The sequence below is a fragment of the Lutra lutra genome, chromosome 2, assembly GCF_902655055.1.
Source record: "Lutra lutra chromosome 2, mLutLut1.2, whole genome shotgun sequence".
Classification (NCBI taxonomy): domain Eukaryota; kingdom Metazoa; phylum Chordata; class Mammalia; order Carnivora; family Mustelidae; genus Lutra; species Lutra lutra.
The window spans coordinates 132,803,036-132,875,124 of record NC_062279.1 but is presented as its reverse complement, the minus strand read 5'-3'; the positions used below and the strand labels follow the sequence as shown (position 1 = coordinate 132,875,124).

At 34.6% G+C, this 72,089-nt stretch overlaps 1 pseudogene; it reads right to left on the bottom strand.

Moving 5' to 3' along the window:
• Positions 1-16,266: 16,266 nt before the first annotated feature.
• Positions 16,267-27,684, bottom strand: LOC125094135 (SNW domain-containing protein 1-like; annotated as a pseudogene).
• Positions 27,685-72,089: the final 44,405 nt, after the last annotated feature.

Here is a 72,089-nt window from a genome sequence, read left to right as displayed (position 1 = left end):
TAACTTTACACATTTTTATCAAGTAAGGCATTTTCATTAAAAATTAGTTTTCTATGATGAATAGTTTGCTCAAAGTAAAAAAATTTAAAATTGGTCTTAATTTAAAATTTAAAATTGGTTAAGTATCCAACTCTTGATTTCAGCTCAGATAACGGTTTCAGGGTCACAAGACTGAGTCCTGAGTCAGGCTCTGCCCGCTTAAGATTCTATCTCTCCCTCTGCCCCTCCCCGCTGCTCATGCTCAAGCACGCTCTCTCTCTTTCTCAAAAAAAAAAAAAAAAAAAAAAAAAAAGACGTCTTAGAAGAAAATAATTTTATAAAATGTTTACTATTTTAAAGTTATAGTTTTAATTTTTGAAGAATTTTATTTTTAAGTAATCTCTATACCCAAGTTGGGCTCTGGAACTTACAACTCCAAGATCAAGAGTCACATGATCCATGGGACTAAGCCAGTCCCAGGTGCCCCTTAAAATCATAGTTATTACAAAATTTTTTTTTGATAGTTTAAGGCCAAGCATTAATTAACATTTTACTTCTAGTGATTTGATATTCAATTAAAAGCTATTTGTGTTTTTTTTAAATTTGGATTTGGGTTGTTGCTTATAACTCCTCAAAAGTACACAATTCACTTTTTGTAAGACATAAAATAATTTATTTTATTTTATTTTATTTTGAAAGATTTATTTATTTGTGAGAGAGAGAGGGAGGGAGAGAGAGAGAGACAAAGAGTGGAAAGTGGAGGAGGGGTAGGGCAAGAGGGAGAGAAGCTGACTCCCCACTGAGCCTGGATCCTAATGTGGGTCTCCATCCCAGGACCTGAGATCACGATCTGAACAAAAATCAAGAGTTGAATGCTTAACCTATTCAGCCAGCAAGGGACTCCAAAATATGAAATATTCTAAAATTACTTTATTAAAACTGTGATATGAAATATACCAAACATATTTAAGATTACTTTGTAATATAAATTACAATTTATATTAAACAAATATATAAAATTTTATGTTCTTAAGTATGTATTGTACTTCAAACCAGTTACTGCAGATGGTTATCTACATATTTCAACAGTGCAGTCAATTCTCCAAAAATTTTGATATTGCTTTGAGAATTTACTTATATTCTGACTGTAAAGCACATAATTAAACATCTACAATTACTATGGCAGTCCTTTATTTCACCCAAAAGCTTTTTTGCGAGCTATTTCACTTTTACTTGATTGCCTTTAAAACCAACAATCAAAAAATCTGTCCTTTTTTAAAAAGAATTAGACTTTTATGGTAGTTGCAAGAAGACAACAAAGTAATTAAAATATAGTTTCATTAGAAGAAGGTTGGTTCTTCACATTAGAAGAAGAAAAAGATGGTTATCAACTTAAATGGGAATAATATTTGATTGAAGAATCATTTAAATGTTTAATTCATGTGCACTATTATTTACAATTTGAAACAGCCCTACAATAACATTTATGTTTTAAGTATTCTGCAGGTTAGTGTAAAATAAAGTCAAGATGATTTATATTGTTGCAAAATAATCCCAGGAATTAAAATTTTACAAATAACATTTCCTAAAATAAATAGGACTTTGCTAGTTAAAATGTGAAATTGGGACAGCTTTTCTCTGCCTCTTGACTGAATTTAGGACTATGTTTGCAGAAATTATAGATACAAATTCTATATTGAGTGATCTATGCATTTTCTATATTTGTATATGTTGTTTTGCATGGATTTCATATGTAGTCATTTAAATATTTATTTGCTTAATCACTGCCTAGGAGCAACATTATCTAAAAACAGATAAAAGCTGAACAGGGTTTGTAGGGCAGGAGTGGGATGGAGAGGGTAAAAAATACTTTGGATCTATAATACTGCTTAGGTCATTAACCAACATCTCGATAGAACACTTTTTAGTGGGAAAGGGAGATGAATTCTGTCGTCTTTCCTCTCCATTTATTTTTTATGGTTATTTATTCACAGATGATGTGGGCAGACTGTGTGCAGAGAGAAAGCATGGGTAATTTACAGGCAGATGTAACCCTCAATTGGCTAAGATATTCAAAGTGCTCTAAGGAATTAAGAGGAAAGTAGGTCATTTGAATCATAAACATTTTGAACATTTACTTCATAAATGAAGCTAATATGTACTTGTTCTAAAAGTAAAGGGAAAAAATTGGCTTCAAATAGGATCAAGAAGAAAGTTAAACAAAACAGAATTATTAAACCATCCTAGTTTCCACACCTCTATGAATGTCAGTAGGAGGTCTACTTCTGACAGTGTATGAACCAGCAGGAGAGTTTACTAATGAAAGACAAGATACATGTGTTGACATAGCATTAAATGACTGGTTTGTCACTCCCCCAGGATGTAAATTGTGGATTCTACACTGTAGTAGCGCAAACTAACTGATTTTATCCTTTTGTTTTCTTAATTTTAACTTCTCACACAAATTAACAGCTCTCTGTTTGCCATTTGCATGTTTATTTCATGTCATGCTTGGTTAAAATGAAAATTGGCTCACTAGTTATGGCACTCAAAATTTAGTACTTCTTCAAAGACCTGTGGGATTACTTAATGAGTATGCAATGCAATTCTCTTAAGTCAAATTAAATATAGGCTGTCCATGTTCCATACTGCAAGAGTACATTGTATATGATATAAATTGAGGATACCCAAAAAAGGAAGGTTTTATGTCTTCCATATCTAATAAAAAAATACAATATAATTGGCTAGCTATGGATTTTTAGTCCTGTCACAGAGAAATTTCTGAGTTACAAGATTGCAGATCTATGGCATTGTGTCCCTGAATATGAACAGCAATAGGACCTAGAAAGATCAAAGCTCAAGTTTTCCTTTGAAAAAGAGACTGTTGTAAGAAAAACAATTTTCTCCTTGTTATCACCATGGGATATATCCACGGGCTGGATAGGTCACATTGTCATTCAAATTCTTTAAAGTCAGTTTTTCAGGGTAAAAGAATAATCAAAAGTAAAGCACACTCCTGAGGATCATGAAATGTAGTTAGCTCTGGCAGCAATATTAGCAGGTGGATACCAGTGACCAGGGAAGAGGACCTATAACCAGATAAAAGTAAAAGCCAGGAATCTAGTAGTCTTCAAGTTTTTCTTTTATTATCAACATCACAAGAATTACTGCAACTAGTTAGTTTTACTAGTACTTTTAATTAAGATATTAACACAAATGTCATATACGAGAAGAAACTGATTTAAGCTATAGTTATTAATGTTTACATATTTATTGCAGACTGAGATTGATATTAGCAAATGAATCATGATTTGACAACTATTGGCAAGTGGCATTTTCCCTCCAGAAAATCAGCAGTGTATCCTAAATCTAATTGAGTCTATGCTCGCCTATGTAAGTTTAGAAATATAATACTTTAAAATTCTAGGGGCACCTGGGTGGCTCAGTGGGTTAAGCCGCTGCCTTCGGCTCAGGTCATGATCTCAGGGTCCTGGGATCGAGCCCCGCATCGGGCTCTCTGCTCAGCAAGGAGCCTGCTTCCTCCTCTCTCTCTGCCTGCCTCTCTGCCTGCTTGTGATCTCTGTCTGTCAAATAAATAAACAAAATCTTTAAAAAAAAAATATATATATACTTTAAAATTCTAATACTTCTCTTTGTTTTAAATGTAATGTCGTTAATGTGAGACAACCTGGTCAATTAGAAGTGAACCAAATTTTAGAAAAATTACTGAAATTGAATATTTCTTAAAAACAGTAAGGTATGTCTAGTTATTACTGGAAATCAACAATTTCCAGAAACAAGTTTGATAAGTATGTTTTAAAATTGATTATATTAGTCTTTTTAGTGACAGTGAGCCTGATAATTACCTGCACTAATCTTGCTAAAAAGCACTGAGAACTTTTGTGAAAATATTATTAGAAATTATTCTTCCATAAATATATATAGATCTAGGTAGCCTATTCCATTCTAAGAAAAACATAACAGCTTAAAAAAAAAAAAGAGAGAGTAAGTAGCATCTGATTTAAATACTAGGATCCTAGGGTATCAGAGTGATTAGATATAGCAACTAACTTATTTGTTTAACCGTCAGCTGCAGAATGAGTTTATTTTTGAAGTACATGTAAGTGCTTTTTTCTTTCTCTTTCCATTTCCTTTCCTTTCTTCCTATCTTCTCCTTCCCTTTATCTTACTATAATTTTGTTTTCTCCTCTTCTATAATCACCAGTTCTACTTTTCCTCTCTTCCTCATAGACTCTCTCATATACCAATAAATGTCCTTGAATGTTTAGGCATATTTGAAAAATACATAAATTACGCATATTACATTAAGTAAATAATATTATTCTGGGGAGTCTGGGCGGCTCAGTCTTTAAGCCTCTGCCTTTGACTCAAGTCATTATCCCAGGGTCCTGGGATCGAGCCCTGCATTGGGCTTCCTGCTCAGTGGGAAGCCCACTTCTCCCTCTCCCACTCCCCTGCTTGTGTTCCCTCTCTTGCTGTAACTCTGTCAAATAAATAAATAAAATCTTTAAAGATATATTGTTCTAGAAATTATTCTCTTCAGTTTTACTCAGTACTACTTTTTTTTTAAGTTTTATTATGTTACTGCATGTACTTTGAAGTTTCTTTTTTTTTTTTTTAAAGATTTTATTTATTTATTTGTCAGAGAGAGCGAGGGAGAGAGAGCCAGCACAGGCAGACAGAATGGCAGGCAGAGGCAGAGGGAGAAGCAGGTTCCCTGACGAGCAAGGAGCCCGATGCGGGACTCGATCCCAGGACGCTGGGATCATGACCTGAGCCGAAGGCAGCTGCTTAACCAACTGAGCCACCCAGGCGTCTCTGAAGTTTCTCTTTTGACTATTCTTGGGTTATATCCCTTAGTAGCATGCATGATATTATTTGCCATCTTGCTGATAGATTATCTAATAGATTTTAGATTGTGTTCATTCTCTAGCACACACAAAAAAATGCTATTGTAAAAACCCTTGTACTATGTCCCTTTAGGGACCTAGCTTCAAGTTTTTCTAGAATGAATAGCCAGGTATGGAGTGCTGGATCATCATGTATGACTATGCATAATTTCACTAACTTACTACTTGTGTATTAGGAAGATTGTCTCCCCACATGCTCACTATCATTCACCAGTACCTGACTTTCACATTTTTGTCAAGTAGGTGGGTCTAAAATGGTTTTGTATTTATTTTAAATTCTCAGCAAAAACATTGAGCTTCACATATTTGTAGATCATTGATTTTTGCCTATAATTTTTTTATATTTTCATAAAATACTTTTCTAACCAATTTTTTTTATATTTGTAAACTACCATGAATGTTGTTTTGTCAGTGCAATTATCTTCCCCAACAACCACCAGTCTGCTTTCGCTGAAGAGAAATTCACCAAATTTTTAACTTACTTTTTATTTTAGAAAGTTGCTTATTTTCAGAGCCCCTGCCCCACTTTAAGCTATAAGTATATATTTTGGCCTTTCTTTAAGGTCACATGGTAAAAAGCCAGTACAGAAAAAATAAAGACTTTGGTCAAGTGCACTCATTCAACGGTGAAACTGGATACTCATCCACAAATATTTGTCAAAGGAAGAAAATGCCCCATGTTTAGTGTCAAGAGATTCCACCCACACCATTGGATGGGCAAGCATGAAAATCTAGGAGATGCCAAAAGGGACACATAGATGCCTGGGTGAGAACTAAAGATCTGCAGCCTGTTTGGAATTTTGCTTAGTTACAAATAACAGAATCTACTCTTGCTAGTTTAAGTAGAAAACAAACACTTACATTAAGAAATAATAATTGGGGGGGGGCGCCTGGTGGCTCAGTGGGTTAAAGCCTCTAAGTTCAGCTCAGGTCATGATCCCAGGATCCTAGGATTGAGCCCCACATCAAGCTATCTGCTCAGCAGGGAGCCTGCTTCCCCTCTCTCTCTACCTGCCTCTCGGCCACTTGTGATCTCGGTCTGTCAAATAAACAAATAAAACCTTTAAAAAAAAGAAAGAAAGAAAGAAAGAAAAAAAGAAAGAAAGAAAGAATGAATAAGTGGTAAACAGAGCCCTGGAAAAACAAAGACTAAGTTTCCAGGAACAATGACCTGTTCCAAGGTCAAATCGAAAACCATGTTGTTTCCACCATGATCATAGTCCCAAACAATAAAACCCAACAACTTGATTTGACTACAATGGCTCTTCTGCCATCATTTTGGACACTATTATTTAAGAACTAAATTTTTCAATTCAATTTCAATTTACTCTAAAAGCAAGATGTCTCTGACACTATCTGGGAAAGCAATATGACAGTTTCATTTACACACCTAACTTCTAAATTGGAGTTTCAAATGAGTGTACATGATTACAAGGTTTAGGTCACCTGTGTGAGTCTAAGTTAAAAAAAGAAGTGAAACTCATAATCTTAGAATATTGCCAAACATTGTAAGTTAAATCAAAGGATAATACATAGTTACTAATAAGAAAAATGTGGACTGCAACCTTCATTTGGTTCTCAAGTTTTCTTATCCTTATAAACACTTAAGAGAATTTTGGAGTCATTAAAGCAGAAATAGTTTGGAAAAATTAGCATATTTATAAAAATTTATAATTTATATTTTGGTTATTGATTTCAAATACTACCTTTACTTATTTTTTCACTGATTGACAGACTTACTAAGAAAGTACTGTCTAATATATTCACTATCAGGTTAAAAAAATGCAGTTTATATAATAATGCCTTAAAATTAAAATGCTAAAAAAATTCTATTTACTGTTTAATATACAATACATTTTTAATTTTAATATAAAATAAATTTTGGAAACTTTTTTCTATTACAGTTTAAGTGCAAGAAACTGAAGCTTCAAAATTAGTTTATACTTTAAAAGGGATTTTAAGATGTTCTGGCCTATCTACCATAAACCAAGATAAAACAGGAGCTTTTCCTCAGAAATTATTCTTATGTACCCAGGAATTCTGACAACATTCTAATACTCCTTTAACAAAAGTGTAAAAATTAATTTAGCACTTCCCTAAATATAGTTTTCTAGGAGACTAACCCAAAAGGAATTACTCAAAATATCTTCTATAGCCAATAATCAAATATACTTCCTGCATTTTTATTTTTCAAATTAGAAAGTTAAGGATCTCAGAATATCTTATCTGCAATTAAAAAAAAAAAACTTTAAAACTTAAATACACGTTTTTCCTTGAGAGATGAATGAATGGTACCTTGGCTGGGTTAACATTGTAATATTCGTGGCCCTTTTCTCTCACTTTTCCAGAATTGCTGCTTCTACATTTACTATAAATGGGATAGCCAACATAAGTAACTCTTTGTGTCTGGATTCTTGAAAGAGATGAGATATCTGAACAAAATGATTTTAATTCCAGGCTGAATACTGCTCATGTGTACCAATAAAGCCATTGGATTGTTTTGGCTTGCATCCATTCTTTTCATTCTTCATTGTTGAATCCTAGAAACAACCAGTTGTTACTCATTTTGAATACTAACCTGCTCAGATGAGTGTCTTTTATTACTAGACTGACTTATGTAGAACTACTTGAAATCTCTCAATTTTCACATTCAAGTTGGCAGAGGTACGTGCTATTCTACCATTCTTATTCTGTTTATTAGTTCTTCTCCATGCATTTGTTTCTGTCCTAGAAATGCAATAATTCACATGTGAAGTCTTCATATTTTCTGAATCTACCTAGCACGTCACTTATACTTTCCTTCATAATGACATTTCATGATCTATTTGTTCAATTTTTGTTTTGTGCTTTCAAATTAATTAATTAATTTTTACTTATTTTTAGAGACAGAGATCACACAAGAATGAGTAGTGGGGGAGAGGCAGAGGAAGATGGAGAGAGCAAAACTTAAGCAGGCTCCTTGCCCCAGGGAGACTGATAGGGACCTCCATCTCAGGATCCTGAGATCAAGACCTGAGTCAAAATTAAGATTCAGTCACTTAACCAACTAAGTGGACCTATTCTTTTTCTTTTTAATTGGTCTACCAGGTACTGATTTGGGTCTCCTCAGTGTTTATGTCTTCAATTTATTTATTGAATTGTTAGAGTATAAAATAAAGGTTTTTTGGTGTTTTATTTTTGTTTTGCTGCAAACTACAAACCCATTTTTTGATGTTATAATTCACTTTATTCCCTTACTGTTTTTATTACTTTTCTCTTATATTGTCTATCTCTAAAAACTCAATTCTCTGATAATCTCTTCTGTCCCTTTTGAGTTACAATCTGTTATTGTTATTCCAGTTTTTGGTTTTCTCTTTGTTTGAGGGCCATAAGTGTCAGCAGGCTACGAGGTGTTGAATGTGAAGTCAGATGTCCATCACAAGCCAGTGAATCTAAGAAACCAGCTAAAAGTTCCCTGCTGATACTTCTAGAGGAAACTTCATTGTCACCTTCACTACGCTTAACTCCTGCAGCATCTATATGCAGGGATACCTCATCCCACACCCTTAACTCCTTTTTTTACTTCATGGGAGAAAGGGAAAGTGGGAACATGCACTGATATACAATTTCTCTCTATGAATTCAGAATCCACAGCTTTATGGTTATATTGCTCTATGATGCTGACCTAATAAGAACATGCCTCATTCAAAGAAAAGAGCTTGTACAAGTTTTATTTTCCAGAACTTTCAGAAAGCACAAGTCTTCAACTATCCTCAGATACTCAGAGCTTCCAACATATATTTGACTCAAGAAAGATAGATTGAGGGACACCTGGGTGGCTCAATCAGTTAAGCCTCTGCCTTCAATTCAGGTCATGATCTCAGGGTCCTGGGATTGACCTGCATTGGGGCTTCCTGCTCAACGGGCAGTCTGCTTCTCACGCTCCCGCTGCCCCTCTCCCACTCCTGCTCGCTCTCTCTCTTCTCTCAAATAAATAAGTAAAATCTTTTTTTTAAAAAAATAAAGATAGATTGAAGGTGTAGGAGAGTGAATCTCTATGAGTATTTCAACAAAGTAGTACCCCCAAAGAATATTTTCAGTTCCTCAAAATAAACAGTGGAGATAACATGATCCTTAAAAAATTCAATCAATATGTTTTTTTGTTTGTCAAATAATAGTTGAGTGCTTATATGTCAAGCACAATAGGAGGCATAGAGGATGAGCATAAACATATGCTGACCTTCCCTCATAGAACCCAAAGTCTAGTATAAGACACAAATATCAATTAAAAAAAAAGAAGCTTAAATAGTGTACAAACAATGACAAAAATATAAATGCGATATACCATGAGAAAGACATATACTGAATTCTGGGACACATAATGGGCAGATGCCACCTAGGCAGAGAGATGACAGACAGTTTCATGGACTAAGAGACGTTTGAATTAAATAAAGAGGATATGTATGACTTTCCTGGGCCAAGAATAGAGGGACCAGCATTGTAGGCTTATAACTCCAGTGAATATAATGAAGAGTCACAATGCAAATAACTTTGTAGGGACTAGTAGAAACAAGAATGAGGGCTTTCTTAATTACAACAAAACTTTTTTGTTTTGTTTTGTTTTGTTGCTATATCCTTAGAGCAATGAGAGTGACTCTAAAATTTTAATCAGGGAGTGGCATAATCAGATTATTGTTTAGAATGACAACAACAAAAACCCTGCTTACCATATAGAAAATGAATTTGAGCAAGGGAGACCAACTGAGGGTTTACTGCAGTGTTCAACAGTTAAAAAAAACAAAACAAAACCCTTAATGGCTAGAAGTAATGTGCTGCTAGAGACAGGAAAATTGGGGTTGATTTGTAAAATTAAGAGGTAAAATCAACAGATGTTTGATGTAGTGTTGGACGAAGAGGGAGGCATCAAGCATAACTTCTATGTTCTTTTTTTCTTAAGCAGATGCATGTTGGTACACATTCATGAGAAGGGTGGAAATGTTATAAAACCAGTTTGGAAATGATAGTCTTATTTTCAATTATGAACATGTTTTAAGGTTAAGTTTAAAATAGCAAAAGGACATACAAGACAAAAAGAACACTAAGCTGGAAATATACATTAGATGTTCATCTCTGTTTGAGAGGAATTGAAGTTTTGATAAAGCTAGGACCACTAACTAGTGTGAATGGTAAAGGAATACAGGTTTTAATTACACTAAAGAGGAAACCAGGAAACAAATTCATAAAGATGAAGACAAACTGGAATGTTTGATATGAATAGAGCCAAAGGAAGACAGTTTAGAGAAAGAGAAACTCAAAAGTGTGGGAAGCTTCTGGAGTTAAATACAAAAAGGAAAAATTCCCAATGGGTTTAATCACTTTGAAGTAAGTTGTGATTTATTGAAGTAATACAACCAGAGCGTTTTGCCAAGGGTTGATGGGTTAAAAAGAATTGAGAAAATGGAGAGTGAATTTTAGAAAACTCAATAGAAGATTTTGAATGAGTCAGAGAAAGACAAACACTGTATGATCTCACTTATATGTGGAATCTAAAGACAAAACCAAACTCATAGATACAGAAAACAGATTGGCAGTTGCCTGAGGCAGGAAGTAGGAGTAAGTGAAAAGGATAAAAGTAGTAAAGACTTGCTGAATCTAGTTTTAAAATAAATAAGTCATAGGGATATAATGTACAGCATGCTGACTATGGTTAATAATACTGTATTATCTATTTGCTAAGAGTAGAATTTAAAAATTCTTATTACAAGGAAAAAAATTTGCCATTAGGTGTGATAATGGATATTAACTAGACTTATTTAGCAATACCTACATGCATGGAATTATTCTGTTGTATACCTGATATATACTATTCGTCAATTATAAGTCATTAATATTAAAAGAAAGTTTGGCTCCATGAACAGAGGCCTGGAAACTCCTCCAAATTAAGTTAAAAAATAATATATATATGTATATATATGTATATGTATATAGATATATATTTATATATATGTATATATATATTTATATATATACATATATATATATATGTTTCACCTCACTTGTTTTCCATTTCCCAGGGATTACTGTCCTTACTTTCTTGATGTCTAGGGTCTGGAAAACTACTATTTCATATTTTTTGGTCCCTGTGTGTGTGTGTGTGTGTGTGTGTAATTGTTTGGTTTTTATAGGCCAAGTACATGAGGGTAAACCTGATATACTGTTTCCAATATACGTATTATCCTGGCTGAAAATGGAAGTCTCCTGCCTGTAGATTTTTGATAGAGTAAATGTAGCATGTGAAAAAATGTGAAAAGTCAAGAAAGACTTCAAGATTTTGGCTCAAACTATTATAATATGAAGTTGTTGCTAATTGAGGAAGAAAAGACGCCTTCCTGATGCTGCTTTTTTTGTTTTTTTAAAGATTTTATTTATTCATTTGACAAAGAGAAACACAGCTAGAGAGGGAAAACAACCAGGGGACTAGGGGAGGGAGAAGCAGGCTACTTACGGAGCAGGGAGCCTGATGGGAGCAGGGAGTCTGATGGGGGACTGGATCCCAGGGTCCTGGGATCATGACCTGAGCCAAAGGAAGCGCTTAACTGACTGAGCCACCCAGGCGCCCCATTCATGATGCTTCTTAAGAGGTTGTGGTGTTCTTTACTTACAGTTCTCAAATCTGGCTGCAAATTAGAATCTGCTAGTGAGTAAGCTTTTTACAATTTGCCTGAATTTCTCCCAAGCACTTATAGCAGAGGTTTTTTGGTGTGACCCCAGGACACTGGTTTCAGAAGATTTACACATTATTCTAATTTTCAGCCATGGTTGAAAAACAGACTCTATACTACTGCTTCTCTCACTTTAATATGCTTATGAACCACTTAGGGATCTTATAAAATTCAAATTCTTACTCAGTTTTTCAAGATGATAAACTTTGTATTTCTAACAACATCCTAGTTGATTCTAATCCTGCTTGTGCAAATTTTGCACAGCAGTCACAGCTATTGAAACTCGTGATAAAGCCATATCACGGTAAAGATTAATCTGATGTATTGTGTAAAACATTTGTCTTAGCTTTTCTGTATTCAAAAGTTGTGTGAAGTAAAAGATTCAATGGCTAATTAAGTTTGGCAAATAGTGAGTTAAACAGGGTTAGAGCTTTTTCTTTACTGCAGGATTTTCCATAGCTAATGCCTTCCTAATATTTTTTTCCCCATATCCCGTTTTCGTGGAGCATGTTATAGGATTAGCTATTTGCAAAACCCACTATCTCGTACTAATGCAGAAGTTGAGCTATCTTCAAATAATCTTTGCTACTTTCTTAAAAGCTTAAAATTTTACTGAAACATCTATATAACTGATTTGTTTTTAATTTCCTAATCTGATTCACAACTTGATTCTAATTTATTCACAAATCCAAATAGGTTTTACAAAAAAACAAATTAACCAGGCTTTGGATTCTAAAGTGATTATGTTGTACATGTGCATGGTTCTTTGTTTAGACTTAAAAATGCTTAACATGTGACTATTCTTTTTCTTTGTTCTCTTCTATAGCATTTCCATGCACACATTTTCCTGATTCTCTTTGTGTAATTTCATAGCATGTTGCTTGCCAATATATTTTTATTTACCAGTATTTGGGGAAACATATATAATAAGAGAAAAACAACCTTTCCACAAAATTACAGTGAGGTTTCATTAGCAGAAAATTTTTTTAAATATTTTATTTATTTATTTGACAGAGATCACAAGTTGGCAGAGAGGCAGGCAGAGAGAGAGAGGAGGAAGCAGGCTCCCTGGGGAGCAGAGAGCCTGATGCGAGGCTCGATCCCAAGACCCTGGGATCATGACCTGAGCCGAAGGCAGAGGATTTAACCCACTGAGCCACCCAGGTGCCCCTGTTAACAGAAAAATTTTTAATACATTTTCTTAAATAATAATTAGACCAGTTTTATGTAGATAAGGATTCCGATTAACCACAAGAAAATTCATTGCCTCTTCAGAAGTTCAGTGATGAAACCCAAACTTGCCAGGATTTACCAGCCTGTAGGTGAATATAAGCTCATTTTACATAGATGCTCAAATGACAATGAGTCCTAGTTTCTGATGCTCATGTAGGAAGGACTTCAGCATCTTTCCTGACACTCTTCACACCACAATATTTAGGTCATCAATAATTTGAAATTTCCCCACAAGGTTTGTGTCTCACAAATACTCAGGCTCTTATTTTTCTGTTCTAGTCTCCTTATCCAGATGTATTGCCCATCCCAGGGATTTGCTGCTCTACCAGAGTCAGAACTGCAATTAAGAGACATCAGTTAACAGGTGGGTCATGCCTGGGTGTGAAGCCAGAGATATAATTGTGTAACCTACACCAAAGGAACATGGAATGTACTGAGAGTCATTAAACAGCTGAATTACACAGCTTACAATTTATATTAACATAAATTTACTATCCCATTAATTAATTTACTGTTCATTAATATGTTTACAGTACAAGAAAGCTCTTGCTCAGGAAGGTAAAGTTCCAAATATTTTCATTTCAGGAAATTTTTGAAAGGTACATCAGGTCTGTAGTAGGAAACATCAAATAACAGTTTACACCTTTCAACTCTACCAAATCTTTGCCTGGCTGTTCTTGGCAATTCTAAATTATTATATCATGACTCTTATCCTAGTTGAGCCCCTCCCCTGAAAGATCCTCTCTCTGTAAGCAAAACTTCAAGATCTTAATAAATATCCTGGCCTTGTCATTCTCTCTCAGAGATGCTACTAAGACCCCAGCAAAGTGGTGTTCTCCTGTCGAATGTGAATGTGAATATTTTTATTCTTCTGCAAAAACAGGACTTTCTGACAGAGATAAATAGCACTCTATAATGATAAAGAATGTCTCTTTTTTTCCTAAAACCATTTACTCCTCATATTCTAAGGTGATAGTTTTGGAGCCATGTGATTACATTAAAATGGGAATAAAATCCAGAGTCATTCATTACATTCCAAAATTTGAGAACCTAGACAACTTTCCCCTTCTTTCCCAAAGACCAGGATTTGTTTACATTCCAAAGTTAAAAAAAAATAAAAATAAAAAAGACTTTGGAGTGGGGAGTGGAATCAGTATGCCAAAACCTGTATATTAAGCTTCCAATTTTATAATTTCGATTCCTCTCCCATAGTATAGGTCTCCTCCTTCTCCCGTCCACATGCAGGTCCATCTGATTCTTGCCACCTTGCCTCCTGGAGGAAAATGCAACATGGACAAATGGTACTAAAATATTAAATAAGTTTTGCCTTTGATCCAGAAACCTTGTATGTACTATTACAATAAAACAAAATATAAATATACATTTACTCATTTACACACAAGCAATATATTTAGCCTTCTGTTACTAAGAAGTTGTGATATTTTTGAGAGCCAGTATTCAATGGTGCTGAATTTCATAATGGTTTTGTGAATTAACAACAACAACAAAAAGAGTAGGAGAAAATGAGGGGGGAAAAAAAAAGAAAAAGGAAAGGAAAGGAAATCACCTCAGTTCTTCTGTCCTTGGGAGCTCAGAACAGCACCTTGATGATAGTGAAAGTTCAGAAAGTGACATACACCCTCTTTGTTCACATCCTTCCCCTATAACCCTACAAAATCCCACATAATCCACAAGCAAAAGACGTGGAAATATCAAGATTTTGCAAGCCAATGGATATAGGATTAATTAGTCCCTCTGTTATCCTAAAATGTCAATTAGGACTCAGTAAAGACACCTTACTATAATCCAAAATATTTCTATGTGTCCAATATACTCTTACATGACACACACAGATTCAGGGTAATGATGGACTCTCTACATCTCCAAGAAAATGTTGATTAACTTTTGTTTCAGAGGTTTTCAGATGGAACCATGTGTTACACTGCTATTCCTGCTTTGCCAAAAAACTTCAGTCAGACTCCAATAGTCTCCTCTATCCCCTATGCTAAATCCTCCAATCTCTCTGCCCTGTATGTCCTGCTATAATCCTAAATTCCCTGTGTAAAATTCATCCAAACACTGAAAAATCTCTTCTATACTCAATCATACTGGTTTGTTTAATGTGGCCTTATTTTTAAAGTTTGAAAATATATGTGGTGCTTCTTAAGTATTTATGTGTATTACAGATTACTTGAGGTCTAGTCACATTGCATATTCTGATTCAGTAAGTCTAGGTAGGGCTTGAGTGTCTGCATTTCCAAAAAGCTTCCTGGTGATGCTGCCACTAATGGTCTAAAGACTCCACATGAGGTACAAGGTGTTATAGAAACCAAGGCTCCAGGAGAAGAGTCCTCACATTTCAATAAATGTAAGGAAGGCCTTCTAAGATAAAATGAGCTATTACTGTTGAAAATGTGGAAGTCAACTGTGTTGACATGGTGAGAATTGTACTTCAAAGGGAATCAGTGACAACTATGTACTAAATCATTTTTTCCTTCTCTTTTCCTCTCTGCTCCTTTCCTTCCCTTTTCCCTTTATGTCTAAATACCCATTCTCATTTCTTCTTTTTCATTTCCATATGATTCTTAATCTCCATTGATGGCCCTCCATTCAGCTTCCAAGAAATGATTTTTATATATTTATAAGTAATATATTTATTACTTTCAGATCCATTTCCAAATGGTCTTGCTGTGCTTCTGCATGTGTACCACCTAACTTGTCCACATTCTGGGTGATCTTATAAAGGAATGAGCTATGTGAATATTGCACAATAATTTTAGAAGGACATGGAAAGGATTTTAGCATTGTGACTTTTGCTCGACCAAAAAATATATAATATTCTCTAACAGTAAGTTTCCCAAGAGTAACTTGAGCAATTGTGTAATGATTTTTTTTTACTTTTATTTTTTTGTCTAAATGTTTTTATTTGAAACAAATCATTCCACCAAGCAAGAGCTTACTTTACCCACTCCAAATTAAAACAGAGCAGAACAGGGGCAAAGGTCCTTTGACAGGCCAGTCACAATATGTGAATATAACTTCTTCCCTCTATGGTTGGGGCAACTTTATTCATCAGCAGTCATTCTTATGCAAAATACTAACCCCCAAAAGTACTAATGTCACACAAAAGGAAGTGGTCTTAATTTCATGTGTGGGCCAGTATGCCCTATAAATGCCAAAAGATAGAAGCACATATGCAACCTACTCTTAAACAAACAAACAAACAAAAAATCAAACAAACAAACAAAAAAAACTAACAGTGAAAGAATTTTCATCCCTCTTTACTCTTATAATAAAAAGTAGTGCTGTAGTCTGACACCCATGTTTGGTTTTTATCCTGGTGATTTACAAATTGTTTCCCCATCTGACTTGCATCATTAGGGTTATGGATAGAAGTTCATTCACTTTGAAGAGACACATATCTAGTCCTTCCTCTTCTTGCCCTCCTGCTTATGTTCACTGAGGCAGCTGTTATCTAAGAGTCTTTTGGAGCCACTCTGCTGTTTGACTACTTTCAAAAACTTGCCCAAACCCAAATGATCTTCCTCAAACTGAACTGGTTCTTCTCAGCTTTTTTGCCTGCAATCTGAACCAGAAAACTCCTTATCAGGAACAAAAGTGTTGGTCTTTATTCTGGCTCCTAGGTCATCACCATGCATGTCCTTGTCCAAATTTTTCCCAGGCATGAAAATATTCTGTGCCATATCTTTACCACCTCTCCAGGCTTAATCATAAACATTCTAAGTTTCATCTTCTCTACCTGCAAAATCACTGTCCGCATCCCTGGATTGGTTGAAGAGCCTTTGGTCATACTGGACTTCACAGCACTTCTGAGGATTGGGCATACCGGGAGCAATGACTTCACTGATATCTTGATTTTCATTTCTCTATAGTTTTAACCTCTTATCAGGAGCTGCCTGGAAAGATTCCCCCGTTGTACTGTCTCTCCTTTCATCTGTCATGCCAGATTTCATCCCTCTTAAGTGCCTCTCCATTCTCTTTTTCCACATGGGTTTTGATCCCAACTCTTCTCTACTAGGCTTTCTGGTAGAAAATTTTTTCTAATTTTCTGTTCATGTTTCTCATTTTCTTTTTGAGCCATATTTCTCTCTACTTGAGCCCATATTTCTACACCTTCATAAGCCTTCCAATAAGCAATATAGAGGGCTTCAGCCAGCTTAACAAAGTTCTCAATTGATGTGCACTGTTTGCTGCCCTCTTCTATTAGCAGCCAGATTTTTTTTTTTTTTAAGATTTTATTTATTTATTTCACAGAGAGAGATCACAAGTAGGCAGAGAGGCAGGCAGAGAGAGAGAGAGGAAGGGAAGCAGGCTCCCTGCTGAGCAGAGAACCCGATGCGGGGCTCGATCCCAGGACCCTGAGACCATGACCTGAGCCAAAGGCAGAGGCTTAACCCCCTGAGCCACCCAGGCGCCCCTAGCAGCCAGATGTTTGTCTAATGGAATTGTATAGCACTTTCCATTTTTCCAGTTTGAAATACAAGGAGGAATCTTCCACTCTTGTTCCTTCATGATCCTCTTTGGGATAGGAGAATGCTTGACAGGAGGAGAAGGTGGTTCTCAGGAAATTTTCTTATTAGTCTTTAAACTTGGAGATACCACTGGATCTTTCTGCATTTCCACTATCCAGGTAACTCTGTTTAGCTCCAAAGTTGAAATCCACTTCTCAATGATATGGTGTGTGTCAAATATACTCAGAAGGAACCAGTTTATTAGCTGCTCAAACTGGCATAGCTACAGCAACCTTCTGTGATATAGATTTTTCTAGGGTTACCTTGTCATTTCTGTTATCTCTTGAATGATTTCTTCATCAGGTCTTTGCAGGTCTGGGTTATCTGCATTCAAGACTTCCTTTGGAACCAGGTCAGTGTACTTGCTATAAATGAACTTGTCTTTTGACTGTCCTTGCCAAACAATTGCATCATTTTTAATTTTTCCTTCAGCATCTACCTGAATGGCCAGTGCATTTGACATTTTTTCTTTTTTCTTTCATCCTATATCCAGTGGGCACTGGGCTACATGGATTTCTGGAACAGCACCTCCATCCCCAAAGTCCTCTAATAGCTGAGGTATTGAGCCCTTCTGGTACATGGATGAAGGCGGTTCTTTTGGGAGATCAACAAAGTCTGTCATGATCTCTGGGATCTTGCTTTTTTTCAGCCTCAAGCTGGTCCTGAAATAGCTAACTAGGTGTGGTTAAAGAGATGGTGAGTGCAATATTCTTCCTCTTCTTCAAGCATGAGCTGTAAAGATTTTTTTAAAAATGTTCTCTACTGGTATCACCTTCAACACAAACACTCATAATTCTATTATAAACATTGTATTAGCTTTATTGAAGCTATTTACAGATATATTGTTTTTCAATAAATAGAAAAACTAAACTTAGTAGCTTACTGCTTTATATATTCTTCTTTAGGTTTTTTTTTTTCCTTTATTTTAACATATTTTATACAGATACAGGGACAAGGGTTGAAATGTGACATAAATGTTCTGAAAGTAGATTGTCTTTGTTGGAGAACATAAATATATCCTAGTACTATAATTTCTTTTCTAGTGTAAGTAAGAAAAGGGTACGTTAAGGTTATGAGATAAAAACAATTTTTTTATAATGTTAATTTTTTTTTTTCTTATTTTGACTTGTGCTGCTTTCCTGATCTGTGACTAAAAAGAAAAGTGAAGGATGCTTGGAAGCAAAATCAGCTATAGGGAGTGTGAAATCATTAGTATAAAAAAAAAAAAAGAACAAAAACAACTACCAAGTTTAAAAAAGTAGGGAGGGCAACAAATACTTAGAGAAAGATAATAAACTAGCTTTTTAGAACTAGGTTTTAGAAAAGTGAAAAATTAAGAATAGCAAATATGTGATTGATTAAAAAAGACTAACATATATCTTAATTTTGAATTTATTGCTCATAATTTTCTACATTTATTCTTGTAAAATTATTTTTTATTGGATAAAATTCAAACCAAAAACAATTTTCTATAGTGAATTAGGTGTTATGCATAGCATAGAACTGGGGATGATGTGCATTGGTTCATTGAATTTACAATCCAAGTTAATATTATTGTGTAATGCTTCAGTGAGTATGGTATACCTAAGAGACAAATAAACCTTATCAGGCACCAAAGTGTCATTTGCTGTACCAGAAGAGGTAACAGAAATGGAACCCCAGTGTTCTGGAAGAAGATGTTTGCCTCTCATGGGTGATCACTAAAAACTAATTTGTTCACAGTAGGATTGGATGATGATTGTGGCAGTTTTTCCTTACTTCTTTATATTAAGGGTGCAGGATCACAAAATTACCATTTGTATACTTGGGAAAACCAAAGTTAACATTGAAATATAAAAAGGAAACATACATACCTACACTAATACATGATCATAAAAAAATACATCGTGAAGTCTCAAATTTAGTGTTATTTGATTTTTTTTACTTTAATATTAGAAGAATTCGTCAAATAGAGTTATATGTAGAGAGGACTATTTCTTAGAATACTCAAGTTAAAAAACAAAAAAACTGTAAATTTATGGACAGGAACACAAATCTGTAATCTATCTGAATTTGGAGTTTACATTGCGGATGCATATAATAACCCATGGGTAAGCTTAATTTAACTTAAACCAATATTATTTAGATCCATCAAACCAAGAGATATTATAACTAAAACAATAATTTTAACATTGAGAGTATATATTCTGTCTGTTTAACTATGGACCTACTGCTTGTAGTATTTTTTTCACTGATTTTCTGGGACAGAGATGCCCAAATGCTGGAGCCATTTATCATTCTTTCTTATATACCCGTAGGATGGGGAGCAATAAATGAGGAGAGAACACTGATTGAATCATTTAACAAAATACTGTTATAAAAAAGCATAGAACTAACATGCATAGCATAACTACTATTAGATAGCAACTCTGATAAGTTATTTACATATGATGTCTTGTTTAATTATAAAACTTCTTAGAAGTATATGTAATCTACACATTATTACTTTGGAATGTGAAGCTTAAATAATTATTGAAATGTCATCTGTATATTGTGTGAACAGGCTGTTCACACTTGATCATGTATTTTTTTTCTTTAAATATATTATGGAAATTAAGAATAATTGGAAATTAGATAAAAGGATGATAGGAAAGAAAGTTTGAGCATGTAGGTAAGAACCACAACACACATGAGTATAAAAATTTCATAAAGGTATATTTGTAAGGCATATAAGTTCATAAAATAGTATTTCTTAAGTAGGTGATATTATCAATATTGTATGAGCAAAGTTCACAAAAGTATAATTATCACATTTGTCACTAATTATAATAGTGTCAACCCAGGAGATAATGTATGCATTTGCTTAAAATAAAATTTATTTACATTTATATAAATAATGTTTTTAGAAGGATTTCAAGGACATAAAAATATACGATTGATTTAATGATTTTATATTTATTTTACTTTTTAATACTATCTTTTCTGATGTATTTCACACTTTTTTATATGAATTAAATTTTGATTGATTCTTTAAATATCATATAAACTGCCTTTAAAAACTTGCATTTTCAAGATTTATGCATTACAAAATGGAATAAAATAACTTTGTGAATAACACATAAATGTGATTGTTTAATTTATTAAAGCATATTTAAAGCATTCAATAGCAGTCAGAAAAGCTCATAAAATTATAGCAACTGTAGATACATGGATGATATCATTCTAGTAAGTAATTCTAAATCAGCATATTTCATTACTTGCTAATCTTAATAGCTAGAACTTTATAGCAAGTAATTCTTCTTTTCTATTACCGTTATTTTAACTCCTATTAAAGGGAAAAACAGATTTTATAATTTGACAGTATACCTTTTAACTCCGATGTTTAACCAAAATCATTAAATGTTGATTTCCAAGTATAGTTAATGGGTACTTGAGTAGAAATAATGAACTCCTTAAATATGCCTGACTTTAAGCAGCTGATTTTTACCATTTCTACAGTTCTAATAAATATCCATTTCTACTCACCCAGAAGAAGCAATGTTTTGCAAATCAATTCTAAATCCAAATGTATGTTGATCTTATTTACTAAATCTTATTTGACAATAAACAGTAACAACCAATACTAACAACAATAATCAAATTTATGACTTGCCTGCCCCACCATTTAATTGGATATAATCTTTATTTATTGAAACTAATTATCATCTATACAAAATCCATTCTATTTTTTGTTTGTGGCTTCTATATTTTACTGCATTATTCAAACTATCTATCATCAGAACTAAAAGAAGTATGAATAAAGAACATACATTGTCTCATTGAATGGATAAATTCAGAACAAAAATCAACTTTGTTTTTTTTTTTTTAATATTTCAAACAAATGAACCAATTCATTGCTGGCTTAAGTACTTACATGAATTTAGTCATAATTATTAGAGTGTGCTGCTTGACTGAGGGGTGCTGACTGATAGAGGAGTATTATAATGAATGCCAAAAAAATCCAAAGGTATTTGTAAAATATGTATAAACTGTTATCATCCAGAATTTTGATAATTATCCTCTACTATGAGAAATGGGAACTTTTATCAATTATCTCTGGAGGTTTCCAAAAGTCCTAATATATATAACTCTGGGTATCAGAGATGTAACTTAAATTGCTCAAGGTTTGTTTTGGTTTTTTTGTTTGTTTGTTTTTGTTAATTAATTTATTTTAGAGAGAGAGAGACAGAGAGAATGAGTGGGAGAGGGAAAGAGAAACAAGCAGACTCTATGCTGAGCAGGAAGCCCAATGCAGGGCTTGATCTTATGACCCAAAGATCATGACTCCCTAAGCCAAGGTGGATGCTTAAACAACTTTTCCACCCTTGTACCCCTTAAATTGTTCAATTTTTAACAGTTTGCAGGTGGAGAGGTCAGGACATGCTTCCAGACTTCACACAATGTAACATTTGTGAACATTTGTGCATGTGCTATTCTTTCGCACAATTTCTCATTCTCCATCATAGAACACAAACATGAGTTTATGTAGCTTAGATGTCCATGAAAATTAGCCTTTTATCTATCTTTCTTTAAATATAGAGAGCTAAAAAATAATATATAGTTCTCTGGTTTTCGTTTCTGAATGTCATCAAGATGCTCTTTTGACACTATTATTTTACTGAAAAATATGCTACTAAAGAAATGAAAGTATATAAACATTTGACAAGTCAAAGTTAATCCACTATATCTAAATTTCATTTAACCTCTACATTCAGAAAGTATTTGAAAACAGTAAAATCATGAAATAAAAATGAAACATTTAGTGAATAAATGCTAAGTAATTACACAATTTAATTTAAAATTTTATGATCAGTACACACATATAGTTGATATTCAGTATACATATATGTGTATATCTTTTAATATTATATATAAACAATAATTAACGGTAACTGATAGATACTGAATATCAAAAAAAATAAGAGTTTTTTATTTTTTTTTCAAATTCATTGTATTCTTTTTTGAATGGCTGAAAATAATGATATCTGATATATACTTACCTTTCCAGTAGATGGTAGTACAGATGTTTATAAGAGAACATCTAGTAGTACATATTTTGAAAGGAGAGGTATTTTCAAACTAGAAAATAGCATAATAAAACTTAGTGTTGGCGCCTGGGTGGCTCAGTGGGTTAAGGCCTCTGCCTTCGGTTCAGGTCATGGTCCCAGGGTCCTGGGATCGAGCCCCGCATCGGGCTCTCTGCTCAGCGGGGAGCCTGCATCCCTTCCTCTCTCTGCCTGCCTCTCTGCCTACTTGTGATCTATCTGTCAAATAAATAAATAAAATCTTTAAAAAAAAAACTTAGTGTTAACATGAATTATGATGAATAAAACATTAGATCAACTGATATATTTAATTTAAAAGCTTGAAATTTAAAAATGATATATATGCGTACATTGTTTATAAGTAATGTTTGTAAAAAAACAAAAGTAATGCTAGTAAAAAAAAATCAAAGCATCAATCCCCAATCCCCAGAACACCAATCCTTAATATTTACATGTATTTATCACTGTGACACAAATATTGCTTAGTTCAAAAAGTCCAATTTGATGTCTCATAGTCAACACAATCTTATATCACACATCTATAATTTTTAGCCATTGCTAGTAAAATGACACTGATATCCTTTATCCCTTGAGATTATCCAGTGTAATATTTTCTCTCTCCTTTTGTTGATGTTTATAGTTTTCCATGAAATTGGCATTCTTGATTTAAATATTCCAAAAAATGATATAGAAAAGATAAAATATTTAGAAGTCATCACTGGTAGGTTGTAAAACAAAAAAAATACAGTTGGGTAGAATTGTAGGGAAAATTTTAATGCCAAACAAAATTTTGATTGAGGAAATTATATAAGGAAGGAAGAATTCCTTATATGTCTTGAAAAGAATAGATACCAAAGGGTATTTAATAAGAAAACCTTAGCCTTGTAGTTTGCATATGTGCCTGAAATGGTTTGTTTAGTACTCCCATGGGTGGCACTTGTCTAACTATGTTTTTATTATGGCATTTCCTTAGTATAGTCATTGATGTTTAATTAGGCCTCAGTAGAAGCAGGTTTAGAAATGACTTTACAAAACTACTTTGATTCAACTCTGTAATATGACATAACCTATGTGCCCTAGAGTAATTACGAGCAAGTGCTTTTTTGAAGTGATGCACACACAAAGCATCTGGGTTGTATGACCTGTTCTGGGAACAATATAATAGCTTCACTGGGAGTAGGCCACCTGAGTCACACAAAGATAGCAACCTGTGTTGGCTATTCTACCAATTATCTTGGTGGGCAGGGAGCCTCTGAACTGTCCTCAGCCTTGCACTAACCTTTTGCTGAAGGTCACCCTGGAACTTCTGCGTTAGGATGAAAGAATGCTCTGACATAATTCTGCCAGGCATTTTTTTTACAATTACAGTAATTTTCAGTTATTCTGCTGCTCTTTTGGTTCAAACTACTGTGCGTTCCTGAACATTCCTCCTTCATTGGATGATATTTACCCAATACCATTAGGTAATTATTACCTAATATTTTCGAGAGCTTCAAATTTTTACTATAAAGAAGCTATCAGCAGTAGTTTTCAATGTTTATAATTGTTTATTTATTTTTAAGTCACACAGCCTTGCATCCAAAGGAAAACTTAGAGAATCTCATTATATAAATAAATAAAGTCAGACTTTTCTCAAGTTGATAGTAAGGGAGGGCAGGAGAATACAGAACTTCTTCTTTTCTACCCATTCCCTGTCACTTCCCTGTTGGCAGAGATTGTTTGGGGGAACTCATGAAAACTTACACACAAGAAGTAGAGAGAATATAGTATGCTGATATTCATTTTTAATATTATGAACTTAGAAGAAACAACCAATTTATAAAAATATCACATTATGTGAAGAGTGACCAAAAGAGCAATATTTAGCAACTAACATTTTGTGTATATTCATAGGAGTACTTATTCTCAAAACTTTCACTAAAACCTATCACTTTGACCAATTTTCTATTCTCAACAGACTTTAAAGGAACACTCTTTAAAACTTACCCTCAGCTACATCACAGATAACCACAAATACACAAATGCAAGACCCATAAAGTACATATGTATACACATACATACCTACAAAGACCATATTTGATTATCAAAAAAATTTTTGGCCATCTTTATTCACATTTCAGACAATCTCAGAGAAACCTGCCCTCTCATCATAAAGTATCTCTATCATTTTTTTTCTTTTTTTCTTTTCACAAAGAAGATGTTTCCTTTTTTAGTGGAATTTCCCCCTCTTTGTACCCTATAGGTGACACATATAAAAATATCACTGCAGTCTGCAAATTTCCAATTAGTTTCGACACTTCCTCCACCTCTTGTTTCTCCCCAAATCCATTTTGTATACTCTGACTTAGATAAAAATATATATTATATATAATTAGTTACAACATATACAAATGAGTATATATAAATCTCATTCCTGATGAATTCAAACCTCCAGAAACCTGGTCCAGCTATCTTATGAGCCTTACATCCTTACTTCCTGAAATGTATTATAAAGGTCAAACAAGTTAGAACTCTTGATCTTCTGTTCTACGGGAAAGGCCTAACAGCCAATTAGTAAATCTATTTCATTGTTGCAGGTCTTACTCAAAGGGCATCTTTAAATTAAAAAATTCACTGATAAATACACTTGGAAAATTTTATTACTGTCTGAAATCTTACGGAATATGATATAATTTTCATGGTGACTTGGATACTTTCCTTATATTATAGTTTTTATCTCCTATACTTAAAGATCATGAAGTTTTATAGCTATGAGTTATATATCCTTATATTCTTGATTTTTTTTGTTTTGCAAAGACTAAACATAAAAGAGGTCAAGAGATGTAAAAGTAAAAGCGTAAAAGAAAAATATTTGTTAACTGAACTCACAGATACACTAGTATTAGAAATTGTTTAGAGTGTAACAAAGGTAATTGAGTAGAGAAGTGAAAAAAAGTTTAAAAATTTTTGACAATCAGTTCTGGCAAATAAAATTTCAATAAAATATTTACCTGAATGTTAAATAGAAAAACATGTAAGGGTATCAGATATTACTGTTTCTCCTTTATATTCTATGAAATATCACCATACCATTACCATTATACAAAGTCACTATTTATAATGCTGAAATCATTTTGTATTATTTCTTTGTACTGCAAAAGAAAACATAGACATGCATTTGTGTAGGAGTTTATAATATGAAGTGGGTGGTAATAGAGAAGATAGAATTAATGCACAAAATTTTTATGCCATGGCAACAGATATAATTAAATATTTACTTTCCTTTTTTTTTGCCTTTTTATTATTAATAGTCTTCAGAAGAATTGGCATGTGTTGTATTGCTCTTTAGGGTATAAATTGGTGATATAAAAGTTATATTTATGACACTATGAATTAATTGCTAGAAACATGTTCTAATTTAACTACATGACCAAAGTATAGTCAGGGATATTAATCATATTCACCTTTTAAACATGAAAAAAATCAGCTTTATCTCCATGAATAATTTCTTGTTCTAAAGTTGGTTTACTAAAAAATATGAGCTGTAGTTCTTGAGGGAATAAGGGTCTTATTCAAATAATTTGTTTTCTTGGTTAATGACTTGTGACATTATTATCAGTTTATGTCTAATATTACAAAGTTGGCCCTCAGAAATTTTAGATCAGTCTGGTTCTTTGTGTATGATTAAACTATGTTTCTCTCAACTGATTACCCATACTTTGATTATTTATACAACACATCCTATGAAAATGAAACTCCTTAAGAAATCTATGAGATTAATTGAAAAAAAAAAAACAATGTTTTATTTTTAAATCATAAAATCCATTTTGAGAGAGGTAACCAGTATTGGAAAACATTTAAAAACCACAAAGCAAAATATATGAAAAAATTAGACAAACACTGAAAGAAAGAGTTGTATATTTATAGTTTCTTACTGAAGTTACTATTAGAAACAGTCTTTTTTCAAAGTGCTTGGGATCCAGAATGTTTTAAGTACTCTTATTTCACAGAAATGAAAACAAATTTAATATTTTGTATTTAAAAAATGGTAAGTCATGGATTGAAAATAGTGTGCATAGTGAATGGTAAAAGTTATAAGGAAATATCTACAAATCTTATATGCTATGTTTCAAACATCATTCCCTTTTGCATACCTATTAGACATTAGGATAAAAAAAGAGCTTATAAGAAAAATGAGACCTGTGCACCATCCTTCCCCTAAAATATGACCAAGAATCAAGGTGTTTCGACAAAATCTAATTTTAGCATTCTCTATGCCAACTTTCTTACCTTCTCTTAGTAATACTATTTGAGTAATAGTAGGTTAAAGTATCACCTAGTAATAATAGGTGAAACATGAGGTCATAGCCAGTTTTGTGAGATCCCGGTCAACTATCTTTTGGCTCCATCTTCTATAGTGTTTAGTTTGTGCTGGCCTAGACTTACCTAACAAAACATCTTATGTTTCCTCTTTTTATATTCAGAAGTGTTTTCAACCTCTAATCTGTGGGACAACTAGGTAGTCAATACTTTGAACTAAATAAGACTCATGGGACATAGTTGGTAGTTCTTCCCCTGACAATGAATAAAATCTCCCATATGCTCTTGTCTTTTCTGGTCATTCTTAAGCAATTCAGAGACCTACAGTCAATTTAAATTGCAAATATACTCTCAATTTAGAAAGTAAAGTTTCTCAGAACTGATAATCAAAACTCATAGCCTGAATTTACTGAATTTAAATTAATACTTTCTTTTTTTTCACTTACTAACCATATTTCCTGATATTTCTGAAATTGATGCATAGACACAAAAGAGAATACTCTAACTAGGTTTATGCACAATGTCGCCTTCTCAGCAAAGACTTATTTAAAGATTATAGTTTATATCCTGATAATGCATATAGTTTCTTCACAGGCTTTTTTGTTGGACCTCTCCATGATAAGTTCCTAGACAAAGCAGTGCTAGTTTTTTGTTTTGGTGTTTTGTTTTGTTTTGTTTTTATGGCTGGCCAATTCCAATTCCACCTAACCTTCTGCTTCTCTTACCATACTCCATAGCCTCTAAATCCTAGGCTTTTCTTTTGTTCTCTAGACTGAACTTGCTATTGTGGAAGAGCTGAAAGCTATCTATGAGCCTGTAAAACAGAATTTTGAGGAGACCAGCCAACTTTTTGGTAAAAGTGCCTAACACCAATCACCTTCACTCCCACTACTGGTAAATTTTCCTCCTGACTAGGATAAAATATGGCTTTACCCTTCCTTCCCATTGTACTTCAGCCAGCACCACTATCTGTGTGTGTAAAGAGGAACTTATATTATGGGATCTTGCATAATAGCTCCAAATATGAGAGAAAAAAAAAAATAAACCAATGGAAAGGCAGCAGAGGTTATAAAACATGGGATTAACTGGTGCTACCACATATTACACCACCCAGAAGCTACTAGATACATATATGGGTGCAAAAGAATGGCGTCTTGAAGATCCAGCAAGGCATCAGCTTAGAGACAGCACTTTGTCAAAATGCAACGCTATCTATCATTCAGGATGTGTTTTCAGTCCTCTGAGACCTTGAGCAGAGAACCCAACTAAACTATGTCCAGACGCCTGACTTAACAGACCTGAGATAATAAATGGGTGTAGTTTTAATCTTCTAACTTTGTAATAACCTATTACATAGCATAGGACACTAATACAACTCCTTCTTTATTGAAAGCACTCTACTGATAAATCACTTGAACAAGAATCTTCACCTTAGATTTTTCTTCTCAGTAATATAAAACTAAGACATCATCTTAGGCAGGATTTCTTTTCATTTCTACTATGATTGCTCATCTGGTCTCCAGGATTCATGCATCTTTGACCTGTTGTCTTAAGGCAATTCAGTTATTTCCCTGATACCAGCTTTTACTCTGATGCAAATCATGTTCACTTTCTAAAATGTGAACTGTGAGATGCTGGTGAGGATGCGGAGAAAGGGGAACCCTCCTACACTGTTGGTGGGAATGCAAGCTGGTGCAACCACTCTGGAAAATAGCATGGAGGTTCCTCAAAATGTTGAAAATAGAACTACCCTATGACCCAGCAATTGCACTGCTGGGTATTTACCCTAAAGATACAAACGTAGTGATCCGAAGGGGCACGTGCACCCGAATGTTTATAGCAGCAATGTCTACAATAGCCAAGCTATGGAAAGAACCTAGATGTCCATCAACAGACGAATGGATAAAGAAGAGGTGGTATATATACACAATGGAATACTATGCAGCCATCAAAAGAAATGAAATCTTGCCATTTGCGACGACGTGGGATGGAACTAGAGGGTATCATGCTTAGCGAAATAAGTCAATCGGAGAAAGACAACTATCATATGATCTCCCTGATATGAGGGAGAGGAGATGCAACATGGGGGGTTGAGGGGGTGGGAGAAGAATAAATGAAACAAGATGGGATTGGGAGGGAGACAAACCATAAGTGACTCTTAATCTCACAAAACAAACTGAGGGTTGATGGGGGAAGGGGGGTGGGGGGGTGGGATGATGGACATTGGGGAGGGTATGTGCTATGGTGAGTACTGTGAAGTGTGTAAACCTGGCGATTCACAGACCTGTACCCCTGGGGATAAAAATATATTATATGTTTATAAAAAATAAAATTAAAAAAATAAAATAAAATAAAATGTGAACTGTGCAACTATCCCCTAGATTAACCCAGATACATACACACACACACACACACACACACACACCATTATATATCAAAGTCAGTGAGTGGTCCATTTGAAGCCTTTCTCAGTAAACATTGTTTTAAAAGTTAGTACCCTTTATATCTCCCTCTTAAAAGGTAGGAAAGTGAAATTTATAGCACAATTATTTTTGAAAGAAATTTTCCAAATCAAATCCACTCAATCACCAATATTTCAAAACATTGATATGCTTGATACAGAATAACATTGGGATCTATAATGGCTTTGTACTATGTCCACTAAGTCATACTATAATTACAATTTCTTTTCACTTTGTGGTTCCATGTGCAGGGTGGTGACAAGGGAAATTCGTGGGAAATTTTTAATTTGAAAGCAAAGGATCAGCCATTATATATGAAAAGGTTATAATGCCAGGGGTCACTGGACTCTAACACATTGCTATAGTTGTTCTGGCTCACTCTGTTGGTAGGAAATAATAGCTGGGTCCATAGACAATTGCCCTTCTCTTTTAGGTAATTCAAATTCTAGGTCAGGTACTTGTGTAACACTGTATAAAGGACCCCAGCTTCTTCTGCAGGTCAAACCATGTCATTGATATTGTATACAGTTAGAAAGAGTTGAGTGTTTCAGTTTGTCTTTGTAGGTTTTCGATTGTCCTGTGGGTTCTTATTTTCCAGTATTTCATGTTCAACTTTTCTTCCTGTCTGCCCTGCTGACAGTGGCTTCAGGCTCACCAACATGCACAAAGGCAAAAGCCTGTCACAGAATTTTTTACCAGCTCCCACAACTAGTTCAAGTCTAGTCTTTACAGTAATTCAAATATGAAATATGTATAATTTTCATATTGTGAAAACTTACATAGGACTCATACTGATTCTAATTTCCTAGTCAAATTCTTACAGTTATGGACACCTACTATCAAATTTCCCCATGATATGAATCTGACATCAATAATACCTATTTATATCTTATATGTCTTTTACATAGGCTTCTGAATTCTACTGCGTTTAATCATTAGCAAGAGCATTCAGTGCCTATTTTTAGCATTCATCAGTGTTTTTTATTTACCATTAACGCTATACTTCCTCAGTCACAGGGCACTCATGGGATAAGTGCAGACAGGGTCTGATCATGTGCACATGTATGCAATTGACCCAACTTCCAACAAATCACCACCTCAATACGTGGTGGAAGGGTGACCTCTAAGGTATTGCAACCTCCATATTCAACACCTGGATCAAAGGTAGGCAAGAGGTTCAAAGTTGTTCACCAAACCTACTATGGCACTGCCAGTGAGGATGGGAATGCCCATCACCTCCTCCCTGAGATGCCATGGTGTGTGCAGGCCCAGTGCCCTCCTCACACTTGTACTCAGATCCCCGCAAGGAATAGAAGGCAGTAACATTTTGTTATATCTAAAAATATTGAATCACTGATGTGCACCTGACACTAATAAGATTTGTATGTCAATTATACTTCAATTAAAAAAAAAACGGTGGGGTAAAAAACAATTTTTTTAAACAGATAATTCAGCTGTTCTCCTTTTTTTTTCCCTTCTGCTTACATAAATAAGTCAGGGGTGAAGGGTAGCAGAAGTGATGGGACAGAAAAAGAGAAGGGTAGGTTAGGAAAACCCTGGGACACCAGGGGGTGGGAAAAAAATAAAAACCATGATGAATACATCCTGGGAGGGCAATGTGTAGTATTGGAAAATGTGAGCCCAATTTCTAAGATCCTACAGTATGTTTCATTAACCCACTGAGCTTCACTTAAATCCAGAGGCAAAATTATTAATTTCAAGACAGCGAACAGAAAGCATTTAATCATGAGCATGGGCTCTTTTGACTGAGGGGCCCCGTGCATCTGTGCTGTTCACACAAGCTCAAGAAAACAGCCCTGATCCCTACATGTATGGGCTCAGGGCAAATACTTCACTTTACTTAACTTTTAGGAGGAATGAATCTCCATAATGTAACTCGGATAGTATTTGCCTAGAAAACCATGTACGCTGGCTTGATGTTCTATATATGGTGGAGCACTTTTTTTTTAGAAATAAAGTTTCCATATTTAACAGAGTATAGAATTAAAACTATGCAAAACTATAATGGAATTCAGCATAAAATAGAATTTTATAAACTTTTCTTTGAACCCAGGCTTTAAGTATGAATGATAGATTTTCAAAGCTTAAGTTCATGAAAGACAAATGTACATTATACCACTGAAGGTTACTGCATTAATTAGTGACTACTATAGAAATCCCAATGCAAATATGCTCACTTTCAAACTAGATATTTGTGAACAACCAGGTTGTGGTCAAGACTGATTCCTAAGGTAATTTGATATTGCTGTTATATGACTCTAAATCCATATTCATTCACATTCTCAGAAATATGCACCATCATAACAGATATAATGCTCACTGGGTTTTAATTCTATTAAAGATTTTAGTTTTCTGTCTCCATTTTGTTTCAGGCTGACCTATTTAACAAAAAAACAAAATCACCTCTGGGGGATAATCTTTACATAGGCAAGTTTGACAAAAGATTTAGGGAGGGGCACACATCCTTTAGATGAGGCAGTGAAAAGCTCATTTAAGAAGATCAATCAGGAAATAATTAGCCTCCAGATATTTGAAAGTAAAATAGCCAGTTTGGGATTAGAGGTGAGAGAAAGAAAAAGAGGGTCAAGGTTCCTGAGAATGTTCTTATCTCTAACAATCCTGATTTAGTCTCTAAGGAATAAGACCTGCCTATCATCCTAGTTTTCACAAGTTTTCATCAGATGCAAAATTTTACTTTTCTTTGTCTTTTTTAAGGAGTAAAAAATGAGCTATTTTATGACCTGACTTATGTCAATAAACTTTAGGCATAACATATTTCCTCAATTATAAAGCCAATCATTTCACTTCAGGAATGAATGTTGTAAATCGAGATAAAAGAATATTAGCTGATTAGGGGTACCTGGGTGGCTCAGTTGGTTAAGCCACTGCTTTCAGCTCCGGTCATGATCCTGGAGTCCAGGGATCCAGTCCCATATCAGGCTTCCCATGCTCTGTGGGGAGTCTGTTTCTCCCTCTCCCCCGCCTCTGCCCCTGCTTGGGCTCGTTCTTTCTCCCTCTATCAAATAAAATCTTAAAAAGATAAAGAATATTAGCTGTTTAAATTCTATATGACATTTGCAAAAAAATAAGTGAAATAGTTTAAGAAATAGTATTACTCTAACAGTTACTATTGCCCATAAGGGCAATCTAGATAAAGTTGAATTTATATAAAAGTAGATACAACGTATCTGTTCAGATGCTCCAGAGTTTCTCAGGGTCTCCTACATATGGGCTTTGGTACCACCAGTTGACATTCTTACAAGCTATGGCCCATCAGAACATGTCAAGTCATTCTCTTTTTCTCTTTTGATATTTTATTCCTTTTTTCATATGTTCTTTATTCTTTTAAGCTTTCTCATGTTTTTCTTTCTAATGTGGGTTATTTTATTCTACCATTTATTCTATCCTCTACTATTTCTCCTTTTACCCAAGTACAAACTAACTGCCATTAGCTCAGAAGTATACTTTAATATTAGGGGGTTATTTTCTCCATCAACTCCTTTGGTTGATTCCCCTTTTATGTTTTGTTGTTCTTAGTGTTTTCAATTGATAGTTATGTTCCATGAGACAGGAAACAACAACAACAACAACAACCATGGATAATACATTTTAATTATGATCCAGTTTTTACTCCTGTGCTCTTTTGCATACAGATCAGTTAGCTCGTTGATATATAACACATTTTTAAGGCTCTTTATTAATTGGTATTCTTTTCACCTTTCTTAGTAAAGATAAAAGTGTTGCTTCAATTTATCTTGCTGCTTTCCCTTCCCCCCCTTCACTTCTATAAAGCCTATGAACAAGTTAGTGCTCAAACACAGCAAACATGTCAGCCCTTACGGTGTGCTTATAGTTTTCTGAATCAAAATCCAGCAAATATGTATTGAATACCTCTCATTTTTCTAAAATGAGGATGAATGGAAAATAGTCACTCCACTCAAGTGGTTTATGGTTTAACGGTACCGCCAGAAGTAAGTCCATTAGTGTACTGTGTTTTTCATTCCTCCAGAGGTAAGCAAGTAGTACCACCTTAGTCAGTAAGAAGGGCACCTGTCACTCAAAGCCAAGGACAATGATATCTTAGCTGACTCCTGAAGGACATGTGAAAGTTTCCCAGCTGAAGAGGAGGGAAGAGAATGCCACCCAGAGCACCCAGAATGTGGAAATATTCCAATGCGAGAAATAGAATGATGAGTTGTGGAACTTACTGTGCCTGGGAAATAGTAAAGGGACTGGGTTGGGGAGAGGAAAAAGAAAGTTTGGCAAGAGATGAGGACAGGAGGAGTCAAAAATTCAAGTATCTACCAGGGTCAAATCTTAAGAAGAAATAAACATTTCTTTATTTGGGTGGAAAAAAACTATAAGAATATAATAGAAACCTATGTGAAATGATAGCTCAGAGAACTATTGCTTCTAAATCACAATTCCATCCTCTGCTCTGTGAGTGCTGAGGCTGAGATTCTACAAATGACAGGTCTACTTCGACAACCGACTTCTGGTTAGAATGTGTTAACACAGGGGATTTCGTGATTGAAAGGTGGAAGGAGAACAGAGGAGAGTTTCTTCTTATTTGTTTGCTGCTGGTCCTGCAACAAATCTCCTCAGCTATTGTTGGTCCTAGCCTCTGGCTTCTTTTAACATTCCTAGAACCAATTTTACTGTGCTCCCTCAAAGGGCCAGCAGCAACCTGAGCTCCAGCTGGAAGAGTAGTTTTTCTTCTACCTTCTAAAATCTGTTCAGCTCAACTTTTCCCCTTATATCCTCCAGACTTGGGACTGTTAGCTACTCCATGCAATTACCTCTAGAGTACCTCCATGTTTTTGCTCTCGTCTCAGTTCTATAACAGCTGTATAACTTATTGTCAAATGAAATACCTTCTGTTTAAATATTTATCATGTAGTCTGTTCCCTGGCTGATATAGTAAGTATAACTTAAATTCAACATTTCAAAGCATTCATATTTAAAATAGAAATAAATCATAACAATGATTATTTCTAAAATAGATTTGGACTAGAAATCTGATATAGATATATGGTGTTTTGTTTTGTTTTGTTTTTTTCCACACAATGTCAGTATCAATTCTTGTAATTAGTATTTTTGTAATTAATATTAGCATTTTTGATTTACAGGTCAGAATTTATTCTTGAAATTTTTTGTTGAATTTTTTAATATACTTTATGTACTTTTTGTTTGTTTGTTTGTTTGTGTTCCTTATGATTTACTTAAGTTTCATAAAGGAAAATGGTTCTTGGAAATATTTCTTAAAATACAAACTGCCATGTGCTTCATTTCCAAAGTTTTATTGACACATCAATTAAGAGGCTATTATAGTCCAAATTTGAGCAACAGAAATGATATAATAAAATTTTTGTAAGAAATTGTAATGATTTATTAAAATTTGTTATTGCTTTAACACTATTAATAAAATTTTATGAGAGCTACAAATATCTATTTAAAAGCCATACTATCAATTATGATTGCATATATTACCTTATTTCAGCCTCATAATAACTCATAATAATAAAATATATTAAAAAGTCCTATAGCAGATTCAGAAAATAGTATCTTACATATGGATATTAAGGAACTGCTCTGTTTGAACACAGCACAGTTATCTCTTTCAATTCTGTAGCACACTTTTGTTGGACAAAAAATCTGATTTCTTTCAATTTCAAATTAAAATGCCATCAAATGGTACTTAATAAATTTGTTTAAATTTATAGGTAACATTAGTTTGTAATCTCAGAATTTTCTAAAAAAAAGTATCTTTTTCATTTTTTTCATTATCTTCAAGTTTTTCATTATCTTCAAGCTATTATTTTATTATTTTTGTTTTTGAAGAATAGAACTGACAACTTCAAAGTTTAAATTATTTTTAAACCACAATTTAGATGTTTATTTTACTAAGATGAGACTAGTACTGTTCATCATGAATTAACTCATTTAAATACATATGTAAGTACATATATACTCACACTTATATGTATATGTTTTTCAATATGTAGTAAAGCTAATGACATCTCCTCTACATCTTTACCACAATGGTGAGATGATGGGGGAAGATCTAATTGTCAATACTGAGAAAGGCAGAAGGATTTAAGGAATAAATATTTTCTGTTAGATAGTTACGGGAGGTATTTGCTTGAAACAGATTTACTGTGTTCAATTCACATCTGGGCACTCTGGTAAATTGATCTTTTCTTCCTCTGCATTTGATTAATAATTTGCTCATTCTTTATATTGTAGAGTCAATCATTACCATTCCATATGACTCATCATATTCTTATATTTATATAAACCTAAAAGAAACTCTTCACCAAGAGATCTGTTTGAGAAAGTTTATAGCAGCACTATTCCTAATACTGGAAACCTTATGCTAACTCAAATGCCAGAAAATGCCAACTTTTTTTTTTTTTTAATTTGTTTATTTGACAGACAGAGATCACAAGTAGGCAGAGAGGCAGGGAGAGAGCGTGGCGGTGGGGGTGGGGTGGTGGGGAGAAGCAGGCTCCCTGTTGAGCAGAGAGCCCCATGTGGGGCTTGATCCCAGGACCCTGAGATCATGACCTGAGCGGAAGGCAGAGGCTTAACCCACTGAGCCACCCAGGCGCTCCGCCAACTTTATTTCTGTACATGGAGGATGAAAATAAACTGTGCCAAAGTCACACGATAGAATATTATTACAAATGAACTATAACTAATTGCAAGATATAGATGAGCATTGCCAATATAATATTGAATTTTAAAAGTCTCGAAAATGGGACGTCTATGTGGCTCAGTGGGTTGAGCACTTGCCTTCAGCTCAGGTCATGATCTCAGAGTCCTGGGATGGAGTCCCACACTGGGCCCTCAGCTCAGTAGGGAGTCTGCTTCTCTCTCTGCCTGCTGATCCCCCTGCTTGTGCTCTGTATCTCTCTCTCTCTGACAAATAAATAAAACTTTTAAAAAATAATAAAAATAATTAAAAATTAAAAAAAATAAGAAGTCTAGGAAACATACAGATTCTTTCAATACATGTTAAAAAAATTTAGCCACACATGTATTTTAAAATACATGCACAAATATATATATTTAAAAGCAAGAATATGATAAAGCTAAGACCCAGAAAGGGTTTAGAAAGGGTTTACTTGATGGAGTGGGTGGGGGAGTGATTAGATACTGCAGAAATGAAAACACTGTGATTCATTTTAAAGTGAATAAAATTAAAGCATGACTGAAGTAATTATTGGATTGGTTTATAACAAAGGTTGTATTGGTAAGTGATTTGAAATATGTATAGTAAGGTCAACATAGACTGAAAATAAATTATACATTTTTGTTAAGCATATCCACAAAGGCTACCAAAAGCTACAGTGGCATGATATTTCAATATACTTAATCTATATACAATTGTCTATGTATTTATCATCTATCTATCTACCAATCATCTACTTATCTAATGAGTTCTATTTTATCTCTCCTGCTCATATTTATGAAGAACAGAATTCTAGGTAGGTGTGCCTGGGTTGCTCAGTGGTTTGAGGGTCTGTCTTTGGCTCAGGTCATGATCTCAGGTTCCTGGGATCGAGCCCTGCTTTGGACTCCTGCTTGGTGGGGTGTCTGCTTTTCCTCTCCCTCTGCCATTCCCCCAGCTTGTGTGGTTTCTCTCTCTCAGTCAAATAAAAAAATAAAATCTTAAAAAAAAAAAAAAAAAGAAAGAAAAAAGAAAAGAAAAAGAAAAAAAAAAGAAAAGAAAGACAGAATTTAGATAAAGAGAGCATTTTTAACCTGAATATTGAGTTGATAAAGTTGCAAGCTTCCAGTATGGGCTTTGAAAAACCACACTATAGGTCTGAGCTGAGTAATCTTTAAAGTGTATTTATCTAGTATTCTTTAAGTGTAACCCTAATTTTCTGCAATAGAAAATAAATAAATTTCACCCAAATTCTTCTTAGTAAAATAAAATTACATATACTTGCTTTTGCAAACATGGGTAGATAAATAAATGTTCTAAAGAGTCACTGATATATGTGAACAGTCTAGAACATAATCTCCAGAACTTAAGAAGATTATTTTGATCACCGCTTTACCCCCAGACTCCAGAGTATTACCTGAAACGTAATGGGAATTACACAATTAGGTTGAAATTAGTACTGAATGAACAGAAGACTATTAATATCTGTTATGCCAGGTAGAGATTTTAAAAGAAAATTGTTTTTTCAGGTATGGAAATTTGCTATTTTAATTGCTTTTCTTCAAAATTATTATTTTAAATGTACCAGAATATTTCCCAATTGAGACTCAAAATTTACTTTCATTTATTAAAGTGCTGAAGTGCTATCTATTTTTCTTTTTAATGCAAGAGATTATTTTAGTCTCTTAATTATATTATTTACAGAACATATTATAAAAATGTTTTGAAAGTTAAAGAATTTCATCCAAACTTAGTCTGCTCCTTATGTACTCCATATACCTTTTTTTTTTTTAAGACAGTTTGGAATAATTAATTCTCTCTATATCTAGAATTTTCTTCATGACATCTGAAAAATAAAATTCTTTATTCCAAAAAATACTTATCCTCTTTTGAAAATCTAAAGAGTAGGGCTATAGCTAAAATTTAAAACATCCACAATAAATTGAAATATCCAATTTAAGTCACAATTTTGGATTATTTCATTTTTCTTTCCTCATATGTTATTCATAGAGTTCCAGCATATTCTACTCAGTGTGTAAACCAGCAAGAACATTCTGAATAAGACAACTTTCTATGTCCTAAGAGAACATTCTATGAGGTTGAAGAGCACTGGATTCTATAAATAGGTGCTTGAAAACTGCTTAGCACATTTAATAGATCATAAAATACATAGCAGGTATAATAGCATATGTAAGTATTAGTTAAAGTGAAGTAAAATATGACTAAAATAAACAAAGATTAAAAGGAAAAAAATTAACTGGAAAACAAGTTTACTAAAGTACTTTCCTTTGATATGTTTGTATGCATTTATTCTATGGTGTATACATGGGTATATCAAATTTTCATGGAATGTCTTATTCCTTAGATAGTAGTGGTAAGAGATTATTAGGCAAAATAATTTATAAAGTTTGTCAGACCTTATGAAGCAGAATATAAGGTGTAGATGGTTTCTAGTAGTTTAACAAACATTTTTAAAGCTTACTTGTTTTGGGAGTTTTTGAAGCCAATACAAAGTGATGAGAATATTTGGGAAATTTTTATTTTATTTCATTTTATTAACTACTAGTATATGCTCTCTCTCTCTCTCTCTTTCTCTCTCTCTCTCTCTCTCTCTCTATATATATATATATATATATATACTTTTTTTTTTTTTTTTTTTTTCCCTTCAAGGAGATCAGAAGCCTAGAAGATGTGGTGGCCAATTGGAGAGTAACCAGGTGGCTATAACTGAAAGCTTATTGGGACTTTTCAAGCTTCTTGGTCTTGCCAATGAACTGGAGGAGATGAGCCTGTTGAGAAACCAGGACATGAGGGATGGTGAAATAATCTTTCATTTGCTCAAGGAATGTATTTGCAAATGACACTAGAGACAAAGGGCTGATATCCAAGATCAAACTCAACACCCCAAAAAACAGATAATCATGTGGTCAAAAAATGGGCAGAAGATATGAACAGACACTTCTCCAAAGAAGACCTACAAATGGCTAACAGACATATGAAAAAATGTTCATCATCATTAACCATCAGGGAAATTGAAACCAAAACCACATTGAGATCTATTTTACACCAGCTAGAATGGCCAAAATTAACAGAACAGGGAACAAGAAGTTTTGCAGAGGATGTGGAGAAAGGGGAAACCTCTTACACTGTTGGTGAGAATATAAGTTGATGCAGCCACTTTGGAAAACAGTGTGGAGATTCCTCAAAAAATTAAAAATAGAGCTACCCTATGATCTTGCAGTTGCACTACTGGGTATTTACCCCAATGAAACAGATGCAGTGAAAAGAAAGGCCATATGTACCCCAATGGTCATAGCAGCTATGTCCATATTCACCAAACTGTGGAAAGAGCCAAGATGCCCTTCAACAGATGAATGGATAAAGAAAATATGACTCATAAATACAATGGAATATTACTCAGCCATCAGAAAGGATGAACACTCAACTTTTGTATCAACATGGTCGGGACTGGAGGAGATTATGCTGAGTGAAGTAAGTCAAGCAGAGAAAGTCAATTATCATAAGGTTTCTTTTACTTGTGGAGCATAAGGAATAACATGGAGGACATTAGGAGAAGGAAAGAAAAAGTGAATTAGGGTAAATCTGAGGTAAGATGAACCAAAAGAGATTATGGACTCTAAGAAACAAACTGAGGGCTTTGGAGGAGAGAAGGGTGGGGGGATGGGTGAGTCTGGTCTTAGGTATTAAGGACGGCATGTATTGCATGGACCACTGGGTGTGGTATATAAACAATGAATCTGGGAACGCTAAAAAAATAAAATTAAATAAAAAAAAAATAAAGGAATGTATTTCAGTGCATGAGTTTACTGCTTAGTGTTACCTTCTGATACCATTTCAGAACCCTCAATACTAAGATCCACATCTAAATACTTTCACAAATTGCTATAATTTTTTAGCTACTCATATGAATAATCATCTTACTAATTAGAATATATAATACTGCTTCAGCAGATAGTAGGAAATGTTGGTATAATTGTAATTACTATTATTACTTAGAAATAGATATATTTATATGACTCTTCATTCCTCAAATTTATCTCATTTTCCTTTCACACTTCTACAAAAGGTTTAAATAGTATTTTTTTCTTTTTTTTAAGATTTTATTTATTTATTTGACAGACAGAGATCACAAGTAAGCACAGAGGCAGGTGGGGTGGGGGGAAGGAGGCTCCCCACTGAGCAGGGAGCCTGATGTGGGACTTGATTCCAGGACCCCAAGATCATGACCTGAGCTGAAGGCAGAGGCTTAACCCACTGAGCCACCCAGGCATCCCTTACATAGTATTTTCAACATGTGCTAGAAATGCTCAAAAATCCTTATGATTCAATTTTAACAGAAGAGATAGTCTGAGACTATATTTTATAAAATACTTTCTAAGCTCTGTTTTCTAAAATTTTAATTAATTTAGGATGATTAAATGGTTAAAAGATATATTATATGGATACATACATACAAATACAGTGAACTTTATGAAAGCACATGGAAAATTATTTAGATATTTAAAGAAACATTTGCAAATAGTTATTAAACTAGTTAAGGAAGAAAAAAACTCACTTTGCCTATATCTTTTATATTTTTTTGTGGTTAATTGAATCAGATCATCCTTAATTTCCTTATAAAATGTTTATACAACTATAGCTCAAAATTCCTGAACGCATATCATTTTTAACTGGGAGATGTGTAGTCTGTGGTTTTTACAACAGGTAGTGGCAAAAAGGGATTTCTCCCCCCTGCTATGGCATAGACACCAAGAAAGGAATAATTTATTTCTTAAAGTCATTTTAGAGTCATCTTAATAAATAAAGTGCAAATTATGAAAGATTTTAGTTGTTTTTTTTTTGTTTGTTTGTTTGTTTGTTTTTTTAAAGATTTTATGTATTTATTTGACAGAGAGAGATCACAAGTAGGCAGAGAGACTGGGAGATGTGTAGTCTGTGGTTTTTACAACAGGTAGTGGCAAAAAGGGATTTTTTCCCCCTGCTACGGCATAGACACCAATAAAGGAATAATTTATTCCTTAAAGTCATTTTAGAGTCATCTTAATAAATAAAGTGCAAATTATGAAAGATTTTAGTTGTGTTTTTTTTTGTTTGTTTGTTTTTTTTAAAGATTTTATTTATTTATTTGACAGAGAGAGATCACAAGTAGGCAGAGAGGCAGGCAGAGAGAGAGGGAAGCAGGCTCCTCACAGAGCAGAGAGCCCAATGCGGGGCTCGATCCTAGGACCCTGAGATCATGACCTGAGCCGAAAGCAGAGGCTTTAACCCACTGAGCCACCCAGGCGCCCCTGATTTTAGTTTTTTGATGTTGTATCTTAGAGACTATAATCCCAGCCATATATTCAGTTGGCACTATTCTTCCCAGTAAAGTATGATTGCTTTTTAAGTCATATAGCTTGTACCAATAAAATTCTTCTCTATCTTAACTTCTCTATCTTATCAAACTTATTGCTTATTATTCTAAAATATATATATTATCAGACTTATTTCATAGGTCAAAATTTTCTGACTTTCTGACTTCTTTCATTTTCAAATGTGTATATGTGTCTCAGTATATGACTATTTTCTATCCCATTATCCATTAGCTGTTATTATTGCTATTTTTTTTTCTTTTGCTTTTCATTAAGATGAGTACTTATGCCATTAGCATATATCTTGAAAATGTTGGAGTAAATATATTATTGAAGAAATAAAAAATTTTCTACTTTCTTTTTTTTTCTTTTTTTTTTTTTAAAGATTTATTTATTTATTTATTTGACAGACAGAGATCACAAGTAGGCAGAGAGGCAGGCAGAGGGAGAGAGAGGAGAAAGCAGGCTCCCCGCTAAGCAGAGAGCCCGATGCGGGGCTCGATCCCAGGACTTTGGGATCATGACCTGAGCCGAAGGAAGAGGCTTTAACCCACTGAGCCACCCAGTCGCCCCTCTACTTTCTTATACTAGAAATTTTCTGATTTTTAAATTTTATTTCAAAAGTCATACTTCAAATTAACAGTTAAAAATAAAACAGCTAATAAATATACCAAAACTTATTGCCAGTATTATGAAATTATCTAGACATAGATATACTCAACATATTGTATTTGGCACTGCCAGTGAGAAACAGGATAAAGGAAATTCATTTAATTGAAGACATTTTCATGTCATTCTTGAGAAAAAGGCACTTAAATATAAATGCTTGAGCATTTTTATTTTTCCTCCTAGTGTATTTCCTGTAGCTAAACCTCTTACCCACTGGACACATTCCAAATCATTTCATTATAACTAATAAAATCATAGAACTACCATACACCAGCACTTTAGAATTAGACTTGATTTCTTCCATTTGAGTTTAGTGATTGTCTCCCTTTAGTTTTTGGTCATTGAAACAAGGAAAAAAAAAAAAAAAAGACAAAAAATACTAGTAAATAGAAGTCTTTCTCCCATCAAAACCCCCTACAAAATCCAAAATGTGAATGTTGTCAAATAAGGAGCCAATTCAAGCTTAGCCCTAAGGAATGAAAACTGTTAAAATTAGTGTTTATTTATGTGAACATACTGAAAGAGCCAATTTGTAGATATACTAAAAGTGACAATAAGTTGCTAAAATCCGTTTGTTAAATAATTCTAGTGAAGGCTGTTATTTCAATGGATTAACTTGCTCATGAAATACACCACATTTAGTCTTCTACTTCAAACTAAAATATTTGATACATGAATTTCTGAGACTCAAGTATTCAATATATACTTGATACATATAAATTTTTAAATCCAAATCCAATTACAGGTATCTTTATTAATCAAAAAAAAAAGAAAACCATTGAGTTGAGACCTGAGATTTCACGGTCAATTACACAAAGTCTATTCCTTTCTTTATGAAGCTTTATAATCTTGCAGGACAGGTAAACATTAAACATAGACAAATCAGGGGCACCTGGGTGGCTCAGTGGGTTAGAGCCTCTGCCTTTGGCTCAGGTCATGATCCCAGGGTCCTGGGATTGAGCCCAGCATCGGGCTCTCTGCTCAGTGGGGAGCCTGATTCCCCCTCAACCCATCTGCCTCTCTGCCTGCTTGTGATCTCTGTCTGTCAAATGAATAAATAAAATCTTTAAAAATTTTATATTATATACATATGTATATACATATATATATATGTATATACATATATATACATATATATGTATATATTAAAAATTTTATACAAATCAATTATTTAACAGTGATTGTGATAAAAGATAAAGTTACAAGATGTATTAAATGTATATTATGAGGTGAAAGGAATAGTTAACTAGAGTCTAGCAAGGAAGATTACTTAGTCATAGTGACATTTAGAGAAATAACAATGAAAGTAGGAATTTACTAGGCAAAGAAATGAGAAAATAAGTAATTCAGGTGAAAGAAAGAATCTGTCGAAATGCTGAGTAAGAAGAAGCTTGACACATTCTAAGAACCAAGAGAAGGCTGTCTCACAAAAGACCCAAGAGTTAGGTAGGTAAGGCCTTATCATTCGAGGTCTCATATCATATAGCATATGTTCAAATACTATATTCTGGGAATAAGTGAATGTTATTGTGGAGATTTTGAGCATGATGGCAGTGTCATCTTATTAATTATAATGAAAACAGATTGGGGGGAGGCAATTAAGAATGTTAATGGAAACCCCAAGCAGGAAACTACTATGGTATCCAGGTGAGAGATGTTGACACTAGTGGGTGGTTAAAGAGGAGACAAAATATAAGAATGTTAATTATTGATTTTAAGTTTTGTGGGAGAAAAGGGAAGAGTCAAGATGGCAATCAAACTTCTAGCAGAAATGCAGGATAGATTTCACACTGTGTTCTTACCAAAATAAAATGTAATTTAAAAAATGAAGTGTGTAATATAATAAAGAAAAAAGTTACTGAGATGAGTAACATAAGACTAGTAGTAGATTACTTTGAAAAAATTAGATTTCAGTGCAAGATGCATTTAATTGCAGATGCTTGGAAATGACATTACAAGGCCTCTGAAAGGTGAAAAGAAGAAAAGCTCCAGAAGAGCCTGGAGACAAGAGGAACAATACAGAGGTTAATTTCCTGAGTTTTCCTACGGCCTCCCATGTATCCCAGACAATGTGCTGCAGAAGCCTCCAGCTGGAACTGCAACTAGACACAGTGAAAAAGAGATCCATGGAAACTGTTCTCCTAGTCAAAGTCCTGGGAAAGGAATGTCCTAAAAATAGAAAACCTGGGTAGCAATATCCACCCTACTTCAGCCAAAAACCAAAGAAAAAACACCCAGAGCATCAATGGAACCTTAGCAGACCTGGAAGTTGATTTTCCTTCTCAAGTACACTAACTCCTTTATACACACACACACACACACACACACACACACACACACACACACACGTGTGTGTGTGTGTGTGTGTGTGTGTGTGTGTGTATATATATATATATATACATATATATATAAAGAATTATGTACCATGTGTAATTCTATACCACTGTGAAGTATATGCATGACCAAGTAAGACCTTGTCCAGATATGCAAGGCCTCTTCAATACTCAAAAATCAGTCAATTAAAAAAAAAGACAAAAACAAAGAAAAAAAATCAAATAAATAACCAGACTTGAATAGGCACTTCACAAAAGATTACAAATGGTCCATAAGCACATGAGAAGATATTCAACATTATTAGTCATCAGAGAAATACAAAATAAAACCAGAATGATTCCATTTCACACCCATAGAATAGCTAAAGTTTTAAAAACTGACAATACCAGTGCTAGAGAGAAATAACTGAAACACTCATACATTACTGTTAGGAATACATAATGCTACAAACACTTTAAAAACCTATTTGGGCGTTTCTTACAAAAGAAATCAAGAAATTCTTCTTCTAGGTATTTGTTTATCCAAGGGAAATAAAAGTAGATAAATAAATAAAAACAAAGTTCCATTAAAAAAATCAATCAATATAATCACAGCAGCAGCCTAAAGAAAAGGAAATTATGTGGTCCTATCAATGGATGCACCAAAAAAAAAAAAAAAAAGTTGGAAAAAATCCAACACTTACGCATGATAAAAACTTTCAGCAAAAGCATGGAGGTTCCTCAAAATGTTGAAAATAGAACTACCCTATGACCCAGCAATTGCACTGCTGGGTATTTACCCTAAAGATACAAACGTAGTGATCCGAAGGGGCACGTGCACCCGAATGTTTATAGCAGCAATGTCTACAATAGCCAAACTATGGAAAGAACCTAGATGTCCATCAACAGACGAATGGATAAAGAAGAGGTGGTATATATACACAATGGAATACTATGCAGCCATCAAAAGAAATGAAATCTTGCCATTTGCGATGACGTGGATGGAACTAGAGGGTATCATGCTTAGCGAAATAAGTCAATCGGAGAAAGACAACTATCATATGATCTCCCTGATATGAGGGAGAGGAGATGCAACATGGGGGGTTGAGGGGGTGGAAGAAGAATAAATGAAACAAGATGGGATTGGGAGGGAGACAAACCATAAGTGACTCTTAATCTCACAAAACAAACTGAGGGTTGATGGGGGGAGGGGGGTTGGGAGAGGGGGGTGGGGTTATGGATATTGGGGAGGGTGTGTGCTAGGGTGAGTGATGTGAAGTGTGTGGACCTGGCGATTCACAGACCTGTACCCCTGGGGATAAAAATATATGTTTATAAAAAATAAAATTAAAAAAAAGAAAACTTTCAGCAAAGTATAAAAGAGGTAAATATCCTGAATTTGATACAGAACATATGCAAAATAAATGAACTCCTACAGCCAGTATTATATTCAATGAAGAAAGGCTGAATATCTCCCTATCATCTTGATGCTTCAGTTGTCTGGAACAGAAAACTTTGGCATATAGGCCATCTAAGCTCAGAAAAATAAGGTCTGCAACCTCACAAGGCAGGGAGTTGGAGCTAAATCCAAATAGAAGCGGGACAAAGAAAGGGAGAGACACTCAATTAATTAAAATAGCTGCCCAGTTTCTAAAATTGATCCCAACCTAGGGTCTATACAAGCAAACTTTATCTAAAGATTTATAACCACAGGTTAGTATCCCAGAGGCTTAGGTTTCTAACATGTATTGCCTTTGTAGCATAGGTAAATCTGGTTTATAAAAGGAGCCTTTAAAATGGTGCTACTTTGATAAAGCTTTGAGCTCTAAACATACCAGGGACAAAAACAAAGGCTTCTAGATTGGAAACACAGTTAACTCAGTTCTATTCTACAATAAATTCAAAATACAAACCAACAAGATGAACTAAGAAAGAAAATTAAATATTATCAGTAGAAATTTGAGACTTTCATTAACAAACATATTTAAAATAATATAAATACTTAAATATGAAATACTATTTATATGTGACAAGCTAAATATACAAAAATAAGTAGAACTTCTATACATAAAAATATCATGCATCTAAATTAAATCTTGGTGGAAGTTTTGAGCATCTGATTGTACACAGCTGAACAAATAACAATTTAGGGGCTAGAAGTAAAAGATTACTTATAATGCAGTATAGGAAGAAAAGTAAATAAAAGAATCATGAAAGAAAGATGTTAAGATACAAGGCAACCAAAATAAGAAACTCTAAATGCACCAAATAAAGTTTCTAAAGTAAAGGAATAGAGAGAATGAGAAAACAATATTCAAAAGATGCTTGCTGAGGACATTGGAGAACTTAGGGATAACTAACCTTCTTCAGGTTCAGGAAGTACCCCTAATCCCACATAGGCTATGGATAAATCAATCAACAACTAGAAACACCATAGTGAGTCTTCCAACTACCAAACATATTGAGAATAGACAGTTTACTACCTTCAAAGAAATGAAAATTATTTTGACTTATCAACAGCAACAACTTAAGCCAAATGTAATGGAATAATGGCTAAGTGATAGATTTTATCAATTTATGTCCACTGGACTAAGATTTAAGGATGAGGAAGAATGCCATCACATTTCAACTGTAAAAGCTAAGAGATTTTGCTAAGAACAGACTCTTATTGAAAGACCTTTTGAGAAATGTATTTCAGGAAGATGTGAAAGAAATAGGAAGACAGGATAATAAAAGACAACATAAATAATGCTTACCTAAATAAACATATGAAACGATAATTATAGAAATTATATAGGGGCGCCTGGGTGGCTCAGTGGGTTAAGCCGCTGCCTTCGGCTCAGGTCATGATCTCGGGGTCCTGGGATCGAGTCCCGCATCGGGCTCTCTGCTCAGCAGGGAGCCTGCTTCCCTCTCTCTCTCTCTCTCTGCCTGCCTCTCCGTCTACTTGTGATCTCTCTCTGTCAAATAAATAAATAAAAAAAAAAATCTTAAAAAAAAAAAGAAATTATATATTATGGGGCTTAAAATAACAAAGAAACTAAAATACTAGATTACAAAGAAGTAAGATGAGAGAGTGTTTGTTAAGTTGAACGTTTTGAGGTGGTATTTCCAGAGGAAGAGAATAGATATATATATTTATGTTAGATTTTTGTTAAAGAGAATAGGCAGTTCTGAAACATTTTCTTTATGTATTGAAAAGATACCACTTTTAAAGGGAAATTAAGAGGTGCCTAGGTGGCTCAGTCAGTTAAGCATCTCACTCATGATTTTGGCTCAGATTGTGATCTCATGGTTGGTGAGATCGAACCCTGCATCAGGCTGTGCACTCAGCATGGAGTCTGCTTGAGTTTCCCTCTCCTTCTGTTTCTCCACATTGTATGCTCTTTCTCTCTCACTCTCAAATAAATAAGTAAATAAATAAATCTTTAATAGATAGATAATAGATAGATAGATGGATGATAGATGATAGCTAACTAGCTAAAGGGAAACTAAAAAGTCAACAAATTCCAAGAAAGGAATGAAGACTGAAAAGGGATAAAATGTGAGTATAGTAAATAGTACTCAATATGGTAGTGAAAGTAATGCAAATATATTACATTGAAATAGCATAAATATTCTTTATTTTACACTTAAAAATAAGTTGATTTAATCTTCTTCCAATTTTTTACAAAGGAAATTCTGCTTAAGTTAGGTGCTGTTAAATATACAAGCAGACTAGATTCAAAGGAAGAAGATTGAAACAGCACTGGGCAGTAATTGAAAATAGAATATATTAACATTTTGACATGTACCTAACATGTCCTGAGAGAGAAATCTATATTCTTAGGGATGTACATTTTTTGAAAAATGAAACTTGATGATTTGAGCTTGAAGATGTTAAAAAAAGAAGAGCAAACAATGTGATAGGGCCAGGGCATTAAAGAAATAAAAGGAAATAAAATTAAAAAGGACTAAAAGGGAAGAAAAAAATATTATTACCAGAAAACAACATGACTGTATACCTATATGAAATAACAGAATTATATGGACTATTAGAATTAATAAGTGAATTTAGCAAAGTTCCTGGAAACAAGATCAGTTTATAAAAGCAATTATAGGTAACAAAATGGAAATTATATTAGCAAGTTGCTATTTACTACTGCAGTAAAAAACTATAAATAATCTAATAAAATATGTACAAATATTCCACACCAAAAATGCATAAATAGGAGAAACCAAAAAAAAACCTAAATAAATAGACCATGTTTATTGCTTGGAAGGCTCTGTTATTAAAGGATCATTTTATACATTAAACACACTAAATTTAAAATTCAGTAGGATTTTTTTCCTTTGTGGAAATTTGTATGATGTTTTGCTAATATGTATGGAAATGCAATAGACCAAGAATAGCCAAGAAAGTCTTGAAGTGCAATGCACAAAAAATATCAGATTTCAAGATTAATTTTAATAATTAAAGCTGCTATCTTACAAGCATATAGTGGTGAATTTAGATTCTTCAAGATATGAAAGAATGTCATTGACCAGAAGGTTAGTGGAATACGTGTCTGTGTGTTCCTCTTTAAAAGCTTCTTAATTTTAATTTTTAATTTTGTAAATGTCAATAGGAATAACCAAATAAAATTTTGAGGTTAACAGTTTTTAAGACCCTTAAGAGGTCCTGAAGCCAAATATTTTAAAAACACTGATGTGAGATTATAATAGGTTGCGTTATGAATCAAAAGAGGTTTTGGTGCCAAATGCAATGATTTTAGCTTTTCTCTTTTACATTCTATGTCATCAACATGATTTTTCCTCAGCCAAAATACCACCTCTTCAATTCAATAATAATCTGAAAGTTTCATTGTGAATACAATTGCTAAGTATTTGTCCTACAATTAAAATTCCTGTTACCTCTCCTCTTAATGTGTCCAACCTGAGTAACAATAGGTAATAGTCAAAAGTTTACCTTTCAAGATATGGGTATGCTAATTTAGGGACATGAAATAAAAGTTCTTGGACAGGAAGAGTTATGGATGCATTTGGTGGAAGACTTTTTTTTTTTTTTTTTTTTTCTGTTTTGTGGTTTGCAGCAGATCCCTCCTTTGTTCTCTAAAAACAATGGTGGCACAACCTAGGCACTAAATACATAATAACAGAACAGAGTTCCTCAGTAATTTGATTATTTTTTGTCTATGTTCTTTCTCATTCTACAGGATTAGAATTTGAGAGAAAAACCTTGCTTGCTGTGCTTGTCCTTTGATTATTACCACTCCCACTAATGTCTGGCTCATAGTACAATGGAATGCATATGGTAACTGAGGAAATGCATGGAAGAGGACTCTTCCAGTAACTTATAGGACCCATGAAGGCCAGATTTTTTTTTCTTTTTGGTTATTAATGTAGCCCAGGAGTTAATAATAGTGCCTAAAACATAGGAATTGGACAAATACTTGTTGAATTAATGAATCCTGAATTATTTATATCTGATTTGGTCCTGTGGGATTCTAGAAGGTAGTACTGAGCAAGCAGAACAGACCTTGAAAGGCACAACTTCCATTTTTTCAACAGGATTTCATGTGTCATGCTCACTAAAAATCATCAGGTAACAGAAGATAATATATTGTGGTCTAGTTTCAAGATCGCTGAATTATGAAACAGATGTCAGCCAAGATCACTAACCAAAGAAAGATGTATTTATACACAGAGTATGAAATTTAAAATAAAAACATTATCTACCTCATGAATTTGTCATCAAGGTTAAAGGAATAATGTGTGAAGGCACAAAACATCATTTCACCCAAAATTGGCCCCCAATAAACTTCTTTTTCTTTCCTGAGTAGAGGAAATTGTCATAACTATTCTCCAATTACAGATTACTCTAAAGATTATGAAGTTAAAAAAAAAAAGAAAGAAAAGAAAGAGATTGAGATCTTAACCACAGTTTTGAAAAAGTGTCGAGTGACAAAATGTAGCCATTTACAGAGAACGTGAAGAATGGTATTTTGCAACCTGAGACTATATTTAACTTGAAATATTACTTGAACTCCAGGATTACTGAACTACAAAACTTATTATTATTTGAACAGACCATACTGGGTACACTTACTTTTGAGGAGTCCCAATCATGCCGATATGTCTCTAGTTACAACTTTGTTTTACACGCTTTGTTCTAACACCAACAGAATATTGTTTTAAGTTGACTCAATGGACAGAGACCTTTAGCAGAGAGACAGGCTCCACATGGGTAATTGAAAGCTAATGAAAAACACTGAAACTACATTGGCAGGATGTTAACTAACTGTGTTCATTTTTTTTGGAAAAAGTGAACTGTTCACATGTAAAACAACTTTGCCCATGTCAATATTTGATATTCACTAGGGCTCAAAATAATTTGAATGATTTTTATATTTAAAACATATCCTCAGGGGTGCCTGGGTGGCTCTGTGGTTGGCTTAGGTCATGATCCCAGGGTCCTGGGATTAAGCCCTGCATTGGCTCTCTGTTCAGAGGGGAGCCTGTTTCCCCCTCTCTCTCTGCCTGCCTCTCTGCTACTTGTGATCTCTGTCTGTCAAATAAATAAATAAAATCTTTAAAAAATATATATCCTCAGTTAATGGCCATAAATGGTAATTGTTCCATGTGGGATTTTCTAAAATAAAAAAAAAAAAAAAACTAAAAAATGATCATAGGATTTTGCCAAACTACATATATGAAACTGTCACTTTCAACTTTCATAATTAGAAGGCCTAATATCCTTTACAGAATTAAATGAAGCATGGAGCCTTCACTGGTATCACTCATTGTCTTCTTCTTCTTCTTCTTCTTTTTTTAATTAAAGGTAAAAGTTTAGATGCCATTCTTGGACAATGACAGTTGTCTTGGACCAATGGAAGGTGCATTGTATATATATTTTTTTGTTTTGTTTTGTTTTAAGCTATATCCAATTTCTTTTTTTTTTTTTTTTTTAGTTTTATTTTTTTTATACACATATAATATATTTTTATCCCCAGGGGTACAGTTCTGTGAATCGCCAAGTTTACACACTTCACAGCACTCACCGTAGCACATACCCTCCCCAATGTCCATAATCCCACCCCACCTCCCAACCTCCCTCCCCCCATCACCCCTCAGTTTGTTTTGTGAGATTAAGAGTCACTTATTGTTTGTCTCCCTCCCAATTCCATCTTGTTTCATTTACTCTTCTCCTACCCCCTTAACTCCCCATGTTGCATCTCCTCTCCCTCATATCAGGGAGATCATATGATAGTTGTCTTTCTCCGATTGACTTATTTCGCTAAGCATGATACCCTCTAGTTCCATCCACGTCATCGCAAATGGCAAGATTTCATTTCTTTTGATGGCTGCATAGTATTCCATTGTGTATATATACCACCTCTTCTTTATCCATTCATCTGTTGATGGACATCTAGGTTCTTTCCATAGCTTGGCTATTGTAGACATTGCTGCTATAAACATTCGGGTGCACGTGCCCCTTCGGATCACTACGTTTGTATCTTTAGGGTAAATACCCAGCAGTGCAATTGCTGGGTCATAGGGTAGTTCTATTTTCAACATTTTGAGGAACCTCCATGCTGTTTTCCAGAGTGGTTGCACCAGTTTGCATTCCCACCAACAGTGTAGGAGGGTTCCCCTTTCTCCGCATCCTCACCAGCATCTGTCATTTCCTGACTTGTTAATTTTAGCCATTCTAACTGGTGTGAGGTGATATCTCATTGTGGTTTTGATTTGTATTTCCCTGATGCCGAGTGATGTGGAGCACTTTTTCATGTGTCTGTTGGCCATCTGGATGTCGTCTTTGCAGAAATGTCTGTTCATGTCCTCTGCCCATTTCTTGATTGGATTATTTGTTCTTTGGGTGTTGAGTTTGCTAAGTTCTTTATAGATTTTGGACACTAGCCCTTTATCTGATATGTCATTTGCAAATATCTTCTCCCATTCTGTCAGTTATCTTTTGGTTTTATTAACTGTTTCCTTTGCTGTGCAAAAGCTTTTGATCTTGATAAAATCCCAATAGTTCATTTTTGCCCTTGCTTCCCTTGCCTTTGGCGAAGTTCCTAGGAAGATGTTGCTGTGGCTGAGGTCGAAGAGGTTGCTGCCTGTGTTCTCCTCGAGGATTTTGATGGATTCCTTTCTCACATTGAGATCCTTCATCCATTTTGAGTCTATTTTCGTGTGTGGTATAAGGAAATGATCCAATTTCATTTTTCTGCATGTGGCTGTCCAATTTTCCCAACACCATTTATTGAAGAGGCTGTCTTTTTTCCATTGGACATTCTTTCCTGCTTTGTCGAAGATGAGTTGACCATAGAGTTGAGGGTCTATTTCTGGGCTCTCTATTCTGTTCCATTGATCTATGTGTCTGTTTTTGTGGCAGTACCATGCTGTCTTGATGATGACAGCTTTGTAATAGAGCTTGAAGTCCGGAATTGTGATGCCACCAACTTTGGCTTTCTTTTTCAATATTCCTTTGGCAACTCGAGGTCTTTTCTGGTTCCATATAAATTTTAGGATTATTTGTTCCATTTCTTTGAAAAAAATGGATGGTACTTTGATAGGAATTGCATTAAATGTGTAGATTGCTTTAAGTAGCATAGACATTTTCACAATATTTATTCTTCCAATCCAGGAGCATGGAACATTTTTCCATTTCTTTGTGTCTTCCTCAATTTCTTTCATGAGTACTTTAGAGTTTTCTGAGTATAGATTCTTAGTCTCTTTGGTTAGGTTTATTCCTAGGTATCTTATAGTTTTGGGTGCAATTGTAAATGGGATGGACTCCTTAATTTCTCTTTCTTCTGTCTTGTTGTTGGTGTAGAGAAATGCAACTGATTTCTGTGCATTGATTTTATATCCTGACACTTGACTGAATTCCTGTACAAGTTCTAGCAGTTTTGGAGTGGAGTCTTTTGGGTTTTCCACATTTAGTATCATATCATCTGCAAAGAGTGATAGTTTGACTTCTTCTTTGTCGATTTGGATGCCTTTGATTTCCTTTTGTTGTCTGATTGCTGAGGCTAAGACTTCTAGTACTATGTTGAATAGCAGTGGTGATAACGGACATCCCTGTCGTGTTTCTGACCTTAGCGGAAAAGCTTTCAGTTTTTCTCCATTGAGAATGATATTTGCCATGGGTTTTTCATAGATGGCTTTGATAATATTGAGGTATGTGCCCTCTATCCCTACACCTTGAAGAGTTTTGATCAGGAAGGGATGCTGTACTTTGTCAAATGCTTTTTCAGCATCTATGTAGAGTATCATATGGTTCTTGTTCTTTCTTTTATTAATGTGTTGTATCACATTGATTGATTTGCGGATGTTGAACCAACCTTGCAGCCCTGGAATAAATCCCACTTGATCGTGGTGAATAATCCTTTTAATGTACTGTTGAATCCTATTGGCTAGTATTTTGGTGAGAATTTTTGCATCTGTGTGCATCAAGGATATTGGTCTGTAGTTCTCTTTTTTGATGGGATCCTTGTCTGGTTTTGGGATCAATGTGACGCTGGCCTCATAAAATGAGTTTGGAAGTTTTCCTTCCATTTCTATTTTTTGGAACAGTTTCAGGAGAATAGGAATTAGTTCTTCTTTAAATGTTTGGTAGAATTCCCCCGGGAAGCCATCTGGTCCCGGGCTTTTGTTTGTTTGGAGATTTTTGATGACTGTTTCAATCTCCTTACTGGTTATGGGTCTGTTCAGGCTTTCTATTTCTTCCTGGTTCAGTTGTGGTAGTTCATATGTCTCTAGGAATGCATCCATTTCTTCCAGATTGTCAAATTTGTTGGCGTAGAGTTGCTCATAGTATGTTCTTATAATTGTCTGTATTTCTTTGGTGTTCGTTGTGATCTCTCCTCTTTCATTCATGATTTTATTTATTTGGGTCCTTTCTCTTTTCTTTTTGATAAGTATGGCCAGGGTTTTATCGATCTTATTAATTCTTTCAAAGAACCAGCTCCTAGTTTCGTTGATTTGTTCTATTGTTTTTTTTGGTTTCTATTTCATTGATTTCTGCTCTGATCTTTATGATTTCTCTTCTCCTGCTGGGTTTAGGGTTTCTTTCTTGTTCTTTCTCCAGCTCTTTTAGGTGTAGGGTTAGGTTGTGGTAGAACCTAAGAACCTAAGAACCTCAGGTAGAACCTGAGACCTTTCTTGTTTCTTGAGAAAGGCTTGTACCGCTATATATTTTCCTCTCAGGACTGCCTTTGTTGTGTCCCACAGATTCTGAACTGTTGTGTTTTCATTATCATTTGTTTCCATGATTTTTTCAATTCTTCTTTAATTTCCTGGTTGACCCATTCATTCTTTAGAAGGATGCTGCTTAGCCTCCATGTATTTGGGTTCTTTCCAAATTTCCTCTTGTGATTGAGTTCTAGCTTCAGAGCATTGTGGTCTGAAAATATGCAGGGAATGATTCCAATCTTTTGATAACGGTTGAGACCTGATTTAGGACCAAGAATGTGATCTATTCTGGAGAATGTTCCATGTGCACTAGAGAAGAATGTGTATTCTGTTGCTTTGGGATGTAATGTTCTGAATATATCTGTGATGTCCATCTGGTCCAGTGTGTCCTTTAAGGCCTTGATTTCCTTGTTGATCTTTTGCTTGGATGATCTGTCCATTTCAGTCAGGGGAGTGTTAAAGTCCCCTACTATTATTGTATTATTGTCGATGTGTTTCTTTGATTGTGTTATTAATTGGTTTATATAGTTGGCTGCTCCACGTTAGGGGCATAGATATTTAAAATTGTTAGATCTTCTTGTTGGACAGTTCCTTTGAGTATGATATAGTGTCCTTCCTCATCTCTTATTATAGTCTTTGGCTTAAAATCTAATTGATCTGATATAAGGATTGCCACTCCTGCTTTCTTCTGATGTCCATTAGCATGGTAAATTCTTTTCCACCCCCTCACTTTAAATCTGGAGGTGTCTTCGGGTTTAAGATGAGTTTCTTGTAGGCAACATATAGATGGGTTTTGTTTTTTTATCCATTCTGATACCCTGTGTCTTTTGATTGGGGCATTTAGCCCATTAACATTCAGGGTAAGTATTGAGAGATATGAATTTAGTGCCATTGTATAGCCTGTAAGGTGACTGTTATTGTATATTGTCTCTGTTTCTTTCTGATCTACTAGTTTTAGGGTCTCTCTTTGCTTTCAATATTTCCTGTAGCGCTGGTTTGGTATTTGCAAATTCTTTCAGTTTTTGTTTGTCCTGGAAGCTTTTAATCTCTCCTTCTATTTTCAATGATAGCCTAGCTGGATATAGTATTCTTGGCTGCATGTTTTTCTCTTTTAGTACTCTGAATATATCATGCCTGCTCTTTCTGGCCTGCCAGGTCTCTGTGGATAAGTCTGCTGCCAATCTAATATTTTTACGATTGTATGTTACAGACTTCTTTTCCCGGGCTGCTTTCAGGATCTTCTCTTTGTCACTAAGACTTGTAAATTTTACTATTAGGTTTCGGGGTGTGGACCTATTCTTATTGATCTTGAGGGGGCTTCTCTGAACCTCCTGGATTTTGATGCTTGTTCCCTTTGCCATATTGGGGAAATTCTCTCCAATAATTCTCTCCAATATACCTTCTGCTCCCCTCTCTGTTTCCTCTTCTTCTGGAATCCCAATTATTCTAATGTTGTTTCGTCTTATGGTGTCACTTATCTCTCGAATGCTCCCCTCATGGTCCAGTAGCTGTTTGTCCCTCTTTTGCTCAGCTTCTTTATTCTCTGTCATTTGGTCTTCTATATCGCTAATTCTTTCTTCTGCCTCATTTATCCTAGCAGTGAGAGCCTCCATTTTTGATTGCACCTCATTAATAGCTTTTTTTATTTCAACTTGGTTCGATTTTAGTTCTTTTATTTCTCCAGAAAGGGCTTTTATATCTCCCGAGAGGGTTTCTCTAATATCTTCCATGCTTTTTTCGAGCCCGGCTGGAACCTTGAGAATCGTCATTCTGAACTCTAGATCTGACATATTACCAATGTCTGTATTGATTAGGTCCCTAGCCTTTGGTACTGCCTCTTGTTCTTTTTTTTGTGGTGAATTTTTCCACCTTGTCATTTTATCCAGAGAAGAGTATATGAAGGAGCAAGTAAAATACTAAAAGGGTGGCAACATCCCCAGGAAAATATGCTTTAACCAAATCAGAAGAGATCCCCAATCTTGAGGGGAGAGAAAGGGGATAAAAAGAGGTTCAGAAAGAAAAAAAAAAAAAGAAAAAAAAAGAAAGAAAAAAAAAGAAACAATTAAAAAAAAACAATAAAGAAAAAATATAAAAAGGGAAAAAAAATATATATATATTAGATAAACTAGTTAGAAAACGTTAAAAAAGAAATGGTAAAAGTTAAAAAAAAATTTAGCAGAAGAAGAAAAAAAAATTGAAAAACAAAAGAAAAAAAATAAAAAATAAAAAAATAAAAAATTACTGCAAGGCTAAAGAATCGTGGGGAGAAAGCCATGAGTTCCATGCTTTGCTTTCTCCTTCTCTGGAATTCCGATGCTCTCCTTGGTATTGAAACTGTACTCCTTGAAAGGTGAACTTGGTCCTGGCTGGGTTTCTTGTTGATCTTTTGGGGGAGGGGCCTGTTGTAGTGATTCTCAAGCGTCTTTGCCCCAGGCGGAGTTGCACTGCCCTTACCGGGGGCCAGTCTGAGTAATCCCCTCGGGTTTGCTTTCAGGAGCTTTTGTTCCCTGAGCGCTTTCCGTAGAGTTCCGGAGGATGGGAATGAAGATGGCAGCCTCCCAGTCTCCAGCCCGGAGGAGCCGAGAACCCGGGGCCCCACTCCTCAGTGCGCCCTCAGAGAACAGCACCCAATGACTCCCGTCACCCTGGCCTCCTGCCGTGCTCTGAGCTGACCGAGCCTGTGACCGGTTCAAGGTAACCCCGAGCTTAGAGCTTACTCCTCGGCTCTGTCTCTGTAGCCGGCTTCCCCGTTCTAATACCTGTAAGCTCTGCGACACTCAGACACCCCCGATCCTTCTGTGACCCTGCGGGACCTGAGGCCACGCTGACCCTGCGTGGGCTTCACCCCAGTTAAGCCTCTGGAGTGATGTCCCTCAGCGGAACAGACTTTTAAAAGTCCTGATTTTGTGCTCCGTTGCTCCGCCGCTTGCCGGGAACCGGCCCCTCCCCCCGCGGTCTATCTTCCCGTCGCTTTGGATTCACTTCTCCGCCAGTCCTACCTTTCAGAGAGTGGTTGATTTTCTGTTTCTAGAGTTGCTGTTCTTCTTCTCTTCGATCTCCTGTTGGATTTGTAGGTGTTTGCAATCTTTAGATGAGCTATCTAGCTGATCTCCCACTACCTGAAGTAGTCTCAGCCTGCTACTTCTCTGCCATCTTGACTCCTCCTCCAGGTGCATTTTATCTTAATGCATTAGCAGGACTCTTCAGTTTTTTTTTAATTTTTCTGGGAAATCAGGAAAAGTTAACATAAGTTACTTATTTTGAATATTAGTTATTTTAAAGCCAAACTATGATAGTAGGTATAGAATTGTGTCAATATAAAGTTTGAACATTGAATGAAGTTGTGAGTTTACTGAAGTCCTTCCAATTAAACATTTTTACCGTATGAAAAGTTTTATGTAGCAACTGAATAAAGACATGTTTTATTGTCTTTATTTATATGACTCATTTCTATTTCTTTGTCCTTTCTATTTATTTGACTTGGGTCTGATGTATTAAATACTTTTTCTCTTCAACTATAATGACTCTCTTCAGGAATTCTATCACGTCTTGCTTCTTTCAGTTTTGATGTTGAAAACTTGCCATCACTTGAGCGATCTTTCAATTAACACCTCTCCACTAATGCAGTCTTCCATGAATTTGCTTGTCTGCCTTGTTGTTTACTAAAACAGGATTAATTAATGATCCCTGTGATATTTGTTATGGGTAATTCTTTTTTATCTTAATTCAGACATGCCTGGCATATGATGATGTCAATCAGTAAAGTTTATGTTGAGTGTTAGACAAAAAAAATCAAAAAACAAAACTATAAAAATTGTCAAAAATCAACAACTACAGATGAAAGATTAATGTTATGTTGAGCTGTCAGAATTCTCATTAACAATACCCTCCTATTTTGGCAAACATTTTAATAGGTCAGCTGGAGAAAAATAAGAAAAGGAGACTGTTCTTGTCATTTGTGACCAAGTCAACAAGAAAAAAATCCACATATAAATTTGCATAATAAATATGGAGGCAGACAAAGCATCTGGGTTTTTGAAAAATTAACTTTGTATATGAATTTATTAAGGTACTATTAGAGATGTGACTTTATATTCTCATTTTAATGTAACTTCATATTATTAACCAAGTACCCATAGAGTCAGTTGTAGTTCACTGATAGATCTAGTTACATGTCAAGTAACAGGTCAATACAAACATAAGTGATGACATCACTAAATGTATTAGGAGTTGAATGTTGAAAAAATTTCATTTAGTTTGACTGTTTTCTCTATAAAAATACCAAAAAAAGAGCATTTTAATTTCCCATTGAGAAAAACATAATCATCCATTTTAATACAAAATTATTCATTTCACTCTATGAAAAGGGGATACATGATCATGACAGTGCAATGTTAATGAATATATCAGGTTTTGACTAATGCTCTGTGCCAACTAAGTGACTGAAAGAGGAAGAAAAAGAATGCTAGTTTTCAAAGTTGCTTGCAGTTGAAATGACATGCTCTGAGAGGCAACATAATAATTAACAGAAAATTAATCTTTTTGGGTGGAAAAAACATACCTCGATTGGTCTCCTTGGTGATGAAGGCAAGCAAGGCACCTTTGTTCCTCTCTCCACGGGAGATATTTCGATAAATAAGAATTAAATTCTTCTGTAAAAAAATGATGTAAAAGGGATTTTGTGTTTGACAGGTGATTCCTTAAAATGGAGTAGGTATCCTGGGAGAGAATATGGGAAGAAGACTGAGGTGAAGTTGGGTCAGGCAGGTGGTGTGGTTGGGGTGAGTGAAGGCAGGCTTCCTGAAGGACACCTTAGCCTCCTTCCATTCTCCAATTATGGCTTCCATTGGGACTTTGCAACCAATGACATAGAGATTTCTGTGTGAACTTGTTTTTTTGCATGTGTTATACTTAACTTCTTTTATGCTCATAATGCAGTAATAATCTACTACGGCCAGAAATACTTTTTAGTGATGCTTTGGGCAATGAAGGAATTGAGAAAACAGCCAGGAGTTTCTATTAATGTTCAGCAAAATTGTGAATAGAGACCTACTGTCAATGCTGAGGGTGGTGATTTACTCTACTAACTGTTGGGGAATCGAGAGAAGCACCCACATTTTAGGGTTAACAAATGCTTTCACCTAAATATATAAAAATCCTAGGAATGAAAAACATAGAAGGTATAGTCCTACAATGTTTGAGAGAGTTTCTAGAGGTATCAGTAATTTTCAGTAAATAATGATGATTTAATATTATATCATTTGAAGAACTTACTTCCTATTTTCTAATGAGGAAATATTTTAAAAAGTCTAAGTAGATTTTAGAGAGAGAGAGAGATGAAACTGTACCATTAAATTTTGTACAAAAGAAGGTCTTTCATGTGATGAGTTTGATAATAGATTTATAATGAAATTACAGATATACGTATGGTTCTTAATAATTTAAAAGAGTATACACACAAAAAGCTAGATCTTAAGAGACATTTCAGAGAAGTATGATAATATATTTTCAGAAACCCGGATCAGGCATGGCCTTAATGATGCTCATGCACTTTCAATTTAAGCTTTCAGAAAATTAATCATTTTAAACTGTTTTATGGGCTGAAATAACATGGCTTTTTTATTACATAATTACTGGGCATGGCAGGATAAAGTTGTCTCAGCACTTTCCTGACTCTCAGGTGCATAATAGATTGCAGCTCTGCAGAGCAGCTCCAACTATGAACATGATGTGCTTCTTTATCTTGTCAGTGTAGGTTTTCTTTATGTATGTCTTAGACAATTTAAGAGAGCTTTGGTGACAACATGAGACATTTCCAATGATAAGGCTTAGGAATCTGTGCATGCAACACCAATAATTTGAAATATAAAGAATTCAAGCCCCCTGATTTTAAAATATCCTCTTAAAATATAAGAGAGATTTTGTAGAATAAAAACAAGCAGACAGCAAGAGTGAAGCTGATTGAAATTTTCATAGGAATGTAGAATATCTAATAATTCTCAAAATTGAATGCATGAATGTTGGTGATGGAAAAGAACTTTGATCTTCAGGCATTTGCAATCATTAACAGCACAATAACCGGGATTACTGTTTTCACTGTAATACTTTCTGGTTAGACATTGATTTCACAGTAAATAAAAAATAATTGATTAAATCATTAGAACTTAGTCTACTCCCCCTCCAAAATGTACATTTTAAAATCGTTATTCACTTTGAGTAATTATGGCTGAGTATGTAGAGAAAGGAGGAAAAGAAAAGGTTTAGAAAAATGCATTCTTTAAGGATATAGGTCACTGAGAGTGAAAAATAGAAACCAATTTCTAGTACAAAAAATATCTGAAAAGAAAGGAAAGCCCTTCAAAATGCCTGTAGGGTTATTCTCTGTGTGTGCTAAATAGCATAGTGAGTGTTGTTAACCTAGGAAATAGTGGTTCTGTTGAGTTGAGTGATCAGTATCACTAGGAATGAAGCATGTAATTTTGTAACAAAGAACACATGGTTAATAACTAAATTATATTTGTTTTCAAAACACATCTAAAAGCTAAAAAATTGGGGCACCTGTGTGGCTTGGTGGGTTAAGCTTTTGCCTTCCGCTCAGGTCATGATCTCAGGGTCCTGGGATAGAGCCCCATGTGTTGGGCTCTCTGCTCAGCAAGGAGCCTATTTCCTCCTCTCTCTCTGCCTACCTCTCTGCCTACTTGTGATCTCTCTCTCTCTGTCACATAAATAAAATCTTTAAAAAAATAAAAAATGCTAAAAAGTTAGAAAAAGTTGTTAACATTTTTCTAAAGTAAACTTTGGATTTATACAAATTCTATAATCTATTTTTCATTTTTTTACATGTAGGGGATTTTCAGTGTTTTATTTATTAAGTGGTCAATATCCTACATGCAACAAAATAACTCAAAAATCAATAACTACAGTAATTGATAGGAGGATAATATTTGATGTCTTCACAAAGTGGTAGTGTATAGCTATAAATATTAATTTTGGTGACAAATGATAAACTATAATGGTTTTGATAAATTTTGTTTCAGGGCTTATTGTTTACCATGCTTTCTGTCTGTTAAAATAGTTGAAACTCATTCACCCATTATTTATCACTAGTAAAACACATTAACCCAAAAAGAGAGTGCTATGGTGGTTGAAGAAATGTTCTCAAGTGAGCAAAGTCATAGAGGACAATAATGCTGTGAACAAAAGCAGGAAAAAGCATTGAGGTCATACGAGAGGTGAATTTGTGTGCAGCAGAGTGTACAGGAAAGGAAATAGGTAGAAATGAAAGAGGAGATCAAGGGCAAGATGTTAAAGTGTACTGACAAGCAAACATCAGTGGTTAATGGGCACTAAAATTTTAAGACGGGGGTCTCGCAATCTTAAAGGTATTGATTTTTATAATTTTATTACAGTATAGAAGACACCAAAATTATATCACTAGCACTTACATCATTTAAATATCCATACTTTGCTTGAAGGAAATAAAAAATTAATGACAGACATTATTCCACCCAATACTTAAGTCATTCTTTAGTCAAAAATTATGTGATTAGGAATGTGCCTAATTTTTTCAAACTAATTTTTGTTAGTAGTGATCTTGATGAATGAATGCATTTTGCTGTATGCTTTTTCCTTTATTTCTAGGACATTATTAAATTTTCCTCAGGTGTTAAAATGTGTTTTTTGTTCATTTTTTGTTACAGGTTATTTGATTCATATTTCAATATCTAAATATAATTTACTTAATGTTGTTAGCACCAATAGCACCCCAATATGACCTATATTAATTGTATATGAATTCATTAGATTATCAGATTATATATGGATTATCAGATAATATTATCAGATTAACATTCTTTCTGCATTTCTTGGAATATGGCTTCTCCTTTCTTTGCATGTTTCCAATTCTTAAATATCACTGATCTAAACCTCAATAGTTATAATTTGTTTTAGACCCAAGCTTAGACAACTGAATTGCCTAGTACAATGGTTATGTACTTCAATCAAATAAATATAGTTTATACATAACTCTTTCTCCTTGATATCATCACAGAGTGTCAATTGTTCAGCAAATGGCATGTCCTATAATAGCAACATCACATTACATACAATTTCAGAGTTGCTTATAATTGGGGTAGTTTGTTGACTCACTTTAATGATTTTGTGATAAATAAAAGTAAATATTATGAATGATTCATTTAAAAGCAAACATGTTCTAACATTCTTCTTTCAGATATTTTGATTAGTACTTAACATTTTATAGACCTTACAAATGAGTTATTAAAAATAATTTCTATTATTTTTTATTTCTATGTGCTTGAAACAGTGTTTTCTTGGTCCTATTCAACCAGAATAAAATGTAGAAATAAACCAGATATTGATCCTAATACACAGTTTCAAATTTTTTCTGCAACATGTCAAGTATTTGTTTTATCAAAATAGTCTCATACTTCTTTGAAAAAATATTGAATATTAAATGCTTAATATTTTCCAACAGATAATTATTTTCGGAGAAGATATTCTTTTTTAATAAATAATAATGTTCCAGTAATAACATCTTTGTTGTCCCTAGAGGATAATTGGTATAGATTGAAATGTTTCATTTATCATTACTGAAAAACTGCCTTTCGATATGTTTATTGGCAATCACAGAACATTTTCATTTGATCTAATACAAGATAGAAACTCTTTTTTTCTTTTAATGCACCTGTCAGACCACATTTAGGGTATGTATTCACTCCTGCAAAATAGTCTATCAGAAGAAACCTCTACTGCCTTTGGAGGAAAACAGACCTGGGCAAGAGTATTCAACTTGCCAACCACCTTATCTAGCAGTCTCCCCCTATAAAGAACTGGGTGCTGGGACGCCTGGGTGGCTCAGTTGGTTAAGCCGCTGCCTTCGGCTCAGGTCATGATCCCAGCGTCCTGGAATCGAGTCCCACATCGGGCTCCTTGTTCTGTGGGGAGCCTGCTTCTCCCTCTGCCTCTGCCTGCCACTCTGTCTGCCTGTGCTCGCTCTCTCTCTCTGACAAATAAATAAATAAAATAAAATCTTAAAAAAAAAAAAAAGAACCGGGTGCTGTTCTCACTGGGTTTCTGTGAGAAAAAAATGAAGTAGTATAAATATGTGTACTTAATAGCCAATATATATATTTCTAAAAGATAAGGACACCTTGTATAGAAAGCTGATTTCCTGGAGAGTCAAATTATGGGTAATAGGACAAAATTCTGCTTCTTCCTTGAGTATTTCCTTGCAACTTGCTATTTACAAAATTATCGGTTTCCTGAATATCTACCACCCCTTTTAATTTGCAAACTATGTATTGACATAGAAGCTATTTCTCTGTATGGGTAAGGAGAATAAATTTTACCCGAATTATTTCTCATAAGAAGGTTACAAGTTATTTTTTTCTCATATATACATAGATGCATAAAATATGGATTATTTCCGGCTTGAATTATTTTTCATAAAAAAAAGATTACTAGATATGTATCCTAACTTTCTCATCTTACTAGATAGGTAATAAGGTTTGGACAATCCCACAGTATATAATCCAGGTTTAAAAAGTGATTATTGAGTCTCTGCCATAAAAACCACTTACATGGTAATATACTTATTGACTTAATCTGAAATTGCAAAATGACTGTCCTTTATAACACTGAGTGCATCACAAGACCTGCTATCTCCCTTTGGAAATATTCCCTGTGCTGCCACTATGGTAATAAATAAATGTCAAGAGTTTTTGGAAATGCGAAAATGAATAACTTAAACTGGCCTTCTGATGACCTGCTACATTTTCCCTGAAACAGTCTGAGAATTTTTTGTGCATGTCAACGTGCCTAAAAGTATTATACTCCTAAGCACTGCATACATTTTACTTTTCTGTTTTTGCCATTTTCTTCTACACCAATGTATTTAGAACCACCACAGTTCATTAATAATTGGAAAAATGGCATTTCAAATGTGGAACTTCTACTTACGGACTTCAGGTGCTACTTTGTAAATTTTAAAATCAATATCTACAGATTGAAATTTGGGATGAAGATGAAAGAAGAATATAGAAATAAGTAAATACTCTTAAAAAAAAAAAAAAAGACCTTGGAAAATGTGTTTCACAAGTGATTGTCAGCCAGTTAATGTATTAAAGTATTATCCCTCATGGGTAGTTGCTTTTTTTTTTTTTTTCCTTTTGATTTGGTTTCACTCCTGAGAAAGATTATTTCCACATCAGATGTGCATATTTCATCCTCACCCTGCATGAAATAAGAGCTACCATTAGGGATGGGTGAACTATTTTCATAATATTTGCTTAAAATTAATCTTTTAAAAAAATCAATACAATCTTAAATATTTTCAAATGGAACAAGCAAATAATTCAGATAGTAATGTTTGTTTGTGTAACACATACAGGTTGGGCCAGAAACAAAGACTGAATTTATCTGTCAAGCGAAGACATAGAGCGTTCTTTCCCTGACTAACTGTGAAGATAGTTTTGTATAAACCCTCCTTGTTGAATGAAAGGCGGGAAAACATATGAATTCCACTTCATAGCATTCAGACAATAGAGCTCAAGAGGAGTACGCTGCATGGGTTTGCTAAGTTGCTCTTCCTTGTATCTTTAGAGACCTGGTCAGGCTGGAATGCATGTGGATACAGGAAAAAGGTTAAAATAATAATAATAATAATAATATAATAAAATTAAATTAAAATAAAGGAAGGAAGGAAGGAAGGAAAGGAAAGGAAGAAAGAAAGAAAGAAAGAAAGAGAAAGGAAGGAAGGAAGGAAGAGAAATTAAAAAAAGAAAAAAAAGTGTTGGTTTGCAACATTTTTTTTTTTAACTTTTGTAGTGTTACAGTTTCTAAGCAAAACTTCTATGCCCCCTTAGACTGGAAGATGACAACTTTTCATTTCATTTACTACAATACAAAAAGAAAGGAACTCATTTCTCTTACTTAGTAGTGTTGTTAAATAAGGCAAAGGATACAGAAGTTCCTTTGTGGGTGTAGCCTAGATGCAACTCAGTCTGCAGTGGGATGATATCTGTCGTACTCTGAAAGCTGCTTTTGGAGATTCTCATCCAAACTACCAGGGATGTCTACAGATTCAGCCTGATGCATGGCAGTGGAAAATAAAGGACAGTAGAAGTGGGAACAGAGACTTCAGCTAAACAAATGGACCAGATTACTCCTTGGTAGCCCTAGTACTACATGGAAATGAAAACTTTATAACTGATATGTCATTTGCAAATATCTTCTCCCATTCTGTCAGTTGTCTTTTGGTTTTGTTCACTGTTTCCTTTGCTGCGCAAAAGCTTTTGATCTTGATAAAATCCCAAAAGTTCATTTTGGCCCTTGCTTCCCTTGCCTTTGGTGATGTTCCTAGGAAGATGTTGCTGCGGCTGACGTCGAAGAGGTTGCTGCCTGTGTTCTCCTCGAGGATTTTGATGGATTCCTTTCTCACATTGAGATCCTTCATCCATTTTGAGTCTGTTTTCGTGTGTGGTGTAAGGAAATGATCCAATTTCATTTTTCTGCATGTGGCTGTCCAATTTTCCCAACACCATTTATTGAAGAGGCTGTCTTTTTTCCATTGGACATTCTTTCCTGCTTTGTCGAAGATGAGTTGACCATAGAGTTGAGGGTCCATTTCTGGGCTCTCTATTCTGTTCCATTGATCTATGTGTCTGTTTTTGTGGCAGTACCATGCTGTCTTGATGATGACAGCTTTGTAATAGAGCTTGAAGTCTGGAATTGTGATGCCACCAACTTTGGCTTTCTTTTTCAATATTCCTTTGGCGATTCGAGGTCTTTTCTGGTTCCATATAAATGTCTAATATCAAAGGGTAATAGGGAATAAGAGCTACAATTAGGGGATCATATTAATGTGACCATATTTATACTCGGGGTTACCTAAAGCCTGTCATTTGAAATATATTGCTTTATACTTACAAACACCTTTATTTCACAGATTTGAAAATTGAAATAGGTAAGAAATCTTTCAAAACGATCCTCTGCATGATATACAACAATCTTGGCATCTCTTTACCACAAAAGGATTTTGAAAAATATATATGCTTCATAGAAATGAATGTATTAATACATTGCTACATGAAGGATGGCTCAAAATACTCACATGAATGTGAGTTCATGAATCCTGTAACAATGCTAGATTCTATAACAAACAAAATCCCAAATTTTTTCTCGGTCACATGATAGTCCAGAGAACATATTAATGGAAAGAATATGTTTTTCCATGTGGTAACTCAGGGGCCTAGATTCCTTCAGATCTTCCATGTTCCCTGTATTAAGTAAGCAGAAAGAGAGAAATCATAGAAAAGTCACACCTGTTTCAGACATTCCTAGACTCGGAAATGTTACATACCTCACCCAGACACCTTTGTTGATAATCAGTCCCCCTCAGTTTGAAAGGGAGAAAGAGATGCACTGCCTGGCTGAGAACAAAAGATGCTATACTACGGAAGTGACACTGTAAATATCTGTGAATGGCTGACAGTCCTCAGCACAATTACACAGTGTTTCATTCTGTATACAATATTTTCATAGATATGACTTTCTTTGATCCCTAAAATAAGATTGAAGCAGATATAGAGTTAGAAATTTAGTAGATTAGAGATAGAACTAAGTATCAGTCATTCTAATGCACAATATTTTCTTTCTATAGTAGATATTTATGTAACCTAATCCAATCAGATTCTGATGAAATACCTTGTTTCTTCTTCATGGCCTGGCCTATCCTTGATGTAAACTATAATGTTTTATAGTTCAAGCCCCAAATTCCAAATATATATTAATGTGCATTTTTGCACTAATGTTTTCTGTTTAAAAGGAAATTAAGCTAAATAATACTTCCCCAAAATCAGGTATGCCTGGGTGGCTCAGTCTTTAAGCATCTCGCTTCAGCTCAGATCATGACCTCAGTGTCCTGGGATCAAGCCCCAGGTGAGGCTCCCTGCTCACTGGGGAGTCTGCTTCTCCCTCTCCTCTGCTGCTCGTGCTCTCTCTCACTCTCTCTCTCTTAAATAAATAAAATCTTTTTAAAAAATACTCCCCAAAATCATTCTAAGAGATGCTAATTAGAATAATGCCATTTGTTAAAAAAAAAAAAGTGGTCCATAATAATGGCTAAAATAATTTGAGTGTAGGCAGGTGTTTTTAAATGTATTTGACTCTAACTCAACCTATGCCTAAATGTAACATATACATGTCACTAATAACTGCATAACTTACACCTTTGCGATAACTATACAACTTATAATTAGATTGTTGATCTCTTTTAGTCATAACCTGAGTAAAAACTGCCCACTCTCTTGATTCTTATTAAAGCATATCATATGGCTCATGATGTGAGAAAAGAGGAAAAGTCTAGTATGAACACCACAGACTATTTTCCACTTACCACAAGAACTGGAAACTTAAGAAGCTAGATTTGAAGCCGAATGCCTTGAATTCATTTATTTCTCTCTGACATCCCTTGCCTTTGCCCCCAGCTACAGTCAAAGCCCCTTCTTCTGTTAATATAAACACTTTCACAACGACATTGTCAATTATTCCTAATCTGTCGTCTATTATTATTCTCTGCAAGATTTAGAATCCCAGCAGATCTCAGTCCTGTCTATCATATTGCCATATATACTTCAAGAAGTCTTTCCTTACATGAACAGTTCTCATCCACAAATTGAGCATGAGGATGTGAAAAACATTATAGGAAGCAGTGTTAGGCCCTTCTATAGTATAAATGTAAGTAAACTTTCAGACTTCAGAACACATCTTTTTTTTTCTTTTTTTTTTTTTTTTTTCTTTAAGAGAGAGACAGTGAGAGAGAACATGAGCGAGGAGAAGGTCAGAGGGAGAAGCAGACTCCCCGTGGAGCTGGGAGCCTGATGCGGGACTCGATCCCGGGACTCCAGGATCATGACCTGAGCTGAAGGCAGTCGCTTAACCAACTGAGCCACCCAGGCACCCCAGAACACATCTTTTAAGAGGCCTTCCTGGATGGTAGGCATTTAGCAAATCATTAAATCATTACAGAGCATTTTCAATGTGCAGGGACTTAGGTATACACTCATAAAAAGGAAGAAAAGCTATAGTCAGTAGGCTCAGAAAGGTTATAATCCAGGGAGGACCATTAGCATGAAATGCTGATTCAGTGTTCTTTCTTGTTTGGAAAATGTGGTTCCTAGTGCTTTTCAGTATGTGCTATATTTAAGACTTTGGTGAGTGATACCTTTGTAGGGAGGTCATTTAATTTATTAAACTCTTTGAATCAACCGGCTTTCCTCTTGATACACTGTCACCTGGACATTCAAAGTTACCACTTTTCTTCTTGGAAGAACCCTAAGAGGCCCTGCATACCCTTTCCCCATATTGCAATTACATTATTTTCCCCATAGCCGCTTCCCTCTACTAGCAAGATTAGAAAATGGAAGATTTATTTGAGCCCTTCAAAAAAAGAATAAGGTGATTTGAATTTAAGAGGTGCTTGTAGTATGCTCACAGTCAATCATTCCTACAGACAGGGCAGCAAAGACCAACCCAGCAGAACCTCTACCATTGTCCTTTACAAGGAAAGAATGAGTGAATGGATGAGCATTTAGAGACTGTACAGTTTGAGGTCTAGGCTCAATTTTGATGGAGTTGAGGTTGCTATTAATTACAAAAGGCTTCCATTAAATACATAATAAATAGATAATCTGTTTGGCATCACCAAGGCCTGCTCTATAGTCATATATGAGTTTTTTACTGTTGCTGTAACAAATCACTATAAATCCAGTAGCTTAAATACAACACAAAATTATGTACTTACATTTTTGTACTAAAATTTCAATGAGCCTCGCTGGGTTATGATCAAGACGCTGGTGGCTCTGGGGGAAAATCCATTTTCTCCCCTTTTCTCTACCTTAAGGCAGCCACATTTTCTGGCTCTTGAATCCTCCCAGCATCTTGCTCATTCTGACTCTCCCACTTCTCCCTCCCTCTTCCACATTTAGAGAAGCTGTGATTAAATTGGATTCACTTGGATAACCCAGCTGACTCTCTTTCTCTTAAAGTCAGCTTATTAGGATCTTTAATTCCTGTCTGCAAACTTAGTACTTTTTGCCATGTAACCTAACATATTCACAGATTTCAGGGATTAGGATGCAAACATCTTTGGGGGGGGGCATTATTTTGCCTACCACAACAGAGTGATGTAATACTGCAGGTGTTTATGTTGTTGTAGTATTGGATATAGCAACCTCCTAGTAGGCCTTGTGCCTAATGCTACTTTTTTACTGACTCTTGAGGCCAAGATGGCTACATAAATATGGAGGCCACGTTAAATTTCAATCAACACTGGCTTTCAGGATCAGGCCAATTATCTGCTGACAAACCTGCAACAGAAAGAATAAAACTGGCACCCTTCTCAAGACATGGGCTTTGGTGAGACTACTAGAATCAGAAGCTCAGTTGTCAATGCAAATTCTTTTTGGACCTCATATACCCAACCCAAGTCTAATGCAGAGCTACCCCTCTCCCATAGGTGACTATGCCCTCCCTCTTTCACTAGGACACAAAACCCCAATGCACAAAAAAGCATGGTGCCACATCAGTCAACCCCAGAAATACTCGACCCTCCTTACCCACACACCTATTCTCAGCAATCCTGCTAACCTACCATGTAAGCCAGCTCATACCACACAGAACAGTTTCAGTTGAAAGATGGATGAGAATGATGACTGTGACTGGTTTAAGGTTGTTTTTATTTTCTTTTCTATCAAGACAGGAAATGGGTAATTCAAAGGATAGAGAATAAGAATAATATAAGTAAATGCAGCTCTCAAATGCCTTCTTGTTCCAAGGGAGGTCCAAATGTACGTGTTCAGTCTGGGGACTTTGCATCATTAGGCTTGAGGTGGGGACACAGCCTCTCCTAAGAAGAAACTGACCACCACATATTCAGAAGCACCAATTTCCCACCCTTCTCCTCATCACGTCCTTCCCTATGTAGACAGCCAAGCTTCTAATGAGAATTATTTACTTTTCTCCCTGTTTGCTCTACAAATCTCTTTTTCTTCATATCTTCATGTGTATTCACATTGAGCAGTGAAATTTTCCCTGCCCTTCTTTCCTTTGTGTATATTTAACAGACATAGGACATGTTAATCTGCATAATCTCTTATTGTAGATTTTTAAGCTTACCAACTTAATACAAAATATTCTAAAATGAGACTAAACAATAGGTTTAAGTTTCATTAGCATTAAATACTTGTTATCTAAAAAAACTTTGTTATTAAATATAGAGCAGTTTATCATTATGATTGATAAAAGGGTATATGTGAATAGGATAGAAAAGTGGGACCCTATTTTAGAGTATATTAATGAGTGTCACATTTTTTTAAAAGTTTGTTGGGCAAATATATTTAGGAGCAAGAGTTAAAAAACAAGTCTACCAAGGTCAGATGTGTACGTGTGTATGTTCTGTGAGGTGCTTATACAGAAGGCTTTTCTAACATGTTAGGTATATCTCCAATGGGGGACAAACAACACAGTGTAAATGAAAGTTTTCCTTTTCAAATTATTTATTTTATGTCAACAATTCAATGTTTACTGTTTTTCTTTAGAAACAACAATATATAAAGTTATTGTACTGTTTCTTATTTGTCTGTTTCAGTTTTTTACTGTACATGATTGAATTTTCCACTTTTCATCTATTACATTTTAATGACATAAAAGATAAGCAACTATGCTTTTAGTTTATCTTCAATAGTTAATATATATATTTTAAGATTTTAACATCCATTTATTTTAGGTAAGGAGAACGAGCGAGTATAAGCAGAGAGAGGGGCAAAAAGGTAGGGAGAAGGTGAGAGAGAGAATCTCAAGCAGACTTCGTGCTGAGCAAAGAGTCCAGTGAGGGGGTTCATTCACATAACCCAGAGATCATGACCCCAGGTGAAACCAAGAGTCAGACGCTCAACCGACTAAGCCATCCAGGTGTCCCAATAATTAATATATTTTCTGTGTTAATTAGTTGTTTAAAACTGAAATTTAATTAATAATACTTTGCTTCTTGACAAATAAATGAAATAATAAATATTATTACTATATTAAAAGCATTCTAAAGAAACTTTGAAGATTATATATGGCAATGTCTATCTGTAACAAGGCTTAAATTTATGTTACTGTGTAACGATTTGTAAGAGGAAACGTGAAAATGTTACTATTAAAATTCTTTGGTTCCCTGCTGACTTTGAGATTAATGTTTTAATAAAACATTAGGGTAAATATATATTTGATAATCACTACATTGTGTTTGGGCAAGATGTATATGTGCTATTCTGTTTTCCTGGCAATGCCGGCAGAGTCTTTGTGGGCCTCTTACATGTGAGTCCAAGACTCCTTCAGGACCCTGTGGAATCACTGCACTTTCCTTTCTTCCTTCTGTGGGCTTCATCCTGTTTTGTTCTCCTTCAAAAGGTATTTTATGTGACTCTATTTTCTTAGTCTTATTTTTCTCAGCACTTACAGACTAAGTAATAACCCATTTTCTTAGCTTTCATTTTCTGTGCTGCACCCAAAGACAAGGACACAAGAACTATAAGGAAGTATAAAAATAGCAACAGTGATACAGAGCTAACAATTTCTTTGTAATAATGTCACAAAACTGA